Source organism: Aegilops tauschii, chromosome 3, assembly GCF_002575655.3.
Source record: "Aegilops tauschii subsp. strangulata cultivar AL8/78 chromosome 3, Aet v6.0, whole genome shotgun sequence".
In the NCBI taxonomy this organism is placed as follows: domain Eukaryota; kingdom Viridiplantae; phylum Streptophyta; class Magnoliopsida; order Poales; family Poaceae; genus Aegilops; species Aegilops tauschii.
In genome coordinates, this window is record NC_053037.3 from 57,950,089 (window position 1) to 58,021,228 (window position 71,140).

General features: G+C 45.5%; 3 protein-coding genes, 2 long non-coding RNA genes and 1 other non-coding gene across 48 annotated transcripts; 4 read left to right on the top strand and 2 right to left on the bottom strand.

Annotated features, from left to right (window-relative positions):
• Positions 1-16,835: 16,835 nt before the first annotated feature.
• LOC109738807 (uncharacterized) lies at positions 16,836-20,288 on the bottom strand. The gene is made up of 3 exons (XM_020297910.4): positions 18,878-20,288; positions 17,282-17,414; positions 16,836-17,090 (listed from the first exon to the last, which is right to left on the bottom strand). Exons 1-2 carry the CDS (start codon positions 20,004-20,006, stop codon positions 17,323-17,325), a joined length of 1,221 nt encoding a protein of 406 aa, XP_020153499.1. The 5' UTR covers positions 20,007-20,288; the 3' UTR covers positions 16,836-17,090; positions 17,282-17,322.
• A 100-nt stretch (positions 20,289-20,388) lies between these two features.
• LOC109738809 (uncharacterized) lies at positions 20,389-24,075 on the top strand. 4 transcript variants are annotated; one of them, XR_012204240.1, is made up of 5 exons: positions 20,389-20,473; positions 20,548-20,789; positions 21,171-22,302; positions 22,413-22,593; positions 22,855-23,123. XR_012204240.1 is itself a non-coding variant. In XM_073510010.1 (4 exons), the coding sequence occupies exons 3-4, from the start codon at positions 21,189-21,191 to the stop codon at positions 22,436-22,438; spliced, it is 1,140 nt and encodes a 379-aa protein (XP_073366111.1). In that variant the 5' UTR covers positions 20,389-20,473; positions 20,548-20,789; positions 21,171-21,188; the 3' UTR covers positions 22,439-22,716. The 4 variants fall into 4 exon arrangements, 3 of the variants coding, with proteins under 3 accessions (XP_073366111.1, XP_073366112.1, XP_040259416.1); XM_073510010.1 differs by lacking the exon at positions 22,855-23,123 and having other exon boundaries at positions 22,413-22,716; XM_073510011.1 differs by lacking the exon at positions 22,855-23,123 and having other exon boundaries at positions 20,394-20,473; positions 20,555-20,789; positions 22,413-22,716.
• Positions 24,076-24,996: 921 nt separating this feature from the next.
• LOC109738806 (uncharacterized) lies at positions 24,997-29,332 on the top strand. Of its 3 annotated transcripts, none has more exons than XR_005771981.3 (4): positions 24,997-25,442; positions 25,590-25,700; positions 25,781-29,107; positions 29,191-29,332. It is a non-coding gene; the product is annotated as an uncharacterized lncRNA (long non-coding RNA). The 3 variants fall into 3 exon arrangements; XR_002226897.4 differs by having other exon boundaries at positions 25,595-25,700; XR_012204241.1 differs by having other exon boundaries at positions 24,997-25,700.
• Positions 29,333-38,465: 9,133 nt separating this feature from the next.
• Positions 38,466-40,628, top strand: LOC109777247 (uncharacterized). The gene is made up of 5 exons (XM_073510012.1): positions 38,466-38,545; positions 39,340-39,416; positions 39,501-39,575; positions 39,996-40,131; positions 40,392-40,628. The coding sequence occupies exons 3-5, from the start codon at positions 39,507-39,509 to the stop codon at positions 40,577-40,579; spliced, it is 393 nt and encodes a 130-aa protein (XP_073366113.1). The 5' UTR covers positions 38,466-38,545; positions 39,340-39,416; positions 39,501-39,506; the 3' UTR covers positions 40,580-40,628.
• A 1,053-nt stretch (positions 40,629-41,681) lies between these two features.
• Positions 41,682-42,444, top strand: LOC141042265 (uncharacterized). The gene is made up of 3 exons (XR_012204276.1): positions 41,682-41,772; positions 41,948-42,030; positions 42,309-42,444. It is a non-coding gene; the product is annotated as an uncharacterized lncRNA (long non-coding RNA).
• A 1,529-nt stretch (positions 42,445-43,973) lies between these two features.
• Positions 43,974-53,272, bottom strand: LOC109777249 (uncharacterized). 38 transcript variants are annotated; one of them, XR_012204260.1, is made up of 11 exons: positions 52,977-53,272; positions 52,284-52,384; positions 51,720-51,767; positions 50,998-51,095; positions 50,826-50,902; positions 50,591-50,721; positions 49,708-49,895; positions 49,443-49,616; positions 48,841-49,079; positions 48,237-48,423; positions 43,974-44,590 (listed from the first exon to the last, which is right to left on the bottom strand). It is a non-coding gene; the product is annotated as an uncharacterized protein (transcript). The 38 variants fall into 38 exon arrangements; XR_012204256.1 differs by having other exon boundaries at positions 50,826-50,917; XR_012204271.1 differs by having other exon boundaries at positions 50,826-50,917; positions 51,720-51,808; positions 52,977-53,212.
• Positions 53,273-71,140: the final 17,868 nt, after the last annotated feature.

The window sequence follows — 71,140 nt, forward strand, 5'->3', positions numbered from 1 at the left end:
GCGGCGCTCTAGCAGCTCTTCCTTGGCAGAGCATCTGGCCAGCACAGTGGGTCTTCCCGGCTCAACGTATTCAGTCCGGGTAATCACCACATCCGGGTCATCGGCCGGTTGAGCTGAGCTGGGAATCTCTGGGTTGTCGGAACCCGCCATGGTTTTTTCTTCAGTTGAGGCGGCGGTGTCCCGAGCTGGTGCAGATGGCGACTCATGAGCAGAAGCTTCTGGTTCAGTCAAGACCGGTTCTTCGACCGGTTTGTTCTTCTTCGCCCTCTTGCGGAGCTTTGCTTGAGCACTGAAAGGACAAGAGGTTAGTACAAAAGCATGAGTAAAGATAAGCACAACATAAAGATGATCATCATTACCCGGGGGCGGTCTTGAAAGCCGGCAGGTTAGATTGCATAGAATCACTAGAGGAAGGTGAAGTTTCCTGATAATTTGAATCAGACGAATTGAGCGGTTGACGAGTGACACCCGCTAAAGGATAAAAGGGGTATAAGTTGGAGATAACCTCGGTTCGGCGTTTCCTTGATGCTTCAGGTAAGCTGGAGGAGAGGTCTGCATCCTTGTTGGCCCGGGTTTGTCTCCGGCTTTCATGAATCTGTTGCTTCAAAAGACATTGAGGATCTTGATAAGCTAAAGGATGCGAAAATCTTACTTTCCGGGTTACTCTTCGGACTTTCAGCCTTGGCAAGGGGTCCGAGTCAGAGGAAAGTATAGTTACCTCTTCAGTCACCGGGTTACTCGCTCCGGTATCATCCTGCGGATAATCAAGTCAATGAGGTGGTTAAAAAACAGACGAAAAGCAGAATAGGAGTCTAAAGAATCAAGTGTTACCTCTGACTCGGAGCTATCATCCAACTGAAGCAGCTCTGAGGCGCTAGGCCTACTTCCCTTCTTACGGGGAGCGGCTCTCCTGGCGGCTTTCTTAGCCTTCCTGGCCTTTTTAGCCGCCTCATGGTCATACTTGACCTTCCAGAACTTATCATTAGCCTGAAAAATACGACAAAGATTTCTTAAGGTTTAGATGAAAACTATTAAAAGGGAAAGCAAGGTGCTCAGGTCAGTGGCTTACCGCCGGAGCCGGGTTAGCTTGGCAGAAGGGGCTTAAGCCGGTCCTCCCACAGTCGGCTAAGCTCTCATTCAAGAGAGACTTGGTCATGTCGTCCACGACATCCTCAGGAAGATCGTGGGAGCTGTGCCGCAGAGGGTCATCCTTCCGGCCCGTGTAATCACACATTAAGCCGGGGCGGCGGCTCAGGGGAATCACCCGCCAAGAAATCCAGACCCGGACCAGATCAAGGCCGTTAAGGCCATTTCCCAGAAGAGCCTTAATCTTGTTGATGGTAGGGATCAGTGGTTGACGTTCAGCTTGAGATAGTTTGTCTGGCGGGTGGTGAGTTGGCTCCAGACGCAGGGCACGAAAGCCGGGCAGAGGGCTCTCATCAGCCGGAGAAGTGTCTTGGCAATAGAACCATGTCTGGTTCCAGTCCTTTGGGTGGCTTGGCGGCTCAGCATAAGGAAAAAGGCAATCTCTCCGTCGTTGGATAGAGATTCCGCCAAGCTCCAAGCTAGGCCCGTTGGCGCACTCATTCTGGCGGTTCAGATAAAACAGCTCCCTAAAAAGCAGTAGGCTGGGCTCCTCTCCAAGATATACTTCGCAGAATACTTGAAAGTTGCAAATATTTGACACGGAATTGGGTCCTATGTCTTGCGGCCGCAGATCGAAGAAGTTTAGAACATCTCTAAAGAATTTTGAGCCGGGTGGTGCGAAGCCCCGGCTCATGTGATCAGCAAATATCACCACCTCACCATCTCTAGGTTGAGGTCTTTCCTCTGACGGGTCAGGGGCACGATAAGACATGACCTCCTTCTTGGGCAGGTAACCCGTCTTCACGAAATCAGCTAAAGTGTCATCAGTAACATTGGATCTCATCCAGTTGCACGTGATGGGTGCCTTGGGAGCCTTAGGTGGCATTGTGAAAGACGAAAGCCTATGACAAAAGGAAATGTCTGGTTCAATTATAAGCCGGAGGAGGTTTACAGTTCAGTATTCAAGATGGCGGCTTATGAAGGGGCCTAATGATATATGGCTAATTCTTTTGGGTTATCTAAGCCGCTGTGGGCATCGTGAGTAATTCAAGTTGTCTAAAACTTTATCATAAATGAGCCGGAAATTTTATAGCGCGTGGCCTATTTTAAGCCGGAGATGTGAGCCGCCATAGCTAAACAAATGCAATTTTTGACTAAGTGTGGCGCAAACAAGTTTCACAGATCGCAGTAATTATTTTGGATCAAACGATCGACTGGAAAGAAAATATTTCTAGACCTATAAGCTGATACAGAGAAGTTCATGAGCTCTAAGGAGATCTCTTTGCAAGTAAAGGGGGCGTGCTACTATTGAAAATGGGTGCGAAACCACAACCGCACGAGCTCTATATGCTTTCTGGATCTAAAGGGGCCGTGAAGAAGAAACTGTGAAGGAAATGGTGAAGAACTGCGAAGAACTGCGAAGAACAGCAAGAACCCTAATGTGGATCTACTCTATGGAGTGGCAAGGACTTATGGATGTTGATGAGTCGCGGAGGTCGCCGCCGTTTCTCTGGACAGGTCAGGGTGATGCAGCGGCCTGAGTTGGTGAAGACGAGGAGACCCGCGGCGGCGGCGGTGGAGCTCGAGCGGCAGTACAGTAGCGAGAGGAGGAAGAAGATGGAGGCGACAAGTGAGGGAAGACTCATGGGCCGGGCTTATTTATAAGGTGCGGCTAATAAGTGGGCGCGAGAAACGAGGAGGCCACGGCGTGGTTATCTCGCCACAGAAGCGCCTCGATTTTCGGGATGGTCACTAAAGATAAGATCCGTTGGGATATGGCGGAATAAAAAATGAATTTAATGGAAGATGACGTCATGGCGGGTTATCAGGAATCCAGAAGATGACGTCACGGTGGGTTATAGCCTTCGCGCAGATATAAGCCGGAAGATTTTCTCTCAAGGGGATTGAAGATTGACATGAACAGGTTCAAATCAATCTGGGCCTAATGTTGAGGATATAACCATTAGAGTCACCCGCCCAGGAGGGGCCGGGTTACGTCATAATGGTCATCACGCGAAGCCCAGCACCAAACTTGAAGACGACGGGTCAATCATGGGCTTAAGACCCGGAGATGGCTTAAGGCCCGTAGTGTTAACCGCCGTTAGGGTGAAACTTGTAGTGTAAGGCAAGAATAGTTAAGAGTCCGAGCAGGACACTGTTATGAGCCGGCCGGGACTCTGAGATCTGCTGGGTGTCAACCTCTCTATATAAAGGGACGACCCGGCGGCGGTTTAGGGACGGGTAAGATCAAGTCGAGAGCCGGGCATAGCAATTAAGCCTCCTGGTCATCGAAACCCTAATCAATACCACCTCAACTGGACGTAGGCTTTTACCTTCACCGTAAGGGGCCGAACCAGTATAACCCTCGTGTTCCTTGTCCCGTTTAACCCCTTTAAGCTTCCTAGCTCCGATGGCTCAACGACTAAGTCCTTGCACGAGGACATCTGCCGTGACAATTCCACGACAGACTCTTCTCGGCGGAGTCCGGGAAGTGAACACGGTTTGAGTTATGCATGAACGTAAGTAGTTTCAGGATCACTTCTTGATCATTTCTAGCTTCGCGTCCGTTGCTTTGCTTCTCTCCTCGCTCTCATTTGCGTATGTTAGCCACCATATATGCTTAGTGCCTGCTGCAGTTCCACCTCATTACACCATCCTTTCCTATAAGCTTAAATAGTTTTGATCTCGCGGGTGTGAGATTGCTCAGTCCTCGTGACTCACAGATTCTACCAAAACAGTTGCAGGTGCCGATGATGCCAGTGCAGATGATGCAACCGAGCTCAAGTGGGAGTTCGATGAGGAACGTGGTCGTTACTATGTGTCTTTTCCTAATGATCAGTAGTGGAGCCCAGTTGGGACGATCGGGGATCTAGCATTTGGGGTTATCTTATTTTCATTTGGATTTGACCGTAGTCGGTCTATGTGTGCATTTTGGATGATGTATGAATTAATTTATGTATTGTGTGAAGTGGCGATTGTAAGCCAACTCTCGTTATCCCATTCTTGTTCATTACATGGGATTGTGTGAAGATAACCCTTCTTGCGACAATACCACAATGCGGTTATGCCTCTAAGTCGTGCCTCGACACGTGGGAGATATAGCCGCATCGTGGGCGTTACATGAGTATCTTGATGCGGAGGATAGTTATGAGGATGATAACATAGATGATCCTATGCTTGCTAAACTAAATAAGTTCATGTGCTCCCTCAAAGGAAAGAAGCTCACTATGTTTCGTATGCTTATGGAGATGGTGAGTAAGCACACCATAACCATTAAGGAACTCGAAACCCTCGTCACCGAGGAAAAGGAAAAATATGAAATCCTTGAGCGGAAAGTCCAATATGAGGAAGCACAAAATGATGAACTATGCTTGAAAATTGGTGCAAACATTGATGTTCATACTAAAGATCTTGCCTCCTTGAAAAAGGCTATTGACTCTTGCGAAGAGTTGATGAATGATAAAAGTAAGCTTGTGAAATCTAATGCTTCTCTCTCTAAGGATTGTGAGCTCCTATCCGTGTCTCTCAAGGCTAAGGAAGAAGATCTCACCCTTCTTACAAAGAGTTTTGAGACGCTCAAGCTTACTTATCTTGAAACTCTAGCCAAGGCTTACTCTTCTCCTATTATCAATGTTGATGCTTGTACTACTAACTCTAGTAGTGATCTAGCATCTATTCTTGAGGAGAATCGCTTTCTCAAGACTCAAATCGAGGAAGGTCTCATGACATGTGCTCAAGGGCAAAAGAACCTTAATGAGCTATTGAGCCAACACAATGAGGTGTTTGCCAAAGAGGGACTCGGGTTTGACCCAAGCACAAGCAAGAAGAAGACGTCCGCTCAAAAGTGCACCACCCCTCTAAAAGAAACTTTTGTACGAGAAGGGCACAAGGAGAAAGGTAAGGTTGTTAGTGGGAAGGCCACAAGGGGCATGCCCACTCTCAACAAGCCAAAAGAGTTCATGCCTCCATCCTATGTACTTTGTAAGACTAAGGATGGAGAAGTTTATGCAAAGTTTGTTGGTCCTCGAAATGCATTTCGGTTTTATGCTATTTGGGTCCCTAAGACCCTTGTGACTAACTTGAAAGGTCCCATTGCAAAATGGGTGCCTCTAACCAAGTAATAATTGTGTGTAGGTTGCCTTCTCCGGTGGAGTAAAATGGGTGATTGATAGTGGATGTACCAATCATATGACCGGAGATAGCAAATTGCTCTACGATTTCATGGAAGCTATTCAACCATTTATGAGCATTATGTTTGGTGGAGGATCAAAAGGACAGGTACTCGGGTTGGGCAAGGTGGCTATCACAAATGACATGTCTCTTGCAAATGTCATGCTTGTCCAATCCCTTAAATACCATTTGCTTTCTGTTCGCCAATTGGCTTCTGTTGGTTATGATACACTCTTTGGACTAACGGATGTGAAAGTCTTTAAGAGAGATACTCTCGAAGTGGCCCTTGTTGGAGAGTTGGATGGCAACCTTTACACGGTTGATTTCTCGAAATAGAGCACATTCCATGCAACTTGTCTAATGGCCAAGGCCAACAAGGGGTGGCTATGGCATCACCGGCTAGCCCATGTCGGCATGAGAAATCTTCAAGATCTCTTAAAGTGTAATCACATCCTTGGACTAACCAATGTCTATCTTGATAAAGATTCTGTGTGTAGTGCATGTATAGCTAGGAAGCAACATCAATCAAAGCACTCACCCAAGAATATTGTGTCTACTTCAAGGCCTTTGGAGCTCCTTCATGTGGATCTTTTTGGGCCTCCTTCATGGGATCGTCTTGGTGGGAAAAAGTATGGACTTGTCGTTGTTGATGATTACGATATACATGGGTCTTCTTCCTCAAATCCAAGGACGAGACGAAGATCACCTTCATTGATTTTGCCAAGCAAGCACAATGCAAGTTTGACAAAGAAATCTTGGCAATAAGCAGTGATAATGGCTCTGAGTTCAAGAACTACACCTTGGAAGAGTTTCTTAGTGATGAAGGGATTGAGCATCAATATTCAGCTCCATACACTCCCCAACAAAATGGTGTAGAAGAAAGGAAGAACCGCACACTTGTGGAGATGGCAAGGTCCATGTTGGATGAATACAAGTCGCCACATAGTTTTTGGGCCGAGGCCGTCAACACCGCATGCCATGCATCAAACCGGCTCTTCCTCCGCACTATCTTGGAAAAGACTCCATATGAGCTCCTAACTGGGAACAAGCCGAATGTCAAGTACTTTCGTGTATTTGGGTGCAAATGTTTCATCCTCAACAAAAGAGAACGGTTAGGAAAATTTCAATCCAAAACCATTGAGGGCATATTTGTTGGCTATGGATCAAACTCTCGCGCCTATAGAGTCTACAACAAATCCAATGGATGTGTTGTAGAAACTTGTGATGCGGTGTTTGATGAATTTAATGGCTCCCATGGGGAGCAAGTTGATCTAAGTGATGTAGGTGAAGAAGATTCCTCTCAAGATATTTTGACCATGGGTGTTGGTGCACTTCTTCCAATAGAACAAGAACCTCATGATGATGAAGAAGAAGATGGAAGCTTCACGCATCATCAAACTACTTCAACACCCATACCACCACAAGCTCCTATTGCTCAACCAATGTCCGTAGACCAAGTACAAGATGATGATCAAGTTCCTCTTCATGATAATCATCAAGAACAAGATCATCCTCAAGGGTAAGAACAAGAAAGTGCAATCATTGACAACGAACCTCAACAAATGCAAGATGAAGAAGAAGATCTTCCACCACACATTAATGATCCATATGTTGAGTACGTGGATGATGGACATGAAGTTGAACCTCGTGAAACTCTTACCTCCATCATGCCTCGAGTGGCCGGTCGTGTTGATGTTGACAAAATTCTCACCGGCATATCGGAAGGTAGAGTCACTCGTAAACATTTGACAAACTTTTATGCTCACTTCTCGTTTGTGTCTAGTTTTGAGCCTCTCAAGGTACAAGAGGCATTGATGGATAACGATTGGCTCGTTGCTATGCAAGAAGAGTTGAACAGTTTTGAACGCAACCAAGTGTGGTCATTTGTCAAGAGGCCAACTACCGAGCACAACGTCATTGGAACAAAATGGATTTTCAAGAACAAGCAAGATGATAATGGTGTAATCATCCGTAACAAGGCAAGGTTAGTGGCACAAGGGTACTCACAAGTTGAAGGTTTGACTTTGATGAGACCTTTGCCCCTGTTGCCCGTCTTGAATCCATTCGCATCTTACTTGCTTATGCTGCTTTCAATGGTTTTACATTACATCAAATGGATGTGAAGAGTGCTTTCCTTAACGGTCCTCTACAAGAAGTATATGTATCACAACCACATGGGTTCGTTGATCCCGATCACAAAGACTATGTGTATAAACTTCATAAGGCTTTGTATGGCCTCAAACAAGCACCTCGTGCTTGGTACGATCATCTTAAGAAGTTTTTACTCGATGATGGTTTTGTGAGAGGGGTGATCGATCCCACTCTTTTTACTAAGAGGGACAAGGGTGATTTGATCTTATGCCAAATCTATGTAGATGATATCATTTTTGGTTCTCCTAACATTCATTTGTGCAAGAAGTTTGCGGCTTCCATGACCAAGAATTTTGAAATGTCACTCAATGCGGATTTGAAGTTCTTCCTTGGATTTCAAATTCAACAATTTCAAGAAGGAATTTTCTTGTCTCAAGCAAAATACCTCAAGGATATCCTAGAGAAGTTTGGCATGTCTAATGCTAGTCCATATAAGACACCCATGCCAACCAACATTGCACTCACTGAAGACACAAATGGTATTCCTTTCGACCCATCTATTTACCGCTCTATGATTGGTTCATTGCTTTATCTTTGTGCATCTAGACCAGACATCATGTTTAGTGTATGCATGTGTGCTAGATTTCAAGCTTCCCCTAGGGAAAGTCATCATAAGGCGGTTAAGCATATTCTTAGATACCTTGTTCACACCCCAAAGTTGGGTCTATGGTACCCCAAGGATGCTAAGTTTGATCTCATTGGGTACACGGATGCGGATTGGGCTGGAGACAAAGTGGATCGTAAGTCCACCTCCGGCGCATGTCAGTTTCTTGGACGCTCCTTGGTAAGTTGGTCCTCGAAGAAACAAAATTGCATTGCCCTCTCTACCGCAGAAGCTGAATACATTGCAATCGTCAGTTGTGCAACTCAATTACTATGGATGAGGCAAACTTTGAAGGATTACGGTATCACCTATAGACATGTGCCTCTTCTATGTGATAATGAAAGTGCCATCAATATTGCTGAGAACCCCAAGGATCATACCCGCACCAAGCACATTGATATTAGGTATCACTTCTTGAGAGATCATGTGGAGAAGGGTGATATTGCCATTGCTCATGTTGGAACAGATATGCAACTTGCAGATATTTTCACCAAGCCATTGGATGAAGCAAGGTTTTGTCAACTTAGGCGTGAACTTGGTATCTTGGAGCTTGACATTATTATGCAAAATCTAGTACCCATTCATGCATGAACTTAATGTCTTGTCTTGATGTAGGCATGTATTTAGGGGGAGACACTCAACTCATGAGTACTCTCACCCTATGCAATGCATAAATAGAACAAACACTCTCAAAGCTACCATGTTATTCTAACTATGGTGCTTTACAATGATGGAGTAGTGATTATGCACCCAAAGTTCAAATTCTTGCAGTGCCATATCAAGTATACTCAAACATGGCTTAGATCGGTGTGATCTATGTTTGTTGTTGTTGTTGTTTCATTGACATAGGATACTCACTACTTGACATTATACTAATTCTTCTTACTCCATACTGAAATCATCGTTGGTACCCTTACACATGGGTTAGATCATCATTGTCATCATCATCTCCTACCTTTGTCATCATCTCCATTATCTTTTACAGACAAATTCCTGTGTGTTGGTCGTCCGGTACTGTCCGGACGTCCGTAAAAGCCTTCTGTTTGCTCCCTTTCGGTCGTCCGGTCTATCCGGTCTTTCGTTAATTTTTTTTCCTGGCCCAGGCACCGGACGTCCGTAGAACTCCGGTCGTCCGTAAAAAGTCTTATGTTGCCCTCAGGCCGGTCGTCCGGTCTATCCGGTCTTCCGTTAATTTTTCCCCTGGCCCAGGCACCGGACGTCCGTAGAACTCCGGTTGTCCGGGATTTTCTTGGGCACATATATATAGCGCGGGTGCGGTTCGGGTCAGTTCACCCTAATCCTCGTTCGCTCCCCTCCTCTGATCACCGCCGCCGCCGCCCCTGTCTCGCGGCTCCTCGCTGCGGCCGCTCGCCGCCCGTGCCCCTCGCTGGCACCACACCTCTCGGGTCACCCCAGTCCCCGGCGTGGCCCACTGCCTGATTTGTTTCGGTCGATGTCTTCCTCCGCGTTCTTCACTCCGAGGTAGCACCTATCTCTTCTCCCCTCATCCATCGATTCTTCGATCTATGGTGGTGGGTTGTTGATTTGGGTCTCCCTCCTCCTCTAGGTCGGGATGGTGAAGACCAAGCACTCTGCTCGCAAGGGGCCCCCGTCTGGGTCCTCTCGTCCATCCCATCGCGGTGATTCCGACGATTCCCAAGAACGGGCTCGTCCTTGGAAGCATGCTCCTCTACCTCACCGTTCTCCAAGCGAAGACTCGTCGGAGGACTCGGGCTATGAAGATGAGCTGGCTCATATGGAGAGAGGAGAGCCTGTCCCTGTTCGCACCACTGCTCCCAAGCCCGGGACTCGGCGGCCCACCTTCAAGCCTCCTCCTCCGGTGCAACCTCACGGTGATGCTCGTCATATCTCTCTTGAACCACCTTTACCAAACGGCCGCCATGTTAAGCGGTTCAACGAGGTTCCCATTGCTTCCTATCTTAAGTTGCGTCGTGATGTTGATCAATTTACGGTTGCTCATGACTCTCGGGACAATCGCTTTCGCACTAATGTCCAAGCTGACATTTTTACCACTCTCATCATTCCTAAGGGTCTTTCTCTGCATCTGTGCATTGATTTCATACTCATCCGGAGAAATATTCCGGGGCTATTGAGCTCATTGAGTCGTCCAATCTTGCTGCTCCATTTGCATTTCAACATGACTTTAACCAAGCCGCCATTCATCAATTCTATGCCACATGTTTCTTCGGTCCAAATAACACTGTTACTTGGATGACCTCCGACACAAAGCTCTCGGCTTCCTATTCTCAGTTTGTTGCTGCCCTTGGTTTTCCTGAAACCGGGTTCAAAATTCACAATGATGACCCCGAACATAGACCCAAGGGCACTGATGCATGTGCTGATCCTATCAAACCCATAGCAGAACTGACTGATGAGGAGAAACATAAGGGCTTTAACCAAGTCTCCATTTGGCGCTCTCCTTTCTTCATTATCTATCAATGTGTCATTCGCACCATTTATCCTAAGATGGGTGACAAGGGCTCTTGCAGTAGCTACTGCATCGATCTCATGCATCGCCTTTATGCATCTCCGAAAGGGAAGATCAATGTCCCTCATTTTCTGTGGCATGAAATTCGCCTCGCTTCTCCCCAGCATAAGCGGGCCTTTCCTCATGCACCCTTTCTTCAGGCATTCATTGAGAGTGTGGCTCCATTTCTATTGTCCGCACTCATTTGCATGAGCGATGGGTCATTCCCGCACACATGGCAGAAGATTATGTTCCCAAGGACTCTTCCTCTTCTGCTCATCCGCGCCGCACTGCTACTAGCATTCCTCGTTCTGCTCCCTCCGGATCTGCACCATTTGCTCGCATTGCTCGGTTTCTTGGGAAGGCTCACTCTGCCTTGATGAAGGTTGTTACCTTTAACTGCTCCCAAAATCATGATGTTGTCACTCGGCTGATCACCTCCAAGAAGGCTCGTCTGAGAGACTCCGGAGTTTTCGATGTGAGTGATGATGACCGTCTTCCTCATGCTCCCTCTTCCGACTTTGGATTTCCTTCGGGTCCTAAGTGGTCTGATTTCTTTGACGAGGCCGGTGGCAGTGGTGCTCATGCTAACCATGATGATGCTGGGTTTTGATGATGATGATGTTGTTCTGGTTGCTCCTCTTGGCCCCTTTTGGGTACTTGCTGCCAAGGGGGAGTAAGCGCTTATCCTCTTAGTACTGTTATATGTGATATTAGCTTGTATCAAACCATGTTATGTATGGTACCAGGAACCTTGTTATGACTATTGTTGCTTTATGTTCTATGATGTGAGTGATGAACCTATTTATGGTATTATGGTATCATGTGTTACTTGAGATTTGGGTGTTTTGGTATCACACTAAGGGGGAGCTCCTCTCATGCTTATTTATAATGGTGCACATAGTTAGGGGGAGCTCCGCAACAAATCCTTTCGATATTCAAAGTTTTTATTATTATTGAGAAGTGCATGTATGTTGTCATCAACTACCAAAAAGGGGGAGATTGAAAGTGCAATCATGCCCTTAATCTTATTTTGATGTTGATGACAACATGCATACAAGGGACTAATCATGTTTATCAAGTATATCTCAGGATTAAGTCTCAAGGGCGTGTATGGATCATAACTAGGGACAAATGCATATCATTCAAGATCGGAGTTACAAGAAAATAGCTTTAGCTTTTCTTCCTTTGCGGCTTTGTTTCTTGAGTATAGGGATCCCGCGCTATTAAGAGGGGATGGTTGGATCTAGTGAAAGATTTGCTCAAAACCCACAAACTCCGTTTTTCACCGGACGTCCGATCCCTCGCAGCTGCCCGGACTTCCGGATCTTCACGGTCGTCCGGTGTTTCTTCACAGAACGATATTTACGGATATCCGAGCTTCTCCGGACGTTCGGTCGCCGGACGTCCGTTTCCTCCGGAGGTCCGACACTTTCTCAACAGAACATTATTTACGGATTTCCGGTCTTTTCCGGACGTCCGGTCCCCGGACGTCCGGCACGTTCCGGACGTCCGATGGTTGTGTGCTGTTTCGTGGCCTGTGGATCTCCAGCGACCGGACGACCGATGGTTGTCAGACGTCCGGACCTATCTGTGCCACCGGACGTCCGGTCCTGTCCGGACGTCCGACCTCTACAGTGCACTTAAGTGGCTCAAACGGTTACTTTTCCACGTCCACTATATATAGCCTTCTCCCCCCCCCCCCCCACGGGATAAGGTTGACCATTCACTTTGAACTTTCTAAGAACACATCTCACTCCCTCTCTTGTTTCCCTACACCAAATCCTAGATCCCCAAGGGATTTGGGAACATTTGAGAGAAGTTCTCCAATCAAGTGATAGATCCACTCCTTCCCCTTCTTTGCACCAAAGGAATTTGTGATTTGAGCAAGCTTGAGCTTTTCCCCATCGTTCTTGTTACTCTTGGAGGTTGGAGACTCCTAGGCGGTAGGAGTCTTTCGGAGAGGAATCGACCATTGTGATTCCCCTCGGAAGAGTTTGTGAGGGTTTGGACACCACCCCAAGGTGTACCACTAGTGGTTGAGAAATGCCTCTGTGGTGTTGTCTCAAAGGGAGAATAGGGTGAGCCTTCGTGGCGTTGGTGTTCCTTCGTGGTAACATCCACCTCTCTAACGGTGACGTAGCTTCCCTCCAAGGAAGTGAACATCGGCATACATCCGGTTATTCCTAACCCTAACTCTCTACTTGTGGTTACTTGTCTCTTAGCACTTACTTATATCATATTGTGCTTGCTTACTTACATACTTGGGTTACTTGTTTATCTTGCTTAGCTCTTAGCATCACTCTTGCAATTGTTAGGCTCACTTTCATATTCCGCACTATTGCCTAAAATTGCTAAGTAATAATTAAAATTTGTAATTGTACCTATTCACCCCCCTCTAGGTCCATCTCGATCCTTTCAGGAGTCCCACGCGAAAACTCCCGGAAACCTGGCAGTCCCAAGGAAATTGCAATCCCAAATTACCAAACCTTCCAAACACTGTCGGTCCAAGAGGGCTCTGATTGAGAGAAATCATAACCATCTAGCTTCAAGTATGCCAATTGTGTTAGATTGCCTATCCAAGATAGTATGGTCTTCTCTATGTCTCATCCATAAAGTTGCAGTTGATTCAATGTTGAAATAGTTCACAAATTTTAAAAAAAATAACGAAAAGTTGAAAAAATAATCATTGATTCTAAAAATGTTCATTAATTTTGCAAAAATATTCATCGAATTTGAAAAAAGTTCAACAATATTTGTTTTTTATCAAATTTGAAAAAATTTCATCGATTTTCAGATAAGTGCATCAAATTTGAAAAAAGAAATTATTAAATTTTAGAAAAGTTTCATCAATTTTGATAAATAGTTCGTCAATTTTGAAAAAAAGGTCATCCAATTTGAAAAAAGTTCATTGATTTTAAAAAATGTTTAGCAAAAAAAGAAAAAAAAATCCAAGAAAAATTCAAGAAAATGAAACATGACAAGGAAAAAAACAGAAAAAGATGAACAAAACCGTTCCAGCAAAAAAAAATAAGAAGAAGAAGGAAAAAGCTATTTTTTGGAGAATCAAGAAAAAGCTATATGCAAACACGTCAAGGGCGGGTGGCTGGTTGGATATGGCAGCGAACATTGAATCAGGTCTACACCAACATTTTTTTGCGTCTTTATAACAGAAAACAAAAAAGCAAGAAAGCAAGGTGGGCCTGTCCAGCGCGGAGAAGGGGCTGTGCGCCCGTTAACCCTACAACGGGGGCCACGGGCGCCATATAGGAAATGCCGATGAAGTTTATCGAATTTGAAAAAAAATTATTGGTTTTTTTTAAATCATCAATTTTGAGAAAAGTACATCGATTTTGAAAAATGGTTCATCAAATTAAAAAAATCATTGAATTTAAAAAATGTTCATCGATTTTGAGAATAGATCATCAAATTTAAAAAAGTTCATCGATTTTGAAAAACGTTTAGCAAAAAAAAGGAACAAAACTATTCCAAGAAAAAATTCAAAATAAATGAAAATGACAATGAAAAAAAAGGAAAACCGAACAAAACCGTTCCAGCAAAAAAAAGAAAAAAAAGAAGAAAAGAAGGAAAAAGCTATTTTTAGAATCAGGAAAAAGCTATATGTAAACATGCCAAAAAAGCTATATGTAAATACGTCAAGGGCGGGTGGCTAGTTGGTTATGGCAGCGAACATTGAACCAGGCTTACACGAGCATTTTTTGTGTGTCTTTAAAACAGAAAAAAAAAAAAGCAAGAAAGTAAGGTGGGTTGGTCCAGCGGAGAGAAGGGGGTGTGTGCCCGTTAACCCTACAACGGAGCCACGGGCGCCGTATAGGAAATGTCGATGAAGCATGTCCTCGTTCCTCTTTTTGTACTGTAAAGAAAACTCAATGGTGGCAGATGCTGAAGGCATATTTCCAAAAGCTCACTCGGCAGAAATCACTGAGCTAACTCGGCAAAACCTCCACAATAACCAAGCTCATCTCACACACACAACTTCTTGGATATTCCTCTGAATCTGTCATTTTGGTGTGCTGCGAACGGTGTTTTTTCAGTCTCTGCCAAGGCAGTACTGCTTCTAGCCTTCACGGTTTGTAATAGATGGTTTTCTAATAGAGTCAATTACACCGATGGTGTTAGAACTTGTCATGAACGGTCACTTTGGTGCTAGAACTTGCGGCATACATCAAACTAGTGTAAAAACTTGGCTCGGACATGCAGATACGGTGCAAATCGTGTTTGGATACGAAAGTGACACTGACTAGGCTCACTTGCATGGAGCAGGGTCCCGCTGTCAGCCACCAGATGACATGCGGCCTGTTATTTTACCAAAAAGAAACTTGAATTTTTTTATCCTCACGAAATAGCCCCTGGCACGTGTCAAAATGTTGGCCATATGGGTTCCATATATCAGCCACATATAAATTATAAAAAAAATAGCACGACTGCGAATCGAACCATGTAGGTTTGCTAGCTTCCGCCAATGGTTAACCACGACTAGACTTTCTTGTTTTGACAGGATACGTCATGTATATATCCTTCACGTCCTATGTGGGCTGCAGTTGGTGGGACCTCCATTTTGCAGTGTTATTTTTTAACAAAATCTATTTATATTATAATCATGTGTTACAAAAAATATACATAGTAGTAAAATAAATTAAATTATAAAAATGAGCACTTTATATGCATGAATATTTTATTAAAACTGTGAACATTTTAAACATATATGAACATTTATTTAATATATAAAACATAGAAATTCCATTTCATGTTTTGTGAATTATGCAAATTATAATGTGAATACTATTGTAATCTATAATTCGAATATATGGATAAAATTTTAAATAATAAGTGAATAATTTTATAATTTAAATGTTTATATATATATATATATATATATATATTATTTATAAAATTTGATTATAATTTACATATATGATGTAAACTTATAAAAAGTAATAGTGCAAAATGGGCCGCATGAAGTGCATTCCCTTATAATATTTAAAAGGATATAAAAACAAAAATTCTTAAAACATGAACACTTTTATATACTGCATCAATCAATATTTTGTGAAAACTCTGACATTTTTAAACTTATATAAGCATTTACTGAAATATACGGAAAAATATAAATAAATTTGACATATTTTATTCAATATGCATATTATTACATGAATATTTCTGTAATTTATAATTTAATCATATGGATAAATTTTAAAGTAATACGTCAAAATTTTGTAATGTGATTTATTTTTATATGTATATTACTTATAATATAATACTAGATTTTACTTATATATATTCTACAGCTTTCTAAAAAAAGATTGAAAAATTGGCTTTATTTGTATTGTTTTACAGTATAAAAACATTTTTATATTTCATAAATATTATTTTGGATATATGCATAATTTTAAAATAATATGTGAACTATTTTCTAAAGAATTTCTTCCGTTTTACTCCCTCCGTTCCTAAATATAAGTCTTTTTAGAGATTGTACTATAAACTACATACGAAGCAAAATGAATGAATCTACACTCTAAAATATGTCTATATACATCCGTATGTAGTTTGTAGTGGAATCTCTAAAAGGACTTACATTTTGAAACGGAGGGAGTATGTATTATTTATACTGCAAGAATAATTAAACTTTATTTTTATTAGTGAGATTAGAATTTGCATACCTTTACATATTTCTAAAAAGACAAACTCCAGGAGCGACTTTGTTCTACTACATTACAAAGGACTTACGAACTATAGGTGTGATGACGTTGTTGGTGCAGTGGCTATGACCGGTTGTTTCCCACCTATATGATAGCAAGTTCGAGTTTTTCTTTCAAATTTCCATACTGTACTAACAGGCGGGACGGACTGTCCACAGAGACGGAAAACATGCCAGCTCTCCAACGTGAGCAGGAGCTCTTATGTGAAAATAATAATAAAATCAAGAGTGTTTTTGTAGAAAACAGACCACACGCCGTCCTTCCTCCCTTCCTATCACTGACAGCGGGACCTGCGCCATGCATGCGAGCCTGGTCAGCGCCGCTTTCGTATCCAAACGTGATTTGCACCGTATTTGCACGACCGAGCCAAGTTTTTACACCAGTTCGATGTATGCCGCAAGTTCTAGCACCAAAGTGATCGTTCACGACAAGTTCTGACACCACCGGTATAATTGACTCTTTCTAATACTCCGGTTTCGTTGGTAATGCAATGGGGCCGCGGCTTTTGGCCCCTTTTCCCTAAAAAAAATCTCACACACAAGGATGAATTTCATATTTGCAAAAAAAAGAGGATGAATTTCATGACACGCTCACGACATTGTAGTCCGGAGCAACGTTCAACAAGAAGCATGACAAGAGCTTAACTTTTTGTTCCCTCAAGAGGAAAAACAAAGGTCTAACTGAAGCATCAGAACTGGACTTCAGTTCAGCCAAGATGGTGGATCATCCATGCATAGTGCTACATCATAAAACCAGTACTACTAACGTCTCATCTAAAACAGTGATCACCGAAATATTCAGCCATTGCCAACCCAGTGGTCACTCAGCATCACAACAGCCTGATACTTCGATGTAGTTTTACTTCCCCTACCTGAAACAAAGGAAAGTAAATTTTGAGCGGCAGAGTCTGTATGATATCAGTAGTGGAAGAGACAGTTAATGTGGTACATGGACAAATATACTACCTCCGTACCGAAATATACGATGTTTTGGTAGGCTAAAATGACCTACCAAAACGTCTTATATTTTGAGAAAGAGGTAATACAACTTAATTGGCGTCACCTGTTAAGAAGTTAACCCTGCTTCTCATTCCTCATCTTCATCTAACAGATGAGCTTGTACTTTTTCAGATAATCATGCAGATTCAGTTGCTGCAGCTCTTCAGCTGCGGCATCGACGGTTTCCTCTGCAGGACCTTCAAAGGAGAGAGCATATTATATCAGCCAACTTGTTTCATGGGTCTTTTATGGATCACAGATATCGGGCAGATTACAAGTGCTTAGGACTAATAGTTGATTCATTCTGCCTATTCATTACACCTTTGTCACACCAATGCAAACTGAATGGAAAAGAAGAACAAAAAAGGAGCTGGCACAAGCATTATCTCACAAAACATTAACAATGTAAGACGAACCGCGCTAACAGCAATCAATTAGAAATTTGCATATATATACATAGTGAGGCCAACCAGAGAACCTTCAGGAACATAATATGTGTTCATGGAACTGAATGAAACAACAAAAGGAAATACCTTATGGCAATTCATTTCAATATGCTTGCTCTATGCAATATTTATGTCTAACAGCCGACTCACTATGCATATTATCCGACCATTTCAAGTCTTGAAAACAAAAACAAAAAAACATGTGGCCACTATATACTACCGCGAGTGCTATGAACAAGAGAAGGATTCTATGTTTAAACAAGCAAACACTGGCGTATGGACTCCTGCAGACAGCTTCTATCAGAACATGCATGTATATATTGAAGCAACCGTAACAGAGAGTATGTTTAGAAGCATTTCGATATATATTCAATGTTGGAGCTGCATCTTATAACTCAAGGAGCCATATGAAATCCATGGAAGGACCTTACTGTGCATAATGCTGTTACAAACAAAATTGTTGGCAAAGTTACATAAATAAAACTGTCTAAGTTAGAAATCACTGGAAGTGTCAGACTCATGCATCTAACAACAGGCCCATCCATTTGCAACAGGCATGTACTCCCAAAACCCTTTATAAACTGAGAACACCTAGTTAGTAAGCACTAAGCACAAAGACTACATGACTGGGCTATTCACATGCTCATGGCATACTTAGGGGACTAGTGTTGAATACAATGTCTTGCATTTACTGAGAAAAACATATACAATGCCATTTACTGAAGCTGTGTAAACATCACTAAGCTTATTGACAGATACAGGGAGGGAAAAAACTGAATAACAAAGCAGTTAACGACCTTACAGCTTTGAATGGAAACCCATAGCAAGCATATATAAACATCAATTTAAACACACAAAGTATATAGGGCATATGCTTAGTCAATTTTTGGTGGAATACATAATGTGGATTAGATCATGTTTAGTAATTAAACACCAAATACTAGTAAGTTATATATGCATCTCACGCATATAAGACCATGACCATATTCAAACAGGACTAATTTACTCTAAAAGCTCATTTTTTAGCCCCTTGCACTTATCAAACATAACCACTACCTGGAGCATCAATAAACAGTTAAACACAAGCTAGCCTCTGAAAATTTCAACATTTGCAGCAACAACTGAAATGTTTGCCCTTTCACAATGCCACAGAACCTCATCATTTCCAAACACTAACAACCCAGTGACAAAGAATCAGAGAGTGATGGAGTTACCTGAGCAGAGAGCCAGTGGCAGCTGCCAAGCGTGAACGAAGCGGGAAGCGACGTCTTCGCGTGGCGGCTCAACCAGCTCGTAGACCTCGCACCCCACGACCTTGCGGGCACGCACGTCGACGCCGATCAGGTGCTCGTCCTGGAAGAAGTAGACCACGTCGGGGTTGGTGGGGTGGATGAGCGCGAGCACGGGGATCTTCCTCGGCAGACCAGTGGCCTTGTAGGCGGCGTCGTTGCAAATCTCCGCGAAGGTGGCCTCGTACTCCAGCGTCCAGTCCGTGGACTCCGGATAGTCGGCGAGCGTCCAGACGCTGATCTGTGCGGCCCCGTTGCTGTTGCGGTTCCGGTACATGTCGACGAACCGCAGCTTGCCGGCGCTGACGCCCACGCAGCGGTACTTGTCGACCAGGCCCCAGGCTTCCTTGGACTTGAGCGCCTTGCCGTCCGGGAGCGGGACGACGTCGAGCGCCGGCGCGTCGGCGAAGGGGTCGCAGGTGAGGAGGCACCAGGAGAGGTCGACCCACCAGAGCCTCCCGGAGCAGGCGACGACGCCGTTGGGGCTGAGCTGGCGGGCCGGGAGCGGGTAGCCCACGCTCTTGCTGACCCACTCCCCGACCTGCGACGAGAAGCGCAGGAGGATGGCCGTGTCGCCGCCGAGGAACGGCTGCAGCTCGGCGACCATGTAGCCCTCGCCGTCCGGGGAGGCGACGAGGCCGAGGTGGCCAGGGTGCGCGATGAGCTCGGGCTTGGGGAGCGGCAGGGCGGAGCCGGCGGCGGCGTCGAGCACGAAGTAGCCCGCGACGAGCGGGCGCCAGGAGAACTCCTGGCGGCCGGGGGTGTCGATGATGGTGGGGCCCGTGGCGCGGCCCTGGTCGGCGTGGAGGAGGAGGAGGCCCGCGGAGGGGTCGGCGGCGAGGACGGAGGGGAAGTTCTCGGGGGTGGTGCGGCACGGGAAGATGCGCGGGGGGACGGTGAGGAGCGCGACGCGCGGGGGCGCCGGCAGCGCGAGGGAGAAGTCGGCGGTGCCCGGACCCGGAGGGAGGTCGGCGTTGGCGTCGGCCGCCGAGAGCACCCGCGGCACGCTGCCCAGGATGACCCACGACGGCGGGGGCGAGGCGGCGGACGCCATCTCGGCCAGGCTAGCTTGGTGCGGTGGTTCGTGCGTGCGCGCGCGCGGCGTTGGTGGTGACTGACTGGTGAGGGGAAGTGGTGGTGGCAGGCGACGGGGGTTGGGTTTTATGCTAGCCGTCGGGGCCAAGCGGGGCGGAGTGAACCGGATGGTGCTCGCTCAACTGCGCAGGTCGGGTCACGCCGTCACGGAACTGCGACGGCGGTCAGACGGCGGACGGCGGAGGATAGACATGGCAGCCTTTGGCTTTGGACCGTGCTCTGGGCAGAGCCGAGGGTGGCAGCCTTGGACTGCATTCAAACCGCGGCAAAGGAGGCTTTTGGGTTCGTCGGGTAGCGGCTGCAGCAAACAGAGCCAGGGGCGGACGCATGTTGTGGCGAGTGGGGGCCAGGACCCCGCTCGATTCATCGTCCTCTTCGTACTACGTCCCGATGCTAGCGAGCAGGCCCCCGGTCGGGCTATAGCAGGTGCCCCCACTCCCTTCCAGTTCGGCCTTTCTGTAAAGCCCAATACAAAAAGCTAATCAAGAAAAAAATTCAAGGCTGAAGGCGTGCGTCTACCCTGCTGCCGCCTGCCGCTTCGACTCTGGGAGCTCACAATTAATAGCGAGAAAAACGAAGAGGCGAGCCCTCGGCCGCCGCTTGGTTGGACCATTGGTGGATCGCGGCTTGGCGGGTGCCAGTCCTGTGCCATCCGGTCGCCGGCCACCGGCGGCGCCACCGTCGACGGGTGTACAGCAGCAACGGATGAACGGAGCATCCTCAGCAACTCATCTCTAATCAGGTCTGTAGCACCTCCTCATCTCCTTATCCCAAACGACTACAAAGATACTTCTTAGTTCTTTATTTTGCTTGTTGTTGCCTGACTACACTCTGGTCCTTATTCTTCAGTTGATTCCTTGGTTTATCTCATATCAAATCAAATGAAAACTTGCGGTTCGTACTAGTACAGTAGTACTACTCTATCAGACATGTAGCCATGTACTGTTGGTTCTACCAAAAAATTATAGGAGTAGTGTGACACACTACTTGTACTTGGAAAATTTCTATGGAATTCAATCTGGCATGCCATTCTACTACTAGTACTTTTGCTGGCCTGCTAGTCTGCTCCACTAGAATGTTTTGTATCTGAACTTTTACAATTTGTGCTTCCATTATTTGATAGGGAAGAAAAGGGAAGATAATGGAGAAGTATTTGATAAAGAAATCAGCAAATGCCAACACCACCACCCAGCCCCGGGGGGCTATCACCAGCAACAATTCAAGTGGCAGTAGTAATGCATCAAGACCTGCAGCAAAACATAATTCTGTTGTGCCTGAACTAGTTGATTTGAATAAGCTCCCTCGGGATCCAGCTAAAAGGAAGCGAATGGCAGATTACCACCCCAACCAACGTGACGAGATAAGAAGGAAGTATTTGATTTGGGGACCTAATCAGCCCCGCAAATTGGAATTTCCATACAGGGAGATTGGGAAGAAGAAAAAGAAGAGGAGATTCAATCCGGATTGGTATGATGATTATGCTTATTGGCTAGAGTACAGCGAGAAGGAGCACAAAGCCTATTGCTTATGCTGCTATTTGTTTAGGGACAACATTAAAGACAACCACCATGGGCACGATGCATTTGTAGTAGAAGGTTTCAACTGTTGGAACAAGACAGAGAGATTTGTAACTCACGTCGGTGATCGTAACAGCTTTCACAACAGAGCACTCAAGGATTGCGAGGATCTATTAAAGCAAGATCAATCAATCCCTGCAGCCTGGAATAGACAAAGCCAAACTGAAAAGAATGAGCATCTCATGAGGTTAAATGCCGCAATTGATGTTTGTCGATACTTGTTGCATCAGGGACAACCTTTCCGTGGCCATGATGAAGAAAATAAAGGAAATTACCTTGAGTTGATGGACTACACTATTAAGCAAAATGATGTTGTTGCTAAGGCATTCAAGAATGCTCCAAATAATAATCAAATGTTGTCTCCCAAAATTCAGAGAGATATTACCGAGTGCTTTGCAAAAGAAGTACTAGGCCATGTGATGAAAGAAATTGGTAATGGTGTGTTCAGCTTATTAGTTGATGAGTGTAGGGATGTTTCCGACAAAGAACAAATGGCGGTTGTTCTCCGATATCTTGATAAGTGTGGACTGGTCCAAGAGAAGTTTGTTGGTGTTGTTCATGTGGAGGAGATAACATCTTCTTATCTCAAGTCTTGCATAGATTTATTATTTTCACAACTTGGGCTGAATCTTGAACAAGTTAGAGGCCAAGGTTACGATGGAGCAAGTAATATGTCTGGTGAGTTCAATGGTTTGCAAGCTAAAATTATGAATGAGAACAAATCAGCATATTATGTACATTGTTTTGCTCATAAACTCAACTTGGTTGTTGTGGCTATTGCAAAGAAGATATTCGAGGTCGGAGATTTCTTTGATATGGTTTCAGTTTTGCTGAATGTCGTGGGCGCGTCTTGCAAGAGAAAAGACCAACTTCGTGAGCATCACCAAGAAGAAGTGAGAAAAGCAATAGGATGTGGAGAGATTGCTACGGGGACTGGACTGAATCAAGAATTATCTCTTCAAAGACCAGGTGACACTCGATGGAACTCCCATTATAAAACATTGTTGGGTTTGTCAAAGATGTTCTCGTCGGTGGTTAAAGTTCTAGAATATGTTGAGAAAGATGGCACAGATACTGGAAAGAGGCGTCAAGCTAGAGGTCTTCTCAAATATTTCCAGACTTTTGATTCTGCATTTTTCTTACATATGATGATGATGATATTAGCTTTAACAAATGGACTATCAAAAACCTTACAGAGAAAGGATAAAGACATTGTAAATGCTATTTCAGATGTGGAATCAACTAAACGGGAGTTAGAAAAGCTCAGAACCAATGAAGGGTGGGATTCTCTTATGAGGAAGGTATACTGTTTCTGTGAGAAACATGACATTCCAGTACTGGACATGGAAGACGCCTATGTTAACCCAAAGAAGCCAAGACAAAAGACCGGTATTAACAATGAACATTATTACCGTGTTGACTGTTTCTTTGCTGTTCTGGATCTGTTAGGAGAAGAGTTTAATGACAGATTTAATGAGGTAAATTCTGAGTTGCTTCTATGCATGTCTGCTTTGAGCCCAAGTGATTTATTTTCTCGTTTTGACAAGGCGAAGTTGCTGAAATTAGCTAAGCATTATCCCGATGACTTTAATCACCAAGATATGGTGACTCTTGAGCATGAACTTGGTCTCTACATAGATAATATACTCCATGATACAAGGTTTTCTAGCTTGGACAAAATAGGTGATCTAGCTAAACTGATGGTGGATACAAGGAAGCACCTCTCCTATCCTTTGGTATATCGGCTTTTGAAGCTAGCTTTGACTCTTCCTGTTGCCACTGCCACTGTTGAGAGATGTTTTTCAGCTATGAAGATTGTGAAGAATGCTTTGCGTAACAAAATTGGTGATGATTATTTGAGCCATAGCCTAATTTGCTTTGTGGAAAAGGGACTGCTGGACGAAATTACTAATGAAGTGATTGTTGATCGTTTTCATAAGATGAAAGATCGTCATGGGAAGAACGAAATGTAAAGATCCAATGCCATACACCTTTTGTGTGTTTACCATCTCCATTTGTATTTTAATGGCTAATACTAATATGTGTTTTTTCTTCACAGATAACGGCATTTATATTAGAAATGAATATTCTCTTTTGCAAAGCATGAACTGTTGGGATATGAAGTCTTTTTGTAGGCTCTGATCACCTTAGTGTTAACTTGTTGTGTTACTATTGTCTATTGGATAATGTATCTTTTTCGAACTTGGATGAAATATGTTATGACTTGCAAGAAAATTGCTAAATATAGCATATTTACATGTTTATAAGCCTATGTGTAAACATGTTCGAGAGTTTTCTATCGCTGTGTGCCCCCAGTCGGTTTTTCTCCTGGGTCCGCCCCTGAACAGAGCGGGTAGTTGGAGAGATAGTTGGACGACATCTTTTGGGGTTCCGGTGATACGGAGCAGAGGGGAGCGGCCATAGTCATGGAGACGGCCCTCTGCCATTGCCATCAAACACTCCGTCCGGTGCACAGGCACGGCAGGTAAGCGTGTCGAAGTGGCCAAAATCACTGATTTGATTTTGCAGTGGCCAAAATCACTGCGTTTAAACCCACTCTCTTTTAAGTGTTTGAGTTAATTACACCCACGGTACAAAAATTTGCATGAATCTAACAAATTCATACACAATCTTGAAAACCTCACAAAGGTGGTGCACCAGCTCGGTCGCGGTAACGTTTGACTACAAAAGAGGCTGGTGCCTTTGGATCCCTTGCCGGTTTACCTCGCTAGGCAAAGCTAGCCTTGCCGACGGAGGCTAGCCGATTTGGCTCGCTCGCTCGATAGAACAAAAAGCTGGCAACCGCTGCCCAGGATGACCCACGCCGGCTGGGGCGAAGCTGCGGCCAACTCCATATGGGCTAAGTTAGGCTGGCTCGGTGCGGCGGCGGTGGTTCGTGCGCGGCGTACGTTGGTGGTGAGGTGTGGAGTGGTGGGGTGGCGTGCCCCGGTAGGCGACCGGGGTAGGGTTTTACGGTGACGTTGGGGCCAGGCGACGGAAAGGTGTTGGAATAAGCCATGATGTCTGGTGCAGTCGAACGCGTCGGGTGCGCGCAGGACGTGCCGGACACACTGGTGCGGTCGGGCTCGTCGGGTGCGCGCGCGACGTGCGGGACGCCGCAGAAGCGTGGCGAGTGTGCGTGTGTGAGTGGTGGTGCGTGAGTTTGGCTCGCGTCCGAATCCATCACGGTAGTTCCAAGCTGTTAGTGCCGGGTCGTGGCGATCTGCCGCGTCATGTGTGTGAGTGCGTCGTGGCATTAAACCCATTAACAGTCGCGGTAAGGGCGCCTCCTCGCCTATGCCACGTCCAAAGATTTACTGTCGCAGATGAAAGGAAAAAAAAATCGAGGCAATTTCCTCCGGTATCGAGCGCAGCGCACGCAACCCACCTCTCGCACCGCACGCCAACACAACCGCCGCCTCTTCTCTTCTATCGTCGCCATCGCCTCGTCGGATCTGGGGAGAAAGAGAGTGTGAGGCTCCTTCCTCTTTGCCTCTCTTGCACGCAACCTCCGCCGCTTCTCCTGCGCCTTGTCCTCCCCGTTCCTCTCTCATAGCCGAGCTCCAACCCTCCACCATCCCCTCCTCCTTGACCGCCTCTCCCCTTGTCTGAAGGAGCACGGGGCTCGCAGCTGCGCCTGAGCCGCCACAAGGCCGTCAGGTAGAGGAGATCCGGTGCCCACGGGCCGTTCACGCCGCTGTCCGAGGTCTCGGAGTTGACAGAGTTGCCGTCGTCATACGAAGACGAGTCGGCGGGGAGATGCTGGTGTTGGGATTCGGGAGGGTCCAATCTGCAGCAAATCCTTGGGAGATATGACGGTAAGTTGCGCCACTTGATGCCCAAACTGTTTCTGCATTTCCCTTTGATGATTGTGTTCTTCTATCTCATGAAATTTAGAAATTTCAGAAGCTATTGTTTTCGAGTTAACAATTTCCTCTGTATTAATGCCACATTTCTTTTAAAAGCAAAGCCAACAAATTTAATGTGAAGTCCATATCCTCTGTTTCTCTGTTGGAATGCTCGACGGCTTGCTGGCTGCAGAAGAGCTTCCTGGGGAATACCGGAACCGATGCCAGGTACACTATTTCTCTCATTCTGATTTCGTTCTTTCCATTGACTGAAGGATTTACGCTGCCGCTCTGCCTGATTGCTCCAGGATATACTCTGTAACGACTGCGGAAGAAAAGGGCTTTCTCGGTTCCACTGGCTGTATCACAAATGAGGACGAGGTCGAGCCCCCTCCCGCCGCAATCTCCTTTTGAGGCTATTCAACTTCGCCGACGGCCTCGACTGGGCACTCATGGCCGCTGGCACAGTCGCCGCCGCCGCCCACGATGCAGCATTCCTAGTCTACCTGCACTAATGGTCCTTGAATTTTCTCGACACTGAGCGGATTTAGTCTGCTCTCCACGGTCGTAGCGACGAGCCCCTCAACCAATTTAAGCAGGTAAACCGTTGCTTCGCATGCTCGTCTCTTAATTGCACGCTTGACAAGGCCTACAACGTGATATTTACTTGAGGAGGACCCTCTGCGGTGCTAGGTAGGTATCCGGCCCTTGGATTGCCTTTTTTTGCTAATTGGTGGCAGACATGCAGATATAGCTGAAAGCAGATTCAGTTTGAGGTGGCAATCAGTTGTATAGCTGGTTAAACTATGCATTTAGATGTATGTTAGCTGCTTCAAAATGAAGGGGACACAGTTTTTGATACTGGCATACATAATCGTACATTCTGTCCAAAAGTGGAGCCACAGTTCAAAATAGGGTAAAGCTGAGTTAACAGCTCCGACAGGCGGCAGTGGCAGCCGCGGATGATCTATCTAAATCCGGTGAATGACGGCTTCTCAAAATAAAACAGACATTGCTGATGGCTCGACGACGCACTCTACGACGAGCTTGGCAAGGAAGAGGTTGTCAACAAGGAGGCGCTCCCTAAGCCCTTGAAACTGCAGTAAACCAGTGGAGCATCGACGAGCAGGCCTCCATCTTAAGTATCTGAAAAAAACACGAGCGGAAGCCAAATGAGTCCACACTATTTGATGGTTTACAAGTGTTAGCAAAAACCAAAAGAAAAATTGGCCCACAACTTAACTATACATCTACAAAGAAGCATTTCATCCGCATCTGAAACTTAAGAAAGATCTACTGACCAACGACCAATAGTATCTGATCCTTTCATTAACAAAAATAATAGGCGTTTTTAGACAATATGTAAGTGCTGGTTGCTGCTAAGTAATATGCATCTTTTTTAAGATGCACGCTCCAACATGTTGGACTATACTTAATGGTTACCGAGATAGAACAATGCAGGCTGATCATGAACAAACAAAAGATAGGTAACTAAGAAGATGCCAAGATCGTGAGCTAGTTGTGTGTACATATGATAGAGAGAGATGGTACATTCATGAGCAAGCTGAGCGACCTTTGCCTCTCCTAAGGAGGACGGAGCCGAGCTTCTCTACTGCCCGCGCACACTAATCCATCTAGGTAATACACAAAGCCAGGTTTGGGAGCAGCATGCCTTGCGTCCTTCAGTGGTGCACCTCTTGAGTGTTTATACGTGTGCACCTATCTTGCTTATGAACATTCATGTATATGGAACATAAACAAGAGCCATACATTGGTAAATTTAAACCTTCTGCCCCATAGAGATACAAAGGAAGATAAAAAGAGCTCCCTACACGAGGTTGGTGGCAGCGGATCTCGTCTGGAGGAGGTGTTGGGCGACAAGCGACCTTGTCGTGCTCCGATCTAGGTAGAATGGTCGCCAGGCACGCCAGCCGACATTTCTTCGTCCGCCGAACGTAACATAACAAATGACAATAAACTGAAACTAAGGAGCTGTTCGGGATCTCTCCGCTCTGCAACTCCGCTACGGAGCGGAGCGGCATGCAGTTATATTTCGGTGAGCTGCTAACAGGGTGCTCCGTGAGCTCCGCTCCCTAGCGAAGGAGCAGAGGGTTGCCGAACACAACTTGAAACATAGAATTGTAACTAAGTAGTTTAAATAGAGTGAACAGCAGATGGGAAATCAAATGCATGAAATGATTGCACACGAAGAGAATTGGTTGAGTTAAATATGTCATCAGTATATTAGTTGGTTGTCAATCTTCTGAGGGGAAAGATGTTGGCAGAGGTTGGTCTTGCTTTCATTCGTCATCAAGATTTTTCTCAAGGAAAATTTTGAGACCCCCCACATTCTAGTTGTTTAAGCTGAACTACTTGCACTTGTTTTGTATTTAACTGCCTAATGCTATCTCTACTGCAGCAACTTCTTTTAAAAATTGATTCTCAACATAAATTACATGTTATAATGCTAGCCACTACATCACTAAACAAAGTACGCTTGTGCAGGGTTTAATTTTTGCATGTACCTTGTACTCCCTCCGTTCCTAAATATTTGTCCTTTTAGATATTTCAAATGGACTACCATATACGGATGTATATAGACTTATTTTAAAGTGTAGATTCACTCATTTTGCTTCGTATGTAGTCACTTGTTGAAATCTCTAGAAAGACAAATATTTAGGAACGGAGGGAGTAGTTACGAAAGTAGCTGAAGCAGATAATGTTGAGTATCTTCATCGGCTCGTTCACATGGCTTGGGTGGTAGATGTACACGGGAAGCTTGATGATCCAGAAATGAACTTGAGCCAGCCGTGGAAAGACGAGTTTGTCAGAAAAAATAATATGAAGATGCCGTATGTATACATATGGGCACAATCTCTGATCGGAACATATAAACGCTCCTAGCCTACCCGCCATTCTAGCGGCATCGCGCGCGCAGACAGTTTTTGACCGCACGATTCAGTTACCCAAGTTGCAACAGTGCTTTTTTTGGATGCTGGCGTCTGGTCAGCCGTCGGTTTTTTCTTACGCTCCTGGCTGCTTAAAGAGTCGATGGCAGGTGGACCACGCTTCATGTTGCGTCGAATGGTCAGTCGTCGGTTTTTTCTTACGCTCATGGCTGCTTAAAGAGTCGATGGCAGGTGGACCACGCTTCATGTTGCGTCGAAAGAACGAGGTGGGTTTCGCCTGGTATCGGTGCGATTGGATTAGCGACGAAGACTGATGGGGATGAAAATATCTCCCTCGTCAGCTCTCTCCTCTCTTCCCGTCCCCCTCCTCTTCCCCATGCCGCCGCCACCACCACTTTCTCCCTCCCTCCTGCCCGCCTCGTCTCCTCCACCTCCGCCTCCGCCTCCACCCCCTCCTCCTCCCTTGCCTCCGCACCGGCTAGCATGGCCCGACCACGCGTTGTGGACGAGGAGGCCACAGCTCGGGATGCAGGCAAGAGGAACCAGGCGGTTCTCCTTCCATGGCAGCGCCCGAACTCGAGCCGAAGCCGAGGAGCGCGGCTTTGATCCAGGCTCGACAGGAGGAGTAGAGCAGCAGCCACGCACACCAGCCGACGGGCCTGTCCTCCTCTGCGCCTCCTCTCACGTACCCTCGGCGGCTGCCTCCTCGTCCTCTGACTGCTGCCGGTGAGCCCTCCCTTTCTCGTTTTCTCTCTTCCCTTGTCCTCTTCCTCACTGCAGCTCCTCTTCCTCCAATCTCTCCTGTTCAGCATGGTGGAGACGGCGTAGACGGGCTAGGCAGGCCACGATGGCTGGTCGAGCACCCACCCCGGCGACCTCCTGCAGGGGAGAGGTCGAGTACAGATCCAGTTCATGGAGGAGATGCCAGCACAGGTGAGCTCTTTCTTCCTCCTTTCCTTATCTTCCAATGGTAACCTGATGTTTTCCTTTTTTTTGTTATGCGTATAGGGTTTGGATGGGGTTGATTCTTGTTGATAACGAAAGTTAAGTTAGTTGGGCAAAACAAATACTGAAGTTCCTTGTTTTGTGCAGGGTCAATCAGTCTCTTGTTCATCCTTCGGATGGTTCACCGCTCGCAGAGGTAGGTGTTGGAGAACGTAGCAGAAATTCAAAATTTTCTACGCATCACCAAGATCAATCTATGGAGTAATCTAGCAACGAGGGGAAGGGGAGTGCATCTACATACCATTGTAGATCGCGATGCGGAAGCGTTGCAAGAACGCGGATGAGGGAGTCGTACTCGTAGCGATTCAGATCGCAGTTGATTCCGATCTGAGCACCGAAGAACGGTGCCTCCGCGTTCAACACACGTGCAGCCCGGTGACGTCTCCCACGCCTTGATCCAGCAAGGAGAGAGGGAGAGGTTGGGGAAGACTCCGTCCATCAGCAGCACGACGGCGTGGTGGTGGTGGAGGAGCGTGGCAATCCCGCAGGGCTTCGCCAAGCACCGCGGGAGAGGAGGAGGAGGGAGAGGGGTAGGGCTGCGCCGAAAGAGAGACGTTCTCATGTCTTGGGCAGCCCCAAACCTCAACTATATATAGGGGGGAGGGGGCTGCGCCCCCTCTAGGGTTTCCACCCCAAGGGCTGGCGGCCAGCCCTAGATCCCATCTAAGGGGGCGGCCAAGGGGAGGAGAGGGGGGCACTAGGGTGGGCCTTAAGGCCCATCTGGACCTAGGGTTTGCCCCCTCCCACTCTCCCATGCGCCTTGGGCCTTGGTGGGGGGGCGCACCAGCCCACCTGGGGCTGGTCCCCTCCCACACTTGGCCCATGCAGCCTTCTGGGGCTGGTGGCCCCACTTGGTGGACCCCCGGGACCCTCCCGGTGGTCCCGGTACATTACCGATAACACCCGAAACTTTTCCGGTGACCAAAACAGGACTTCCCATATATAAATCTTTACCTCCGGACCATTCCGGAACTCCTCGTGACATCCGGGATCTCATCCGGGACTCCGAACAACATTCGGTAACCACGTACATACTTTCCCTATAACCCTAGCGTCATCGAACCTTAAGCGTGTAGACCCTACGGGTTCGGGAACCATGCAGACATGACCGAGACGTTCTCCGGTCAATAACCAACAGCGGGATCTGGATACCCATGTTGGCTCCCACATGTTCCACGATGATCTCATCGGATGAACCACGATGTCGGGGATTCAATCAATCCCGTATACAATTCCCTTTGTCTATCGATATGCTACTTGCCCGAGATTCGATCGTCGGTATCTCGATACCTTGTTCAATCTCGTTACCGGCAAGTCTCTTTACTCGTTCCGTAACTCACATCATCCCGTGATCAACTCCTTGGTCACATTGTGCACATTATAATGATGTCCTACCGAGTGGGCCCAGAGATACCTCTCCGTTTACACGGAGTGACAAATCCCAGTCTCGATTCGTGCCAACCCAACAGACACTTTCGGAGATACCTGTAGTGCACCTTTATAGTCACCCAGTTACGTTGTGACGTTTGGTACACCCAAAGCATTCCTACGGTATCCGGGAGTTGCACAATCTCATGGTCTAAGGAAATGATACTTGACATTAAGAAAGCTCTGAGCAAACGAACTACACGATCTTGTGCTAGGCTTAGGATTGGGTCTTGTCCATCACATCATTCTCCTAATGATGTGATCCCGTTATCAACGACATCCAATGTCCATGGTCAGGAAACCGTAACCATCTATTGATCAACGAGCTAGTCAACTAGAGGCTTACTAGGGACATGGTGTTGTCTATGTATCCACACATGTATCTGAGTTTCCTACCAATACAATTCTAGCATGGATAATAAACGATTATCATGAACAAGGAAATATAATAATAACCTATTTATTATTGCCTCTAGGGCATATTTCCAACAGTCTTCCACTTGCACTAGAGTCAATAATCTAGTCCACATCACCATATGATTAACACTCATAGGTCACATCACCATGTGACCAACATCCAAAGAGTTTACTAGAGTCAACAATCTACTCCCTCCGTCCCATAATATAAGAGCGTTTTTTACACTAGTATAGTGTAAAAAACGCTCTTATATTATGGGACGGAGGGAGTAGTTCACATCACTATGTGATTAACACTCAATGAGTTCTGGTTTGATCATGTTATGCTTGTGAGAGAGGTTATTAGTCAACGGGTCTGAACCTTTCAGATCCGTGTGTGCTTTACGAATATCTATGTCATCTTGTGGATGCTATCACGCGCTATTTGGAGCCATTTCAAATAATTGCTCTACTATACGAATCCGGTTTACTACTCAGAGTCATCCGGATTAGTGTCAAAGTTCGCATCGATGTAACCCTTTACGACGAACTCCTTTTCACCTCCATAATCGAGAAAATTCCTTAGTCCACTAGATACTAAGGACAAGTTCGACCGCTGTCATGTGATCCTTTCCCGGATCACTATTGTACCCCTTGCCCAACTCATGGCAAGGCACACTTCATGTGCGGTACATAGCATAGCATACTGTAGAGCCTACGTCTAAAGCATAGGGGACGACCTTCGTCCTTTCTCTCTCTTCTGCTGTGGTCAGGTCTTGAGTCTTACTCAATACTCACACCTTGTAACACAGCCAAGAACTCCTTCTTTGCTAATCTATTTTGAACTCTTTCAAAATCATGTCAAGGTGTGTGTTCTTTGAAAGTATCATCGGGCGTCTTGATCTATCTCTATAGATCTTGATGCCCAATATGTAAGCAGCTTTATCCAGGTCTTCCTTTGAAAAACTCCTTTCAAACAACCCTTTATGCTTTCCAGAAATTTTACATCATTTCGGATCAACAATATGTCATTCACATATACTTATCAGAAATGTTGTAGCGCTCCCACTCACTTTATTGTAAATACAAGTTTCTAACAAAATTTGTATAAACCCAAAAACTTTGATAACTCCATCAAAGCGTATATTCTGACTCCGAGATGCTTGCTCTAATCCATGGAAGGATTGCTGGAGCTAGCATACCTTTTAGCATCCTTAGGATCGACAAAACCTTTCTGATTGTATCACATACAACCTTTCCTTACGAAAACTGGTAAGGAAACTTGTTTTGACATCCATCTGCCAGATTTCATAAATGCAGCTAATGCTAACATGGTTCCGACGGACTTAAGCATCGCTACGGATGAGAAAATCTCATCGTAGTCAACTCCTTGAACTTGTGGAAATACTCTTTACCACAAGTCGAGCTTCATAGACGGTAACATTACCGTCCACGTCCGTCTTCTTCTCAAAGATCCATTTATCTCGGATTTCATGGCTTCTAACCATTTGTCGGAATATGGGCCCACCATCGCTTCTCCATAACTCGTAGGTTCAGTATTGTCCAACAACATGATATCTCAGACAGGATCACGTACCACTCTGAAGTAGCACGCATCCTCGTCGTACTACGAGGTTTGGTAGTGACTTGATCCGAAGTTTCATGATCACTATCACAAGCTTCCACTTCAATTGGTGTAGGTGCCACAGGAACAACTTCATGTGCCTTGCTACACACTAGTCGAAGTTATGGTTCAATAACCTCATCAAGTCTCCACCATCCTCCCACTCAATTCTTTCGAGAGAAACTTTTCCTCGAGAAAGGACCCGTTCCTAGAAGCAATTACTTTTGCTTCCAGATCTGAAATAGGAGGTATACCCAACTGTTTTGGGTATTCTATGAAGATGCATTTGTCCGCTTTGGGTTCGAGCTTATCAGCCTGAAACTTTTTCACATAAGCTTCGCAGCCCCAAACTTTTAAGAAACGACATCTTAGGTTTCTCTAAACGGTGTCGTCTCAACGGAATTGCGTGGTGCCCCTTTTAAAGTGAATGCGGTTGTCTCTAATGCCTAACCCATAAACGATAATGGTAATTCGATAAGTAACATCATGGTATGCACCATATCCAATAGGGTGCAGTTATGATGTTCGGACACACCATCACACTATGGTGTTCCAGGCGGTATTAATTATGAAACATTTTCCACAATGTCTTAATTGTGTGCCAAACTCGTAACTCAGATACTCATCTCTATGATCATATCATAGACATTTTATCCTCTTGTCACGACGATCTTCAACTTCACTCTGAAATTACTTGAACCTTTCAATAATTCAGACTTGTGTTTCATCAAGTAAATACACTCAGCATCTACTCAAATCATCTGTGAAGTAAGAACATAACGATATCCACTGCATGCCTCAGCACTCATTGGACTGCATACATCAAAATGTATTACTTTCCAATAAGTTGCTCTCTTGTTCCATCTTACTGAAAACGAGGCCTTTCAGTCATCTTGCCCATGTGGTATGATTTGCATGTCTCAAGTGATTCAAAATCAAGTGAGTCCAAACGATCCATCTGCATGGAGTTTCTTCATGCATATATACCAATAGACATGGTTCGCATGTCTCAATCTTTTCAAAAACCGAGTGAGTCCAAAGATCCATCAACATGGAGCTTCTTCATGCGTTTTATCCCAATATGACTCAAATAGCAGTGCCACAAGTATGCGGTACTATCATTACTATCTTATATCTTTTGGCATGAACATGTGTATCACTACGATCGAGATTCAATAAACCATTTATTTTAGGTGCAAGACCATTGAAGGTATTATTCAAATAAAAAGAGTAACCATTATTCTTCTTAAATGAATAACCGTATTGCGATAAACATAATCCAATCGCAAACACCAAATAACAATTATTTAGGTTTAACACCAATCTCGATGGTAGAGGGAGCATGCGATGCTTGATCACATCAACCTTGGAAACACTTCCAACACATATCGTCATCTCACCTTTAGCTAGTCTCCGTTTATTCCGCAGTTTTTATTTCGAGTTACTAACACTTAGCAACCGAACCGGTATCTAATACCCTGGTGCTGCTAGGAGTACTAGTAAAGTACACATTCATATAATGTATATCCAATATACTTCTGTCGACCTTGCCTGCCTTCTCATCTACCAAGTATCTAGGGTAGTTCCGCTTCAGTGACCGTTCCCCTCATTACAGAAGCACTTAGTCTCGGGTTTGGGTTCAACCTTGGGATTCTTCACTAGAGCAGCAAATGATTTGTTGTTTCATGAAGTATCCCTTCTTCCCTTGCCCTTCTTGAAACTAGTGGTTTTACAAACCATCAACAATTGATGCTCCTTCTTGATTTCTACTTTCGCGGTGTCAAACATCGCGAATAGCTCAAGGATCATCATAACTATCCCTGATATGTTATAGTTCATCACGAAGCTCTACTAGCTTGGTGGCAGTGACTATGGAGAACCATCACTATCTCATCTAGGAGATTAACTCCCACTCGATTCAAGTGATTGTGGTACTCAGACAATCTGAGCACATGCTCAACGATTGAGCTTTTCTCCCTTAGTTTGCAGGCTTAAGAAACTTGTCAGAGGTCTCATACCTCTTGACGTGGGCACTAGTCTGAAATCCCAATTTCAGTCTTCGGAACATCTCACATGTTCTGCGACGTTTCAAAAACGTCTCTGGTGCCACAATTCTAAACCGTTAGCATTACGCACTGAACTATCACGTAGTCATCAAAACGTGTATGTCAGACGTTTCGTAACATCTACAGACGACGCTGAGGCCAGCACACCGAGCGGTGCATTAAGGACACAAGCCTTCTGTGCAGCAATGAGGACAATCCTCAGTTTACGGACCCAGTCCGCATAATTGCTACTACCAACTTTCAACTAAATTTTCTCTAGGAACATATCTCAACCAGTAGAACTAAAACGCAAGCTATGACATAATTTGCAAAGACCTTTTTGACTATGTTCATGATAATGAAGTTCATCTGATTAATGAATGAACTCCCACTCAGATAGACATCCCTCTAGTCATCTAAGTGATACATGATCCGAGTCAAACTAGGCCATGTCCGATCATCACGTGAGACGGACTAGTCATCATCGGTGAACATCTCCATGTTAATCGCATCTACTATACGACTCATGTTCGACCTTTCAATCTCTTGTGTTCCGAGGCCATGTCTGTACATGCTAGGCTCGTCAAGTCAACCTAAGTGTTTCGCATGTCTTCCGAGGCCATGTCTGTACATGCTAGGCTCGTCAACACCCGTTGTATTCGAACGTTAGAATCTATCACACCCGATCATCACGTGGTGCTTCGAAACAACGAACCTTCGCAACGGTGCACAGTTAGGGGGAACACGTCTCTTGAAATTTTAGTGAGGGATCATCTTATTTATGCTACCGTCATTCTAAGCAAATAAGATGTAAACATGACAAACATCACATGCAAATCATAAAGTGACGTGATATGGCCAATATCATCTTGCGCCTTTGATCTCCATCTTTGAGGCGCGGCATGATCGCCTTCGTCACCGGCATGACACCATGATCTCCATCATCATGATCTCCATCATCGTGTCTTCATGAAGTTGTCTCGCCAACTATTACTTCTACTACTATGGCTAACGGTTAGCAATAAAGTAAAGTAATTACATGGCGTTTTCTTTGACACGCAGGTCATACAATAAATTAAGACAACTCCTATGGCTCCTGCCGGTTGTCATACTCATCGACATGCAAGTCGTGATTCCTATTACAAGAACAAGATCAATCTCATACATCACATATATCATTCATCACATCGTTTTGGCCATATCACATCACATAGCATACCCTGCATAAACAAGTTAGACGTCCTCTAATTGTTGTTGCATGTTTTACGTGGCTGCTATGGGATTCTAGCAAGAATGTTTCTTACCTACGCAAAAGCCACAACGTGATATGCCAATTTCTATTTACCCTTCATAAGGACCCTTTTCATCGAATCCGATCCGACTAAAGTGGGAGAGACAGACACCCGCTAGCCACCTTATGCAACTAGTGCATGTCAGTCGATGGAACCTGTCTCACGTAAGTGTACGTGTAAGGTCGGTCCGGGCCGCTTCATCCCACGATGCCGCCGAATCAAGATAAGACTAGTAACGGCAAGTAAATTGACAAAATCGACGCCCACAACTACTTTGTGTTCTACTCGTGCATAGAAACTACGCATAGACCTAGCTCTGATACCACTGTTGGAGAACGTAGCAGAAATTCAAAATTTTCTACGCATCACCAAGATCAATCTATGGAGTAATCTAGCAACGAGGGGAAGGGGAGTGCATCTACATACCATTGTAGATCGCGATGCGGAAGCGTTGCAAGAACGCGGATGAGGGAGTCGTACTCGTAGCGATTCAGATCGCGGTTGATTCCGATCTGAGCACCGAAGAACGGTGCCTCCGCGTTCAACACACGTGCAGCCCGGTGACGTCTCCCACGCCTTGATCCAGCAAGGAGAGAGGGAGAGGTTGGGGAAGACTCCGTCCAGCAGCAGCACGACGGCGTGGTGGTGGTGGAGGAGCGTGGCAATCCCGCAGGGCTTCGCCAAGCACCGCGGGAGAGGAGGAGGAGGGAGAGGGGTAGGGCTGCGCCGAAAGAGAGACGTTCTCATGTCTTGGGCAGCCCCAAACCTCAACTATATATAGGGGGGGAGGGGGCTGCGCCCCCTCTAGGGTTTCCACCCCAAGGGCTGGCGGCCAGCCCTAGATCCCATCTAAGGGGGCGGCCAAGGGGAGGAGAGGGGGGGCCACTAGGGTGGGCCTTAAGGCCCATCTGGACCTAGGGTTTGCCCCCTCCCACTCTCCCATGCGCCTTGGGCCTTGGTGGGGGCGCACCAGCCCACCTGGGGCTGGTCCCCTCCCACACTTGGCCCATGCAGCCTTCTGGGGCTGGTGGCCCCACTTGGTGGACCCCCGGGACCCTCCCGGTGGTCCCGGTACATTACCGATAACACCCGAAACTTTTCCGGTGACCAAAACAGGACTTCCCATATATAAATCTTTACCTCCGGACCATTCCGGAACTCCTCGTGACGTCCGGGATCTCATCCGGGACTCCGAACAACATTCGGTAACCACGTACATACTTTCCCTATAACCCTAGCATCATCGAACCTTAAGCGTGTAGACCCTACGGGTTCGGGAACCATGCAGACATGACCGAGACGTTTTCCGGTCAATAACCAACAGCGGGATCTGGATACCCATGTTGGCTCCCACATGTTCCACGATGATCTCATCGGATGAACCACGATGTCGGGGATTCAATCAATCCCGTATACAATTCCCTTTGTCTATCGGTATGCTACTTGCCCGAGATTCGATCGTCGGTATCTCGATACCTTGTTCAATCTCGTTACCGGCAAGTCTCTTTACTCGTTCCGTAACTCACATCATCCCGTGATCAACTCCTTGGTCACATTGTGCACATTATAATGATGTCCTACCGAGTGGGCCCAGAGATACCTCTCCGTTTACACGGAGTGACAAATCCCAGTCTCGATTCGTGCCAACCCAACAGACACTTTCGGAGATACCTGTAGTGCACCTTTATAGTCACCCAGTTACGTTGTGACGTTTGGTACACCCAAAGCATTCCTACGGTATCCGGGAGTTGCACAATCTCATGGTCTAAGGAAATGATACTTGACATTAGGAAAGCTCTGAGCAAACGAACTACACGATCTTGTGCTAGGCTTAGGATTGGGTCTTGTCCATCACATCATTCTCCTAATGATGTGATCCCGTTATCAACGACATCCAATGTCCATGGTCAGGAAACCGTAACCATCTATTGATCAACGAGCTAGTCAACTAGAGGCTTACTAGGGACATGGTGTTGTCTATGTATCCACACATGTATCTGAGTTTCCTACCAATACAATTCTAGCATGGATAATAAACGATTATCATGAACAAGGAAATATAATAATAACCTATTTATTATTGCCTCTAGGGCATATTTCCAACAGTAGGTTCTTCCTTGCTCATGTTCTGTTTGATAAAATGCCTATGAACTGACATGGCTCTTTTTCTTGTTTTGTTGCGTGTCCAGGTTATTTGCTCATTCTCTGCTCGTCTATGTCGTCAGCGAGAAGGTTCAGCGTGCTTTTGCTGGATTTATTTCTTAAGCCTATCCTGCTGCTTGTGGGTTGATCCTCCCTGTTACGTTGGAAAAAGCACACCCTTGTGTGCATAGGGTAGTTCTGATTCTAAGGTTCCCGGTTATTGCTTTCAGAGGTGTGTGTGTGTATTCATTTATGTATTCACATCCATGCTTGTGCGGTTTCCTCTGTTTTCGGTAACCAGTCCTGCATGCCTGCTTCTTATTTGCTTTGTCAATGTTCGTGTGTGCCTAACTCAATTGCTGCTTCTTTCATGTATGTGCTTTCTTATCCGGCAGATAAACTCCTGTTTTAATATGTGCATTTCCAAGTTTGACGCATCACTTGCTGTCGTTGGTTTAGTATGTGTTCTTCATAATGCAATGGGTTGTTTTGTTGCTCGGCAATGGATGCAAGTTAGTTAACTACCCAATAAATTAACCTACGGTTCTAGGGTTCAGTAGGTCTTTTGTTTGTTGCTTAGGCATACTTCTGTTGCTCACTGCTACATGCAAGTTCATTGTCAGGTTAGTTAACTGTTTTTGTGCTCACTCATGCATGAAAGTTAATTAACTATCCAATAAAATTAACCTCTGGTTTCAGGGTCTGGTAGGGCAGGTTCCTTTTAGGTTCATTAGCTGTTTTGTTGTCCACTGATGCATGCAAGTTAATTAACTATCTAATAAATTTAACCTGTCATTTCATTGTCTGGTAGGTTTTTTTTTGCTTCCTTATGCCTCTGTTCTTTTTGTTTGGTTGCTTGCTAATACACGCAGGTTGATTGGTTGTTCTTGTTGCTCACCGATGCATGCAAGTTAATTAATCATCCAGTAAAATGAACCTTATGCTCTCAGGGTCCATTAGGTATTTTTTTCTGCTTGTTAGTGTATTCTGAATCCTTATTGCTCTGTTCTTTCTGTTCCGTTGTAGGTTATTTCGTGTGCTTGGAGTTTGTGGGTGCTTTACCTCCTTTTATCGTCTTGTCGTTTGCTTCTTTGCCTGCCCAGGTTTGTGCAAGTCCTTTGGAGTTTCCTTTTCAACACCGTGTCTTGGCTGTTGTCCCTCATGTACGCCCCTTCTTCCTTTTGCAGATCCTGATGTTGTTGTCTTCGATTGCTTTGCAGTCTAACACTATTAGCTCTCCAGTTCTTCGTCTTGCTGTCAAGGTTTGTTTTTGTGCCTCAGTTTTTTGTTTCGTCACACTATGTTACTGTGCATTACTTATTGCTTCATTATGCTAACTGACCGGGTGTTGCGTGCTTGTTTTTTTGTGCTTTCTTTTCTTATGCTGCTTACTTTCTTTATACCGTTTCCTATCCTTATGGCTCTGTTCTTTCTTCTTAGTGAGAAAGGTTAAACGATTACGTATCCTGTGATCTGTTCTAAGAGAAAAAAATTATGCTGTCTAAGTGTATCTCTATTCAGCTGGTTTATTCAAAAAACATAGCGTACAAATTCCTGTAGGTGTCTAGATAGAACTGCAACGCTTTTAGTCCCACCAAGACCGCCTGATTAGATAAAATCTAGAAGCAGCCACAGGCTGCCAATTATAATAAATTAATAACCTTGACATTTTTTCCTTGCAGCAAATCACTATCAAAGAGAAGGAGGTGGATACAAGTATGGAATCTGACATTGTCCCTGTTACTGCTAATAGATCCAAGCACGCAAAGAAACAAACGATTTTACGGACCGGATACCATAGCGGAATCAACAAAGAAGGTAAATCTGCACGAAGAAAAATAATGTTGTTTATTACTTTCTTTTCTCCTACTGATTTCTCTTTTTAAACCATCTTTGGTCAGCATCTAAATACGCATCGAAGAGGATCACTTTTTAAACCATCTTTGGTCAGCACCTAAATATGCCATACTACTGCTTTGTTGAACCATCTCAGAGCATATGGCCTTGGTTCTTTTTGGGCACAATTTTCTTTTGTTGTCTTTACATGCTCATTTAATTCATTTATGTTTCCTTTCCAGTTGCAGTGGTGGAGGATATATTCTCCGTCATGAGTGGATGCAATGGCGGAGGACAAAAAAAAGAGGTGGGGTGGAGCTTGAGCTTCCTACGAATGGTGTCTCTCTGCTGCCAGATAGGAGGCTCTTCTGGGGAGTTGGTGGCACGGGGGCACTTGCTGCCTATGAACAGGCAACTTTGCAGGCTATAAAATTCTTACAGGGATTGTATGGGTTTATGGTCAGAGACTATAATTTCCATTGTGTTGGTCTATACGGACTCGGTAGCTTCTGCGGTTGCTATTGCCGCGTCTGCTGTGAAGTATACGGCTAAACTGGAGAAGGACCGTGCCCGTCTGCTCCTTTCGTGTGCTAGCGTGGTTCCTCTCTCCAGTGGTAACTGCCTGCAGCCACAGCTTACCCTGTCGATCCCATCTTGCTCATGTGCCTCCTCCCGCGTCGATCTACTTCACTAGGTCCTCCTCACCCCTCACATGCCCTGCCAGGAGCGGCGGTGCAACAGCGACGATGCTGCACGAGATCAAACCAGAGGAATGTGATCCACATTTGTCTTTGCTTCCATGTCCACGGGAGAAAATTGCTGAACATTTTGTCATCCCCAGATTTCCTCCCCACAGTGTGGCTATCCTTACCCGTACTCTCTGAATTCAGTTTGGTTTTCTTGGTCTCCGCAAGTTTAGTTTTGCCTTTTGCTTCAAATATTTGAAAGTTCAGTTTGGCCTTTTGTATTAATTCTTGAGGCAAACAAATACCCCTATGTGATGTGTATTTCTTTGACTGCAGTTTACTAAATGTCTTGTTCAAAGTTTCTAATTTTCTGTTTTCATGTATATCTTTATATAGATAGGCAATGGCCTCATCTCAGAAAATTGCATGATATATATACTAAAGGCATCATTACATTTTAGATGGGGTTTTAACATCTTATTTTTTTTCATATTTTGTATGAATGTTGGACATACCCATCTCCATTCTGTACAAATTAAAATCTTTGCCTGCACCCTTTATTGAGAAATCAGATGCTATAGTTGCTTAGAAAAAACATATGCATCACTAATTCATTTTCTGATTCCAAGCTTGTTGGACATATGCCAACTCTTTTTTTATCTTGTATGCTTCTCGATGCTAAAATTTACAGGTTATGTTTCTTTTTGGATACAGTACTTTGAAAAATATGTGAGTAACAAGAGTGTGTTACTGCCTGGATGTACTAAGAAATTATGGACACTAACCAAAAGTGTGCTACTGAAATCATGACGCCATTTGCTTAATAATTGTGGAAAAATGGCTCTTCTGCAATTAAAAATAATTATCAGCACTGACTATGCAGGTATGGTCTTTGCATGAGAAGCACAGATGGGCATGCCGACATGGACCATATCAGGTCATTGCCCTATTTTTTCCACATTTTTTATGTCATATTGTTTTCCATATTGCTCATGAGCATTTCTGTTGGGCACTTATCCGTTGATAATTTATCATTCCTCTATTAATTAATGATCTCATCGCATCGCAGTAGCACACTGAGCTCTATGTTTTTTTGTCCTGTTTTCTCCAAGGTCCTTTGCAGGTTCCTTGGGTAAAGCTTGCTGATTGTCAATGTGATTAGAGGGCCAGTGGTCGAATGATGCATTTCCTATAGGTTTGTCTTCTTAGCTAGATTTATTTTTTCCAAGTTGTTCCATTCATATGTGTTAGCCCGGCATGTTATCAACATATGATTCATATAAAATTTCATGGATTGCAGAGTTATACTTAGATAATTTCATAAATATACTAAAATTGAAATTTACTAATTGACAAGTAGATTCTTGTTGAAAATAGACAGCTAAACGTAGATACAATGCCCTCGCTATGTTGCAATTCCTATAATCCACGGCTACAAATTTCATGAATGTATTATTTCTCATCTTTGTGTAGGTCTATCCAGTGGAGATGGTGTCACCTGCCGGAGAAGCGAGGGGGCTATCCCTCGAAGGGGCGGTGTGATGGCGGTGGTAGACACCCCAGGTTGTGCCCATCGACGCAGCAGGCAGTGTGTGGGTGAACTTCTATAAGTTTCTCAACCACAGGCCGAACCATCGCTCGAAAGCCGCCATCCTCTTCCACTCCATCAACAGGTTAGTCAGTCAGCCACCTCCAGTCTGGGTACATCCTTGAGTCAATTCCCCTATTTTTTCACTGTCATATTCTTTGTAGTTTGCCATGGTATTTGGTATGTTGATGATTGAATTTTTTTTTCTTGCATCCCTCTACCCAATTTGAGAACTGCCACATGATTTTGACCCTGGCAGGAGATCACCAGAATCAGTTGATGACAGGGATCCGCAAACCACTGTCCTATATGTCACCAATCTCTCGCATAAGTTTGGTTTTCCCCGCCATACATCTTCTGTCTACTCACAGTTTTAAGTGTATATATGCATCATCGTTGGCTTACTACACATTATATACCATATGATGTTAGGTGGATGGGAATTTTCTTTTGAGGCTACAATTAGTGAGGAAATGATTTCACAAGTTATACTTCAAGCTCATAACGCCACACTTGGCTGTTGTACTAAGCAATGACATGTAGTATCAAGAGAATCTTGGTTAAAATAATATAATTGATTTTCTATAATAGTTGCAGTGGGTTCATCAAGCATTAATTGGGTAGATGAGAGAGTGAACTGCAGTACTACAACCAACTGTTTCAGAAGATGTCTTCAATACCCTTTCTTGGAATCAACTCATTGACTTTTTTGGATGCTTTTTTTTTATATTCTTCACCATCATTATAGTTTCATGGATCATTTTCCTTAGTTTCGTCAAACCAGCCATGAAATCTCTATACATTTAATGTTACTAAATCAAGAACAAGTATAGAGATTTCACCGGGATGCTTTATTTATGAGCGTCATACATACTATCTATGGCACACTCTTTTAATATTTTGATTTTATATCCATTTCTAATAATGTTTTCTTTCAAGCATATATTCTTTAGCAAGTTAGAGTGTGCAATCAAGTCTCCTAAGTGCGTAGTTTTATCATTTTATCAGGATCTATAGCATATAAGATAATAGCATTCCTCTTGGTTATTTTGACGCTTCCATGCTTCACACCGTATTATGTTTTAGAAGAGAGCCAGAACCATTCGTGAATATAAATGATAGATGCTTGGCGCACTTGCAAATAAAATTGTCCAGGGCTTGAGCCATGTATTGCATTTGAAATGAAGCTTTTAATGACCTTTTCCACATTTGTATGATTCTGAATGTATCGAAGTCCATTCTCTACAAATCTCTACAAATCAAATTCTTGATTCCTGTATAATTTGCCCTATTTGGAGAGCACAAAATCAATAGCGTAGATAAATAAAAAATGCAGATATATTTCCATTCACATGATCATCAGCTCTATTCTCTTTGGTCATGATTTTCTTTGCTAATTTTTTTATGCACCCACCCAAAGTGCTGATGCTTCGTCAGAATATTTTGTTAAGAGCTTTATGCAATCATGATTGTTTGAGCCGGTTATGTCAAACAAACATTCATGTAATTTAGTTGCAGTAATTCATAAAAAAGAATCGGCATAGTTCCTATTTTAGGACAGAATCAACATAATATGTCCAGTTCTCCCGCACACAAAAAAGTCTATGCTCAGTTGCATGACTTACAAATCCAGTTTTAGGACCGAACAAGAGATTCGTACACACATTTCATTGTGATTTGTGGCAATCTTGCGTGTGGTACAATGCCTAAAGAAAATCAATTTTATGGTCAAGATCTTAAGTTGATGATAACTTCATATGTGGTTCTCCTGTTGCATTAGTTATATTTTTATTTTTGATCATCTTGCCCAAAACTAAAGTTTCACTACATGAAAAATGACTACTTTATTTTATACCATGTTAACCTCTTTCTCTTCCCCACAGGACAGCGTCTCATGCGTTCTCGATCCGGCGCCACCACATATCGTGATTCTTGATCGGGCACAGGTCGCGGCCATAAGAGAGCCTCGCTGGTGTGGTCTTCATGCTTGGTCTGGAGAAGCATGGGAGGATGAGTAGGACAGGCATGGGGAAGGAGCAGCCAGGCCGGAGCTCCGGAGTCGCTCGCGTCATGGTCGAATGGAGCCGGCCATCTCTATGGGCTGCTGCTCGCCGGTCGTCGTTCCCCAATCAGAGTTGCTCATCTTTGGCTTCACCATCTTCCTCCCCTGATCATGCATCTATTTTAGATCATATAATTATGCTATATCATATATGTTGTTTAGTTGAGACTTGTGCATGTGCATGCATTGGCATTGATTTAGACAGAGATATTGCATGATTTGTACATAAAAGGAGTACGGATGATCTAAGAATAAATGTTCGAATAAAGTTAGTAGTGAGATTTAGGTAGAGGTTACCTGCACTGTTCTGTTTTATGTGGATTCTAAGCTGCAAAATCATACATGGTCCTGTTAGTAGTTTGTTTGAGTTGTGAGTTTACGCATTTTCCCTTGGAATGTCTGTATGTGTGATCACTTGCTTTTAGGTTCCCGGCGGTATATCATGAGAAGTTTTTTACTTTGCACCGGGTGATCAACTACATATTTAGACAAAGACACTATTCAGGACCAGGAACATTAAGATTTCTAATGTTGTTTTCCTCTTTCAAGATTACAGTTTTCATAAGCCTTAGATAGCTAAGGTACATAGTTTTCATTCATTTAACAATTTTTTTTCTGTTCTCTCATCTCCTATATGGTGTCTAAGAAATACTAATGTAGACAATTCAAAATTTTAAAATACCTTCTGGCCAATTAGCCTATTATATTGACCGGGCTGTTGATTTTTTGTCCTTTTCTTATTCCCCCATAAAGAGAAGTTGAAGGACCTGGTGGCTGGTTCCAAGTGATGGCAAGAAAGAAGGTGCAATGGAGTCAATTGCGCCAACATGGGTTAGGTGGCTTAGTGTTTCCATCGAACATATAAACCCTTCTAGGCTACCCGCAAAGCCAGGGCAATTCAGCTCGGCGATGAATCTGGTCCGGCCGTTGTGTCTTGCTTAGTACCTGATTTGTACTTTCTATCTCGCTGTCAAACATCCCGACGTTGGTTTGTTTTTACGTTGCGTGTTTCAACCACGGTGTTTCAACCATAGAGAATGACAGCTGGGCCAGCCTTTGCGCGCGGTCCCAGCCTACGGTGAGAGCATCAGTGCGTGCTTGTGTTGCGCAGCGCCGCAAAGGCGATCGCGGGGTGGGCAGGGGCGATCATGGGTTGGGGTGGACTGCAGCGAGCGGGATTGGCTAGCCCTTCTCTCCATGAAAATATCTCCTGCCGCCGCCGCCGCCTCCGCTCCTCCTCCCTCTCGGCCGCCTCATCTCCTCCGCCTCCACCACCTCCTCCTCCCTGCCTCTCCTCCTCCCACGTCTCCTCGTCCGCTCCCTCTGCCTCCGCGCTCAACAGGAGGAGCTGGAGTCGCAGCCGCACCGCACGACGGTGGGCGAGGGCGAGCTCCGGCGCAAGCGAGCGGACCCATCGCCCACGCCGGCGGGGTCCCTGGCCCCAAGCTGCGCCTCTACCCCATCCTCACATGCGGCCATCCTTGCCATTCTGCCGGTGGAAAGCTCCTCTATGACGGCATCCACCGGATCCGGTGTTGCTGTGCGTGAGGAGGACGGACATGGGGAAGGTGCAACAAGGCAGCGTTGGTGTCACTGTGGTGCTGTGCGTGAGGAGGACGGATGTGGGGAAGGTGTAGCAAGCCGACCCTCGCGTCGCAGTAGAGTGGAGCCGGCAGTTTTATGATCGGTCTCTAAATATTTCAACTTGCACGGTTTGAATTAGTTTCACATGCTAAAGTATATAGTTTGAACATAGGTATTCCTTAATTTTTCATATAAAAGGTTTAGAATTATTACCCTCGGTGCTTGATAAAACTCGAAGTTACTAACAAATGCAAAGGTTTCTCTTACAAAAGGTTTATAATCATTACCCTTGATGCTTGAATTTGGACCTTGCACCTTACTTGGGTAACATAGAGCCAAATGGCACATTGTCCAAATACACGTTCAAAACACTTCGGGTTTGACATGGTCTCTATCCTTGATCGAACATAAAGTTACTAAAAAGGCAAATATTTTTCAACATAAACATGGTTTCAAATGGGTCACTGCGTCATTTGACACACCGGGTCATCTAGTTCAGAATAAAGATCAAAGATAGCAGACGTCAACATGGATATGCATGCATTTCCAAGGGAGCAGACGAGTAAAGGCACCTCATCTGATCTACCACTATCTGCTACACTAATTTGTAGTACCATGTAAACCCAGCGATTCAGGCAACTAAGACCGTGGGAGACTGAGAATCGCGACAAATGAAGCCACTCTGTTTTGTCAAGTTAGCACAACCATATCCAATGTAATCCGAAGTACCAAATAAATTCCGGGATGCCACTTTCACAACTGATCTAGGGAAAGTAATTAAGCTTCAGTATATTGAAAAACAATTCAGGCAACCACAACATCTCATAAGAATAATAAAATTAATTGGTCAGCAGACCCTAATGAAATACATCTTGTGTAATATCTAGCAGGCACGTAACAAGTAGCGCTTGCCCAATCTCTCTGCAAAAGAATAACTATTTGGGGAGGTGTTTTTGAAAATAAGTTTTGAAGTCAAGTATCTTTGATGGCTAATATAATCTGGGCATTGTTTGTTGTGCTACATTACAATTTTTCTTAGACAATATCAAGATGTTCAACAATATCCGATGAACTATATATAGATGATTTTGTTAAGTCAACCTTTCGAGACAACAACAGCAAGGGCCTAAGCGGGGAGGTATTCACCTGGGCTTGCAACACCGGTGGAGCCGAGCGTGCCAAGGCATCCAGGACGCCTAGTCCCTGGCTGGTTCCTATTCGGCGCCTTAAGCGCCCGTTACAGGTGTTCTCGCAAACGGGCGCACACCCACCCTCCGCGCTGGGCCGGCCCATCTGCCTATTTGTTTCTTTGTTTTCAAAACGCAGAAAAGAGTGTCCGCGGTGACTTGAACTGAAGACGTCCTAGCTCACAGAACTACGCACTAACCACTCCACCAATCAACCACACGTGACGACTTCGCTCTATTCACGTCTTTTCTTCTTGGTACTCTTCGTTTCCTTTTTCTTTTCTCCCTTTTTCGTATTTCTTTTTTCTTCCTCCTGGTTCTACAAACTTTCGGGAAATTCGTGATTTAATTTAAAATAGATGAACTTTTTTTCAAATTTGAACAAAATTTTATGAACTTTTTTCAAATTCGTTGAACTTTTTTCAAACTTGATGAACCTTTTTTCAAATTTGATGAACTTTTTTTATATCCGATGAACTTTTTTACAAATTTGATGAAGTTTTTTTCTACATCTCACAAAATAGAAGAACTTTTGCTTCAGATTCGATGAACTTTTTTAAAATTTTATGAACTGTTTTCAAATTTTATGAACTTTTTTTAATTTGATGAACTCTTATTCAACTTTGATGAACTTTTTTAAAATACAGTGAACTTTTTTTCAAATTCTATGAAGTTTTTCCCACTTTAATGAACTTTTCTTCAAATTCGATGGTCTTTTTTCAAAATGGATGAAATTTTTTCATGAACTTTTTTCAAAATTGATGAACGTTTTTGAGTTTGTGAACTTTTCTTCAAAAATGACGAGTGTTTTCAAATTCACGACATTTTTCAGAATAATTCAAAAATCGAAGTGATATAACAGACGTTATTATGCAAATAAATAGCGCGGCCATGCTGTTCTTATAGTGTTCTCGCTGTTTTCTGTCACGAATGTCCCTCGGCTCTAGTGGTTAACTAAGATCAGAGAAGAAGGCACCTACCTGAGTTCGAATCCTGGAAAGCACTTTTTTGCAATTTTCGACCTCGCTGCGATCCTCCTTCATGGGCCGGCCCAACAAGGTGCGGCTGTGTGCGCCAGCGAGGTGTTCGGGCGCATAAGGCGCAGAACAGGAACTCTCTAGTCCCTGGTCCAAGTCTGACCAGGACTGCTAGCAAACTCCCAAAGGCCTGGAGATTATTGATGAGGATCAAAAGTAATAAATATATCCATCAGTAAAAGGCCCAAACAACTTCCTCCTATGCAGTATTGCACCATTATTATTATCTGCAGGGAAAGGTCTAGAGTTATTGTAAATATCTCATGTCTTTGTTCTCATGTAAATGGAGACCTCACAGATCACAATTGACACCTCACAGATCACAATTGCATACATACACATCTTGATTAAACAGTGAGCCAATGCGATGACCTCTTTGATTGTTAGGGTAAGTTCTTTGATTAGTAGGATATGATTAGGTAGAAGTCAACATATGGTCTAATTTTTGTAGTTACCAGTAACTTGGAAGATATCTCAGAAGCACGCTAATCTGTTGGCATTAATTTAGAAGCAATAAAGAGATAATTACATAGACATGGGCGAGCACCTAAAGAACGGCGTCACAGATGTTCCCCTTCACAACCTCCTCGAGGTTCATGTTGTCCAGGTAATCATGGACGAGGAGCCCATTGACGACGGCCGCCAGGTGCTTGAGCGTGTGCAGCACGAGGTTGAGTACGCCGCCTGCGCGAGCTCGTAGCAGCTCTCCACGCCCATCGCCTTATCGCCCAGGACCTTAATCTTAGACCTGGCTGCTTTTCCCTCCTTTAGTCCATGTATGATGATCTGAATGGGAAGTAACAATCAAAATGGCATCTAATATTTATGTATTCAGGAGGTAAATGCAGAGTTAAAGACAAAGTCCATCCATGATGATTTGAATGGGAAGTAACAATTAAAATGGCATCTAATATTTATGTATTAAGGAGGTGAATGTAGAGTTAAAGACAAAGCCCATCCATGATGATCTGAATGGAAAGTAACAATCAAAATGGCATCTAATTTATGTATTCAGGAGGTAAATGCAGAATTAAAGACAAAGTCCATCCATGATGATCTGAATGGGAAGTAACAATCAAAATGGCATCTAATATTTATGTATTCGGGAGGTAATGCACAATTAAAGACAGTCGTAGCATGTATACTTACTTTCACCTGATCCTGTATGGCATCTCTCTCAACCACTATATCTTGCATTTTAGCTTGCTTAGCAGCCTTGGAACTGACCCTCGGTCTGGTTTTTTCAAGGGTCTTAATTTCTTTGACCAGTCGCCTCTCCTCGTCTAAAGATATGCTCTCATGACTTATGTGTTGATTCAATCTCTTGATCCAGGAAGAATGAAAGGAGAAAATGCAAACAAAAAATCAGAATTCCAAATGAGAAGAGGTAGAGTTATCAAAGGGCTGATCATACCTCATGCTCAAGCTCTTCAACAGAAGAGCACAAGCCTGCACTCTCTGCTCACATAACATTATTTTCGGCATGGAACTCGCCTAAACACTTCCTGAAAGTTTTTATCTCCTCCAACTTCTCGTTAAAATCCTAATTATATTGCCTGTTCTCAGCACTCAACGACCTTAGAGAACAGCAGCACGCTGAGTCTGCAGGGAAGTGTGAAGTTTCATCACTATACTTAAAGCAGGCACATTGATCCACTGGTTGTCTACTTCAACGGAACACGTGCATGGAGGGTGAAAAGAACAATATAATCACACAATTGCTCATAACTCAAATATAAGAAAGAGCTAGATGGACAGACCGTGTCCAGAATACATATACCCTCTTGTTAAAAAAAGAATGCAGACCCTAGCTCATCTAAGAAGAATACCAACAAATCTTGAAATAAAATCAAGCGTACGAGCCTGCACGAAAACAATCAATATGCAATACGAGTAACATTTGATTACAGATTTCACGCGATGTACCAATGTGCAGTGAATTCAATATATCCTATGAATAAGGAATTGCCCTTTTTAGGGAAAAATGCTTAACAATACCCATCTAGGCCACAAGGTCAAGCAAACTTAACATTTAACTTGGGATGCAAAGCCACGTACTGCCAATAAAATTGTGTTATACTAAATGAATATTGACTTTTGCAGGAGCTTCACTAAATGAATGTAAGCAAAATGAATCTTAAAAATAGCTGTGCAAATTATAACAACTCCCAAGAGAGCAAACAATCAGTGATTTGTCTATGGATTTAGATCTGGAAGAACCTGCAACAACTATATAAAAGAAGAATACAACAGCTCATCTTCTCTGAACACAAAACCACACCGACGTCAGGCCATACCAGTTACTGAAGAAAGCTTCAGGGCATCATCAACTGCAGTAGCATTGACTGAGATCTGCCTCTGCTTGTGCTGCGGTATGCCCAAAACCTGCCTCTGAAGTCTGAACCAAAGCTGATCCTCCAACGGAGCCCTCGGAATCACAACACCATAATTACATAGCCTGGTTAACTAATCTGAGAAGATCTTTGATAGGGTAAAACGAAAATGAATAATCTGAAAGCTAGCACAATTTACCTAGACGAAGTATGCAGAGCACGGCAGCCCCTAAAGTCGTTGCCGTCGGCCAGGCCTTGCATGAACCCGCTACTTCACTGAGATACACTGAGCTGGGACAATTCGGTCTGAAATAAAATATGGTGGCTACGGAGGATTCAGAAGGCAAGAAATTTGCTTTCTTCCAACATACATGGTTTGCTGAACTAAACTTCGTTTCAGCGGGCTTTGACAAAAATCTGTAACTGCAAACATCAAACTTGTGTGCCCATCCTACATCAAACTTTAAACCTGCTGGATTAAATATTTCAGGTTAGGCTCAGATCAGTGTACTTTATGAGTGTTAAGTGTACTTTCTAAATAGCAGAGAAACCATAACATCTAATCACAACCCAGCAGCTTGTACAAGCTAACATCAAACCTGAAAGAGGAAATGTCGACAACAGGTGACGGTACCATGACCCACGACTGAGCAAAGTTATCTATAATCCTCGGTGAATATCATAAATTAGGATCAACAAAGCTGACAAACTAAGAGTAACTTTATAATCTATAATCCACACCAAAATTCCTGCATATAATCCGAACAATAAAGTAAATAAAATGGTGTAACTTGGTTCTTAATTTATCTAAAAGCAGAAAATGCTAGAGAATTTGGCAGTCAGGTTATATAGCAGCAATCATCTAAATTAAATAACTCAACAGCAAAACTGTGCTACTGTCAGATCACTAATATTTTGTTTGTGTTACAACATGAAGGATGCTTTTCTACTCTAGAGGGCATGTTAATTGTGTACTGGTGTGCTCTCAAAATTATTTATAGGACTTAGAAGAAGTTTGCACAAGAATTATATTCTCATTAATGGTTTTTTCCCAGGAACGACAAAGTAAATAGACAAACAGAAGAGAGCTCACCCTGCATAAAAGTGAACGGCACAGCCATGGGAACGACAACCACAAGGCCTGTAAATCAGTAGCAGATAACATCACAATGTACCATGGATCTGTAAAGTATAATACCTATTAAAAAAGTAAGAAATTCCAGGAAATGGCAACAGACAAATTAATACAAATAAACTGTCAGCTTTCTAATTTTCAGGTCTCAGCAGCTAAAGGCCCGTCCTAAATATATCAATGAGTAATTGCTAGGATGTTTCACACACAAATTGAGCTAAACTCATACCTACCCTACCTTTACTACAATGCTCTCACTTCACCGCTTCATATACTGGACACTAAACTATTCAAAGATCTAGCATAATATTGGCATTCATTAGTGTGCAAATCAGATTTGATTGCAAATAATTTTATCTTCCATCTCCTTAATGGATTTTCAACAACAGAGCTTTCTCCTGTTATATGCCTCAAAAAGTAAAAACAAACAAATAATTTTCTGAACGCGAACACATTCAGATAAGAAAAAAAATGAGGCATCATATAACAGTATAAATGTGCTTCAGTGTCACTGAAAAATATTACCTTCCATCGCTTGATTTTGCCCAGCAGTGAAAGCCATTGAAGATACAATATGTCTGAATCAACCGAATATAGCAATAATTTAGTTCAATGTGGGAATATACCTGCAGAAAAGAATTTAGCAGCCAAATATAAATGGCAATCTCAAATTAGTTTATAAATATGCAAGGCACCTCCCTATCTATCGGGTTTTTTTTTCTGAATCCGCCCCTATCAAGTGTGTCCTCTGAATAAACAGACATCTCAGGGCTCTCTGATATATTGTACTGTGCTAATGAATCTAATGCTTACAGGTAGGGTCAATTAATGAAACAAGTAAAACCATGTTTGCATAAACAGGTATAACCCACGAAACAGTTCCTCTCGAAGCTTATTGTTCTCTTGAAAAACAAAATTCTTCTTCCAGCACCGAGCAGAGCAGAGCACATCAGATCTCGGTTGCTCGCCAGAAACCAAGACGAAATCGTGCCCACGCAAGAGCGCAGCTCGAATCGTAGACCAGAGGATAAGGAGGCCCCCGGTCAGATCGAAACCGAATGGACTGCCCTGCCGTTCGTCAGCGCATTAGCTCAGGGAGAGAGAGAGGCCGAATCCCCTCAACATATTATCCAACTATCCAGGAAGCAGAGAGGATGGATGGATGGATGGATGAATGGACGAGTGGATTCGAGAAGTGGGAGGGAGGTGCAGGGGTACCTTCTTTAGGTCAACGGGGAGGCGAGGCAGTAGACGCAGTCGGTGCGCCGGCGGCAGCGCAGCTCCTCTCGCCGGCCGGCGCGTGCAGTGTTGTGCCTCCAGTCTCCGCCGCCAGTGGGTCTGAGAGAGAGGGAGAGGGAGGAGAAAGGAGGTGCCGTGCGTGAGGAGGAGAAGAGGGTTGGAGCGGGGCGGGCGTATCTGGCGACCTCCTTCCTCTCTCTTTCTACTGGACGAAGGAAACGACCAGTGCGGTGGGGCAGCGACGAAGCCAATCGCGCGCCTGTTCTCACCTCCTCGCGCAACCGTCCAAATCCTACGTGGACATCGCGATGCACACCTTATTGTTTTGGATTGCCTGACTCCCGAAGGTAAATTCAACAACAAATGTGTTTAGGATCCACTTTATTTCTGCAAGTTGAAGAGGTAAAGTATGTAGTCCATAGTGAAATCTTTAAAAAAAACTTATATTTAGAAACGGAGGGAGTAAAAGCGTAGTAAAAGCCCCCGACCCTGAACCCTAGAGGTTGGCATGATGGAAGGGAAGCGGCCGGCTCACCATGGCGGCTACGAGGAGATGTCCGAGGACTTGCTGATGGAGATATTCTCCCGCCTGCCCGCCCACTCGGCTGCACGCTGTGCCGTGCTCTCGAGACGTTGGCGCAAGTTGGTCAACGGCCCCGATTTCTGGATCCGCTACCATCGTCCGCCGTCGCCCGACTTCAACATCGCTTACATCCCATTTCAAAAAAAGAAAAAAACATCGCTTACATCCACGAGTAGGCGGGCGAGGGCGAGGGCGAGCAGAGGCCGCTCCAGCACGCCTTCCACCTGTCCGGCCTCCTTGCGCAGGGACTGCTCACCAGCGACCGCCACGGCCTGGTGGCGCTCCAGGTGGAGGGGCTGTACCACCACAGGTTCTTTGCGTGCGTCGTGCTTAACCCAGCTACCACCTCTAATACAGGTGGAGAAGCGCGGACTGTGTTCCCTAATGTAGGCTGCAAGGACACCTTCTCGTTGTGCATCGACGGCATGCTCTACGTGCTCGACGACATGCATCTGAGTGTGCTAGCTCTCGACGTTGACAGTGAGACGATAAGCTCCGTCCAGCTCCCCGCGGCCTATGGAAGTACGGGGGCGCCTCTGCGTCGCGATGCACATGGACGAAAGCCACGAGTTCGTGCTCTGGCTGCTCACGGCAAGCCTCGATTGGGAGCGCCGGTGCGTGCTGCGTTACTTGGCACCGACGACTTTGAGGTCCCACTGGTTGGTAGGAGCGTGGGACTCTAGACAAAACCGGCTGCTCGTCTGGTATCGGGGGGCAGGCCTGAGGCTCTATGACCTGCGGCTGCGGGAGATGAATAGCGGCGGTGCGCACGAACCGGCAGGGAGTTGGACGCTCCAAGACCAGAAAGATTTGAGAGATTATATGAGGTTATGCTGGGGTTACCGGCCGACTTCCATATCCCCCCGGGTCATTATTGCCAACTGCACGGGCCTACCTCCCGTCCTCTGCAGTTTCCAATCAGGCCGTCGGACTCCGGAGCGGCCTGGGGCGCCTTTCAACAACGTACTATCAGACCTCGTGAAGACAATCCTCGGCGGCCACGAGGTACCAGGTTGCCCTTGGCCGTGTTCGGGTTCTCAGCGTCAAGTACTGTAAAGCACCGACAATAGAGCGATAAAAATGCTTCATCGGACGCGAGAGACCCCTCCAGAGCAGAGACCTTCGCCTTCGTGTTGACGGGGGTGGGCGCCGGCTTGCAGTTAAGCATACCGGCACGCTCAAGGAGCTCATGGGCGTACTTCTGCTGATGCAGAAAGAAACCGTCAGCCCGGCGGATCACCTCGATGCCGAGAAAGTAGTGCAGGGGCCCCAAGTCCTTGAGGGCGAACTCATCACGAAGACGAGCAGTCAGCCGCTGAAGGAGATCGGGTTAGACGCCGTGAGGATGATGTCGTCGACGTAGAGCAGCAGATATGCAGTGTCAGCTCCCTGATGAGACACAAAAAGTGAGGCATCGGAGCGAGTGGACCGAAAGCCCAGAGACTGCAGGAAGGCTGCGATACGCTGGTACCAAGCCCGAGGCGCCTGCTTCAACCCGTACAGAGAGCGGGAGAGCAAGCACACGAAGTCGGGGTGCTCGGCATCGACGAAACCAGTAGGCTGCTCACAGAACACCTGCTCGGCGAGATGACCGTGCAAGAAGGCGTTGGAAACGTCCAACTGATGCACAGGCCAGGCGCGCGAGACGGCCAGCTGAAGGGCGGCGCGGATCGTGCCCGGTTTCACAACCGGGGCGAAAGTGTCAGTGAAGTCCACGCTCGCGCGCTGCCGAAAACCACGAACCACCCATCGAGCCTTGTAGCGCTCGAGAGAACCGTCTGGGCGAGTCTTGTGGCGAAACACCCACTTGCCAGAGATGATGTTGGCACGAGGGGGTCGCGGAACAAGCTGCCACGTGCGGTTGTGCCGTAAGGCGTCGAACTCCTCCTGCATCGCAGCTAGCCAGTGGGGATCCTGGAGGGCAGCACGAGCGGAGGTGGGGACGAGTGATGGCGTTGACGTCGAGGCGGTGCACACATACTCGTCGGCGGAGTAGCGCGTACTGGGCCGAAGCACTCCTGCTCGGGCGCGGGTAGTCACGCCAAGTGACGGGGCAGGAGGGCCGACGGGTGCCGCGGCGGCAGGGGCACCCGGTGCGGCGGCGGAGGCCGCGGCGGCGGCGGAGGCCGCAGCGGCAGCAGCGTCGGCCGATTCGGCGGCGGAAGAGGCGACGGGCGAGGTTGACGTCGAGCCCATCACAGGCGTGGCGGGCGGGGTGCCGGGCTCAACCTCGTATGAGGGAGACGGGGACCCGGGGGCCCGCGTGGACTCGACCTCGGGGGAGGGAGTCACAAAGCCAGGTGGTGGCGGCATAGGGCGCCGTGCCGGGGGCGCCGACGGGGGCTGTCGCCGTGCATCGCTCCACGAAGGGGGCGCGGGGGCTGGCGCCGAAGGGGCCGAAGCCGGAGGAACCTAAAAAAAGGGAACACCGTCTCGACAAAGTACACATGCCTCGAGATGTCTGAATTATTGAAAGGTTCAAGTAATTTCAGAGTGAAGTTGAAGATCGTCGTGACAAGAGGATAAAATGTCTGTGATATGATCATAGAGATGAATATCTGAGTTACGAGTTTGGCACACAATTAAGACATTGTGGAAAGTGTTTCACAATTAATACCGCCTGGAACACCATAGAGTGATGGTGTGTCCAAACATCATAACTGCACCCTATTGGATATGGCGCATACCATGATGTCTCTTATCGAATTACCACTATCGTTTATGGGTTAGGCATTAGAGACAACCGCATTCACTTTAAAAGGGGCACCACGCAATTCCGTTGAGAAGACACCGTTCAGAGAAACCTAAGTAGTCGTTTCTTAAAAGTTTGGGGTTGCGATGCTTATGTGGAAAAGTTTCAGGCTGATAAGCTCGAACCCAAAGCGGATAAATGCGTCTTCATAGAATACCCAAAACAGTTGGGTATACCTCCTATTTCAGATCTGGAAGCAAAAGTAATTGCTTCTAGAAACGAGTCCTTTCTCGAGGAAAAGTTTCTCTCGAAAGAATTGAGTGGGAGGATGGTGGAGACTTGATAAGGTTATTGAACCGTCACTTCAACTAGTGTGTAGCAGGGCACAGGAAGTTGTTCCTGTGGCACCTACACCAATTGAAGTGGAAGCTTATGATGGTGATCATGAAACTTCGGATCAAGTCACTACCAAACCTCGTAGGACGACGAGGATGCGTACTACTTCAGAGTAATGCGTGATCCTGTCTTGGAAGTCATGTTGCTAGACAACAATGAACCTACGAGCTATGGAGAAGCGATGGTGGGCCCATATTCTGACAAATGGTTAGAAGCCATGGAATCCGAGATAAATGGATCTTTAAGAAGAAGACGAACGTGGACGGTAAGGTTACCGTCTATGAAGCTCGACTTGTGGCAAAGAGTATTTTCACAAGTTCAAGGAGTTGACTACGATGAGATTTTCTCATCCGTAGCGATGCTTAAGTCCGTCGGAACCATGTTAGCATTAGCTGCATTTATGAAATCTGGCAGATGGATGTCAAAACAAGATTCCTTACCAGTTTTCGTAAGGAAAGGTTGTATGTGATACAATCAGAAAGGTTTTGTCGATCCTAAGGATGCTAAAAGGTATGCTAGCTCCAGCGATCCTTCCATGGACTAGAGCAAGCATCTCGGAGTCAGAATATACGCTTTGATGGAGTGATCAAAGTTTTTGGGTTTATACAAAGTTTGTTAGAAACTTGTATTTACAATAAAGTGAGTGGGAGCGCTACAACATTTCTGATAAGTATATGTGAATGACATATTGTTGATCCGAAATGATGTAAAATTTCTGGAAAGCATAAAGGGTTGTTTGAAAGGAGTTTTCAAAGGAAGACCTGGATAAAGCTGCTTACATATTGGGCATCAAGATCTATAGAGATAGATCAAGACGCCCGATGATACTTTCAAAGAACACACACCTTGACATGATTTTGAAAGAGTTCAAAATAGATTAGCAAAGAAGGAGTTCTTGGCTGTGTTACAAGGTGTGAGTATTGAGTAAGACTCAAGACCTGACCACAGCAGAAGAGAGAGAAAGGACGAAGGTCGTCCCCTATGCTTTAGACGTAGGCTCTACAGTATGCTATGTTGTGTACCGCACTTGAAGTGTGCCTTGCCATGAGTTGGTCAAGGGGTACGATAGTGATCCGGGAATGGATCACATGACAGCGGTCGAACTTATCCTTAGTATCTAGTGGACTAAGGAATTTTCTCGATTATGGAGGTGAAAAGGAGTTCGTCGTAAAGGGTTACGTCGATGCGAACTTTGACACTAATCCGGATAACTCTGAGTAGTAAACCGGATTCGTATAGTAGAGCAGTTACTTGAAATGGCTCCAAGTAGCGCGTGGTAGCATCCACAAGATGACATAGATATTCGTAAAGCACACACGGATCTGAAAGGTTCAGACCCATTGACTAATAACCTCTCTCACAAGCATAACATGATCAAACCAGAACTCACTGAGTGTTAATCACATAGTGATGTGAACTAGATTGTTGACTCTAGTAAACTCTTTGGATGTTGGTCACATGGTGATGTGACCTGTCTGTGTTAATCACATGGTGATGTGAACTAGATTATTGACTCTAGTGCAAGTGGGAGACTGTTGGAAATATGCCCTAGAGGCAATAATAAATAGGTTATTATTATATTTCCTTGTTCATGATAATCGTTTATTATCCATGCTAGAATTGTATTGATAGGAAACTCAGATACATGTGTGGATACATAGACAACACCATGTCCCTAGTAAGCCTCTAGTTGACTAGCTCGTTGATCAATAGATGGTTACGGTTTCCTGACCATGGACATTGGATGTCGTTGATAACGGGATCACATCATTAGGAGAATGATGTGATGGACAAGACCCAATCCTAAGCCTAGCACAAGATCGTGTAGTTCGTTTGCTCAGAGCTTTTCTAATGTCAAGTATCAGTTCCTTAGACCATGAGATTGTGCAACTCCCGGGTACCGTAGGAATGCTTTGGGTGTACCAAACGTCACAACGTAACTGGGTGACTATAAAGGTGCACTACAGGTATCTCCGAAAGTGTCTGTTGGGTTGGCACGAATCGAGACTGGGTTTGTCACTCCGTGTAAACGGAGAGGTATCTCTGGGCCCACTCGGTAGGACATCATCATAATGTGCACAGTGTGACCAAGGAGTTGATCACGGGATGATGTGAGTTACGGAACGAGTAAAGAGACTTGCCGGTAACGAGATTGAACAAGGTATAGGGATACCGACGATCGAATCTCGGGCAAGTAACATATCGATAGACAAAGGGAATTGAATACGGGATTGATTGAATCCCCGACATCGTGGTTCATCCGATGAGATCATCGTGGAACATGTGGGAGCCAACATGGGTATCCAGATCCCGCTGTTGGTTATTGACCGAAGAACGTCTCGGTCATGTCTGCATGGTTCCCGAACCCGTAGGGTCTACACGCTTAAGGTTCGATGACGCTAGGGTTATAGGGAAAGTATGTACGTGGTTACCGAATGTTGTTCGGAGTCCCGGATGAGATCCCGGACGTCACGAGGAGTTCCGGAATGGTCCGGAGGTAAAGATTTATATATGGGAAGTCCTGTTTTGTTCACCGGAAAAGTTTCGGGTGAAATCGGTAATGTACCGGGACCACCGGGAGGGTCCCGGGGGTCCACCAATTGGGGCCACCAGCCCCAGAAGGCTGCGTGGGCCAAGTGTGGGAGGGGACCAGCCCCAAGTGGGCTGGTGCGCCCCCCCCACCAAGGCCCAAGGCGCATGGGAGAGTGGGAGGGGGCAAACCCTAGGTCCAGATGGGCCTTAGGGCCCATCTAGTGGGGCGCCTCCCTCTCCTCCCCTTGGCCGCCCCCCTTGATGGGATCTAGGGCTGGCCGCCTCCTCTTGGGGTGGGAACCCTAGAGGGGGGCGCAGCCCCCTCCCCCCCTATATATAGTTGAGGTTTGGGCTGCCCAAGACACACGAGAACGTCTCCTTTTGGCGCAGCCCTACCCCTCTCCCTCCTCCTCCTCTCCCGCGGTGCTTGGCGAAGCCCTGCGGGATTGCCACGCTCCTCCATCACCACCACGCCGTCGTGCTGCTGCTGGATGGAGTCTTCCCCAACCTCTCCCTCTCTCCTTGCTGGATCAAGGCGTGGGAGACGTCACCGGGCTGCACGTGTGTTGAACGCGGAGGCACCGTTCTTCGGTGCTTAGATCGGAATCAACCGCGATCTGAATCGCTACGAGTACGACTCCCTCATCCGCGTTCTTGCAATGCTTCCGCATCGCGATCTACAAGGGTATGTAGATGCACTCCCCTTCCCCTCGTTGCTAGATTACTCCATAGATTGATCTTGGTGATGCGTAGAAAATTTTGAATTTCTGCTACGTTCCCCAACATGTCACATCGGTGAAGGACTATCCTGAAGGAAATATGCCCTAGAGGCAATAATAAAGTTATTATTTATTTCCTTATATCATGATAAATGTTTATTATTCATGCTAGAATTGTATTAACCGGAAACATAATACATGTGTGAATACATAGACAAACAAAGTGTCACTAGTATGCCTCTACTTGACTAGCTCGTTAATCAAAGATGGTTATGTTTCCTAACCATGGACAAAGAGTTGTTATTTGATTAACGGGATCACATCATTAGGAGAATGATGTGATTGACTTGACCCATTCCGTTAGCTTAGCACTCGATCGTTTAGTATGTTGCTACTGCTTTCTTCATGACTTATACATGTTCCTATGACTATGAGATTATTCAACTCCCGTTTACCGGAGGAACACTTTGTGTGCTACCAAACGTCACAACGTAACTGGGTGATTATAAAGGTGCTCTACAGGTGTCTTCGAAGGTACTTGTTGGGTTGGCATATTTCGAGATTAGGATTTGTCACTCCGATTGTTGGAGAGGTATCTCTGGGCCCACTCAGTAATGCACATCACTATAAGCCTTGCAAGCATTGTAACTAATGAGTTAGTTGCGGGATGATGTATTACGGAATGAGTAAAGAGACTTTCCGGTAACGAGATTGAACTAGGTATTGAGATACCGACGATCAAATCTCGGGCAAGTAACATACCGATGATAAAGGGAACAACGTATGTTGTTATGCGGTTTGATCGATAAAGATCTTCGTAGAATATGTGGGAGCCAATATGAGTATCCAGGTTCCGCTATTGGTTATTGACTGGAGACGTGTCTCGGTCATGTCTACATTGTTCTCGAACCCGTAGGGTCCGCATGCTTAAAGTTCGATGACGGTTATATTATGAGATTATGTGTTTTGATGTACCGAAGGTAGTTCGGAGTCCCAGATGAGATTGGGTACATGACGAGGAGTCTCGAAATGGTCGAGACATAAAGATCGATATATTGGACGACTATATTCGGACATCGGAAAGGTTCCGAGTGATTCGGGTATTTTTCGGAGTACCGGAGAGTTACGGGAATTCGCCGGGGAGTATATGGGCCTTATTGGGCTTTAGGGGAAAGAGAGAGGAGAGGCTGCGCGCCCCCAAGGCCTAGTCCGAATTGGACTAGGGGGAGGGGCTGCGCCCCCTCTTTCCTTCTCTTCTCTCTCCCCTTTCCTAGGGCGCGCCATAGAGAGGGCCGGCCCTCCCCCTCCTCCACTCCTTTATATACGGGCAGGGGGCACCCCATAGACACAACAATTGATCTCTTGATCTCTTAGCCGTGTGCGGTGCCCCCCTCCACCATAATCCACCTCGATTATATCATAGCGGTGCTTAGGCGAAGCCCTGCGTCGGTAGAACATCATCATCGTCACCACGCCATCGTGCTGACGGAACTCTCCCTCAAAGCTCGGCTGGATCGGAGTTCGAGGGATGTCATCGAGTTGAACGTGTGCAGAACTCGGGGGTGCCGTGCGTTCGGTACTTGATCGGTCGGATCGTGAAGACGTACGACTACATCAACCGCGTTGTGCCAATGCTTCCGCTTTCGGTCTACGAGGGTACGTGGACACACTCTCCCCTCTCGTTGCTATGCATCACCATGATCTTGCGTGTGCGTAGGAATTTTTTTGAAATTACTACGTTCCCCAATAGTGGCATCAGAGCCAGGTTTTATGCGTAGATGTCATATGCACGAGTAGAACACAAGTGAGTTGTGGGCGATACAAGTCATACTGCTTACCAGCATGTCATACTCTGGTTCGGCGGTATTGTTGGATGAAGCGGCCCGGACCGACATTACGCGTAGGCTTACGCGAGACTGGTTCTACCGACGTGCTTTGCACACAGGTGGCTGGCGGGTGTCTGTTTCTCCAACTTTAGGTTAACCGAGTGTGGCTATGCCCGGTCCTTGAGAAGGTTAAAACAGCACTAACTTGACGAACTATCATTGTGGTTTTGATGCGTAGATAAGAACGGTTCTTGTTCAGCCCGTAGCAGCCACGTAAAACTTGCAACAACAAAGTAGAGGACGTCTAACTTGTTTTTGCAGGGCATGTTGTGATGTGATATGGTCAAGACGTGATGAGATATAAGTTGTTGTATGAGATGATCATGTTTTTGTTGAAGTTATCGGCAACTGGCAAAAGTTTTATGGTTGTCTCTTTATTGCATAAGATGCAAGCGCCAAATAATTGCTTTACTTTATCGCTATGCGATAGCAATAGTTGCAAGATCAATAGTTGGCGAGACGACCATGTGACGACACATTGATATAGATCAAGATGATGGAGATCATGGTGTCATGCCGGTGACGATGGAGATCATGACGATGCTTTGGAGATGGAGATCAAAGGCACAAGATGATGATGGTCATATCATGTCACATATTATGATTGCATGTGATGTTTATCTTTTATACATCTTATCTTGCTTTGATTGACGGTAGCATTATAAGATGATCTCTCACTAAATTATCAAGGTATAAGTGTTCTCCCTGAGTATGCACCGTTGCGAAAGTTCTTCGTGCTGAGACACCACGTGATGATCGGGTGTGATAGGCTCTACGTTCAAATACAATGGGTGCAAAACAGTTGCACACGCGGAATACTCAGGTTAAACTTGACGAGCCTAGCATATAACAGATATGGCCTCGGAACACTGAGACCGAAAGGTCGAGCGTGAATCATATAGTAGATATGATCAACATAAATGATGTTCACCATTGAAACTACTCCATCTCACATGATGATCGGACATGGTTTAGTTGATATGGATCACGTGATCACTTAGATGATTAGAGGGATGTCTATCTAAGTGGGAGTTCTTAAGTAATATGATTAATTGAACTTTAATTTATCATGAACTTAGTCCTGGTAGTATTAGCATATCTATGTTGTAGATCAATAGCTCGCGATGTTGCTCCCCGTTTAATTTTTATATGTTCCTAGAGAAAACTAAGTTGAAAGATGTTAGTAGCAATGATGCGGATTGGATCCGTGATTTGAGGTTTATCCTCATTGCTGCACAGAAGAATTATGTCCTTGATGCACCGCTAGGTGACAGACCTATTGCAGGAGCAGATGCAGACGTTATGAACGTTTGGCTAGCTCAATATGATGACTACTTGATAGTTTAGTGCACCATGCTTAACGGCTTAGAATCGGGACTTCAAAGATGTTTTGAACATCATGGACCATATGAGATGTTCCAGGAGTTGAAGTTAATATTTCAAGCAAATACCCGAGTTGAGAGATATGAAGTCTCCAACAAGTTCTATAGCTAAAAGATGGAGGAGAATAGCTCAAGCAGTGAGCATGTGCTCAGATTGTCTGGGTACTACAATCGCTTGAATCAAGTGGGAGTTAATCTTCCAGATAAGATAGTGATTGACAGAATTCTCTAGTCACATCACCAAGTTAGTAGAACTTCGTGATGAACTATAGTATGCAAGGGATAACGTAAACGATTCCCGAGCTTTTCATGATGATGAAATCAGAAATCAAGAAAGAGCATCAAGTGTTGATGATTAACAAGAACACTAGTTTAAAAAAAGGCAAAGGGAAAGAAAGGGAACTTCATGTAGAACGGCAAGCAAGTTGCTGCTCAAGTGAAGAAGCCCAAGTCTGGACCTAAGCCTGAGACTAAGTGCTTCTACTGCAAAGGGACTGGTCACTGGAAGCGGAACTGCCCCAAGTATTTGGTGGATAAGAATGATGGCAAAGTGAACAAAGCTATATTTGATATACATGTTATTGATGTGTACTTTACTAGTGTTTATAGCAACCCCTCGGTATTTGATACTGGTTCAGTTGCTAAGAGTAGTAACTCGAAACGAGAGTTGCAGAATGAACAGAGACTAGTTAAGGGTGAAGTGACGATGTGTATTGGAAGTGGTTCCAAGATTGATATGATCATCATCGCACACTCCCTATACTTTCGGGATTAGTGTTGAACCTAAAATAAATGTTATTTAGTGTTTGCGTAGAGCATGAATATGATTGGATCATGTTTATTGCAATACGGTTATTCATCTAAGTTAGAGAATAATTGTTGTTCTGTTTACATGAATAAAACCTTCTATGGTCATACACCCAATGAAAATGGTTTGTTGGATCTCGATCGTGGTGATACACATTTTCATAATATTGAAGCCAAAAGATGCAAAGTTAATAATGATAGTGCAACTTATTTGTGGCACTGCCGTTTAGGTCATATTGGTGTAAAGCGCATGAAGAAACTCCATGCTAATGGGCTTTTGGAATCACTTGATTATGAATCACTTGATGCTTGCGAACCATGCCTTATGGGCAAGATGACTAAGACTCCGTTCTCCGGAACAATGGAGCGAGCAACTGACTTATTGGAAACAATACATACTGATGTATGCGATCCGATGAGTGTTGAGGCTCGCGGCGGGTATCATTATTTTCTGACCTTCACAGATGATTTGAGCAGATATGGGTATATCTACTTGATAAAACATAAGTCTAAAACATTTGAAAAGTTCAAAGAATTTCAGAGTGAAGTGGAAAATCATCGTGACAAGAAAATAAGGTTTCTACGATCTGATCGCGGAGACAAATATTTGAGTTACAAGTTTGGTCTTCAATTAAAACAATGTGGAATAGTTTCACAAATTCGTGCCACCTGGAACACCACAGCATAATGGTGTGTCTGAACGTCATAACCGTACTTTATTGGATATAGTGCAATCTATGATGTTTCTTACCGATTTACCACTATAGTTTTGGGGTTATGCATTACAAACAGCTGCATTCATGTTAAAAAGGGCACCATCTAAATCCGTTGAGACGACACCGTATGAACTGTGGTTTGACAAGAAACCAAAGTTGTCGTTTCTTAAAGTTTGGGGCTGCGATGCTTATGTGAAAAGGTTTCAACCTGATAAGCTCAAACCCAAATCGGAGAAGTGGGTCTTCATAGGATACCCAAAAGAAAATGTTGGGTACACCTTCTATCACAGATCCGAAGGCAAGATATTCGTTGCTGAGAATGGATCCTTTATAGTGAAGGAGTTTCTCTCGAAAGAAGTGAGTGGGAGGAAAGTAGAACTTGATGAGGTAATTGTACCTTCTCCCGAATTGGAGAGTAGTTCATCACAGAAATCAGTTCCAGTGATGCGTACACCAATTAGTGAGGAAGTTAATGATGATGATCATAAAACTTCGGATCAAGTTACTACAGAACTTCGTAGATCAACCAGAGCACGATCCGCACCAGAGTGGTACGGTAATCATGTACTGGAAGTCATGTTACTAGACCATGATAAACCTATGAACTATGAGGAAGCGATGATGAGCCCAGATTCCGCGAAATGGCTTGAGGCCATGAAATCTGAGATGAGATCCATGTATGAGAACAAAGTATGGACTTTGGTTGACTTGCCCAATGATCGGCGAGCCATTGAGATTAAATGGATCTTCAAGAGGAAGACGGACGCTGATAGTAGTGTTACTATCTACAAAGCTAGAATTGTCGCAAAAGGTTTTCGACAAGTTCAAGGTGTTGACTATTGTCGGGGATATACCCCGCGGCGTAAACCGGCTGGAAGTATAACCCGGCCGGACTTGGCGGTTTATTTGAGACCCCGCTTACACTTGGCGATTCACTGGCGACCCGCCCTGACCTGGCGGTTTACAAGCAACCCGCCTAGTCATTATGACTCACTGGTGACCCGGCGGGTGGATCAGACGGATGACAAGGCCCAAGGCCCAGAAGGCTGGTTCATGTTAATAGTGGGCCGGTTTAAGAGGAAGACATAAGGAATATTCTCCTACAAATGAAGCAAGACTAGGATTCCACTTGTAATAGAGTAATCCTAATCCAACTAGGACTAGTCATGTAAACCGCCCCTTCAACATATATAAGGAGGGGCAGGGCTCCCCAAAGGGGGAGGAGCAAGAAGAAACAATCTCTAGGGCTAGACACAAAGAGCCGGTTTACCGGCGACTCCCTTGTGATCATAATGAGACCTAGCCTCAAATAGCATGTAGGGCTATTACTGGATGATGTTTCCCGGGGCCCGAAGCTGTCTAAATCCTTGTTTTGTGTTGCATCTCTCGATTCCGCTCAACCCCTCTCAAGCTACCACATAGATGCGTTGGCCTCGCGACTAAGTCCTGACACTAAGGACATCTGCCGTGACAAAACCACGACAGTTGGTGCCCACCGTGGGGCTCGCGCACGGTGGTGTTGAGTTCTTGGAGGGATTTTTTCCAAGGCTTCGAGGAGTTCACGTGTTTCCGGATGAAGAAGAACCGATTTGGAAGACGTGCAATTTGTGAGATTTGTGTTCAAAGGAAAATTAGGGCTGTGTGCGTCGCCGTCGCATCATCTCAATCCGCCGAGTCCGAGACAAGATCTTTGGCACGAGGTGATTTTGTCGGCCACGTTACTACTCCGAGGTCGACGGGAGTTCAAGCGATCCATCCGACCACAGGTTCCACGGAGCTGCCGCAGCCACAGTCGTCCCTGTTGTTCTGCCGCGTTGCAGCTGCCGTTCTATACGTAGCGTCCGCAGTAGCGGGTGCTCACGAGGGAATCAAGTCCTGAGGCAAACATCAATCTGCCGCGGCTGCTTTGTGCGTGAGACCAAAATCAAGTCATCAACTACTACTCCATCATCCACTATGACGTGTGAAGGCACTAGTCAAACTGATGGGTCAAACCAAGCACGACCCGGAGGAGATCTCGGTCGCACGGAGTCGGCCTCGGTCCACGCGCCGCATCAAGTTATCACCGCGCCTCCGAGCTATTATGGCTGGCCTGGGCCTTGCCGTCGCCACTACTGCACTTCTGAACCGCCGCTGTGCTGGATCACCTTCTGCCTCCGTCGACCCTGTGCCAAGCGGCCTGCCATCATCGTCGACCCGCGGGTGCCGCCGCTGCTACTTTGAGCCGCTGGCCGCCGAGCCTCCCAAACCGCCGGCCTCCGAGTGTTGCGAGCCGCCCCGACCGGGTTGCCGTCGAGCCACCCCGGCCAAAGCGGGCTCACCTACGCCTCGCCCTCGACCCAGCAGCCTCAAGCCGCCTATACATCCGCTAGTCTGCCTCGATATCCCTTTCGGGTTGCCGCCTGCTTTACCTGTTTCCGTTCCGAGCTGCCCTGTTGAGCCACGCAGCACCTTCAGCCTCCACCGCCGTTTTATCCTTGTGGAGAGCAGCCTCGCGCCTCCAACGTTGAACCGCCTCCGCTGCCGCCCGCAAGGTACTCATCGTCTAGCAGGTGCCCCTCGGCCGAGGCGCCTCGGCTGTCGCTGCCGTCTTCGCTGGCCCTGTCTTCGCGGTCTTCTGCCCACGCCTCGTTGGAGTCACCGAGCCGCCGCTCCTGCCGCCGCATGTTGAGCTGGCGCCGCCGGTGAGGTCAACGGTCGTACCCCGCGGCGCCACCTGCACCTGCTGCCGCGGTCATCACAAGCCATTACGGCCAAATCGACCTTGCTCCGCCTCAGCAATATGTGGCAACTTACTGCCGATGATTTGGACGTCATAAAACAGAAGATGGAGGCAGCCAACAAAGCAATTCGTTGATCTACCAAACATGTGAAGGTAACCAGTGCAAGTGGCAGGACCTGGTGATTCAAATCCCAAGGCTGCAGCTGGGGACGCCACTAGCAAGTTGCGTGTGCATACGTGAATTTTTCAAACAGCAAAATCATGCCAAAGGAAAAAGGGAGCAAGCCCTCACGCAGAGAAAACAAGCTACAAGATTCATTATCTGAGCTAGACACACACACACACACACACACAAAAGGAGTACTACAGCTGCTGATAATGGCAAAAGTAAACTTGGCCAAAACCATTTGGTCAGAAGAAATACAGAGAAGAAGGGAGCAGCTGGACTGGTTAAAGCAACTATGACCCGGAAAAGAACGAAGCCGCAGCCGCGGCCGTACCACGCCAGCGTGTCTCCGCTGCCGGGCCTCGCCTCGTCAACCCGCCAGTGCGCTTCGGACTCGCCTGCGCCTCCTCGGTTTGGCCGCGCCCGGATTCTCTCTGGCGCCCATGCACCTGCGACGCTCGCACCGGTGGCTTCGCCGTCCGTTTTTGCACACATACATGGAGATCAAGTGCGCGCTAATGGCCGCACTCACATACGTGCGAACAATACCAGGTGCTATTTACCCTATTTATTTTTAAGTACATATTAATTCATCCAAGCAAAACTACTTTGCCCTGCTGCATTTTATATGCAGGAGAATTATTCATTACAAAATGACATTATACCGCGGAGATGGAGGCGTGCCAACACCATTCGGCACAGGTGGTCGCTGTTATTCAACGGACTCCCACACTAGCTTCCAACTCCGTGGCCGTCTCTTGCGACCGGACCGGTTTACAACGCCACGGACGACTCGCCCATCCGCTTTCGCGGCCGGTTCACACGTCCACACCGGCTTACAATGAGGAGGATAACTACTGGCCTAAACATATCAGGTGAAATCCATCCATTATATTTTTATATTATATATTGCTTTCCTTAAAAAAGAGCAATTACTTTGGGTTGCGATGTTTTTTGATGCAGGACAATTGTCCATCGCAAAAACTATGGCCGTGTCATGGATGTATAGCTCGCACCACCATTATAATGCGCTAGCATCTGACCACAACATCAAGCTCGATGAATATATCTGCAAGCCGCCATTCTGCAGACCAGTTTACATCAACATGATGTGGTTAACTCACCCGTCCGCGCCGGCTTACAATGGCGCGGCCGACTCATTTGTCCGAACCGCCTCTGATGCTGCGGTCGTCTTTGTCATCCGTCTCTCGCGGCCTGGTCTATATCAACATACCGGGCCACACCTGTCTGCATGAGCTGTTTATTGAGTATGAGCAAGTCACAGCTTGGGTAGCCCGGTTTTCTTTCAACAAAATGGAGGCAAATTATCACATACTATCAACCGCCATCTGCACTGGGTGGCTCAATGGGCAGGCGCACAAGTCGCCGCCACTACAGTTTGGTTAACTTCAAATCGCCAGTTGGAAGGAACCATTGGCCGAGTTGCTGACACAGCTCATACGGGATCATTTATAACCCGCCGCAGTCACCTCAACCTTCTGTGGATTCACATCGTGCTATCAACACCAATGATATACAACTTATGCCGGTTTATATCACGGTCAAATATGGAGAGTCTCAAGCCAACTCCTCGAGTCACCTTTGAGACTCGGGGGCTACGATGACATGGCTCGGCAAATCTTGCCAGTTTAAGCAAATTTAAGAACCCCAGGACGATGGAGGGAAAGATAACCCGGTCCCGGAGGCTACTGTTATATTGATGAAAATTTAAAGGCCGTCAGAAAATTTCCGGCTTAGAAAGTATATGACAGTTACAAAATCCCGGCTCAATGAAGAAGTTTCGGGTCATCAGAAGGATTCCGGTTTAAAATCCGGTTCAAGGGAAGTCAGTCTCGCTGAAGCTCTCAAATATCTGGTTTACAATCCGGTTCAAGGGAGATCTGTCTCCCACAAAGCTCTGAAGCTCTCAAATTCGGTTTAAGAATGTCCGATTCAGAAAGGAATTAACTTCTCGCAAGTTCGAGTTTAAAAGCCGTCAGAAAATTTCCGGCTGAAAATGAAGTTTCCGGTTTAAAATCCGGTTCAAGGGAAAGGTGCCTCCCACAAAGCTTTGAAGCCCTCAATATCCGGTTCAAAATCCCGGTTCAAGAAGAATTTATCTCTTGCAAAAAGTTAAAGGTTGCCGAAGAGGACCTGCAGCCATGATGCGCGGTTCAAACATGGGTATCCTGCCTTATTGGCTTATCATGTGTGGTTACATGGGGGTTTCTGTTCATAAAGCGGCGTCCGGTTTACCCCTTGATTTAGCTTATCAAAGCTTTCTACAATATCACTTGGGGGCTTGGTCGTATCCGAACCATAGCTACACCTCTTGATCGGCGCAATGCCACAACATCACTTGGGGGCTTGGTCGTATCCGAACCACAGTCACACCTCTTGATCGGCGCAATGCCACAACATCACTTGGGGGCTTGGTCGTATCCGAACCATAGCTACACCTCTTGATCGACGCAATGCCACAGCATCACTTGGGCGCTTGGTCGTATCCGAACCATAGCTACACCTCTTGATCGACGCAATGCCACAGCATCACTTGGGGGCTTGGTCGTATCCGAACCATAGCTACACCTCTTGATCGGCGCAATGCCACAGCATCACTTGGGGGCTTGGTCGTACCCGAACCATAGCGACACCTCTTGATCGGCGCAATGCCACAGCATCACTTGGGGGCTTGGTCTTATCCGAACCACAGTCACACCTCTTGATCGGCTCAAAGCCACATTAATCCAGGGCCAAAGAGAGTATTGTAAAACAACAGCTCAAACATAGGCACCCACTGAGCACAGCTCACAATGTTGCTTGGGGATTCTTTGCTATCGAATTTAGGGCATGGCAGCCCGTGAAAAGCCTCGACTACAACGGTTTTTATTTGCCTTTTGCTAAGCTTTTCTTTCTTTTGACAAGATTTGTGATGTTTTCAAACCGGTGTTCATCAATCCGGTTAAGTTGTCAATTACAAGTTGTCAGTGCATGATCAAGTTACAATCCGGAGACTATCAGCCCGGTCTGGTTTCGACTATAAGTCGCCAGTATTATATATGGTTAATCCGGTGTTTATCACAACCCGGTACGGTTTTATCATAAACCGGCACAATATGGAAGGAGTTATCATTACTCAAGATTGGGGTTATCACTCTTACTATAAAAAGTTGGTAAACCAACGATGTGATTCAATGTCAAAGGTATGATATATTTCATATTTGATTATTCTTAAGTGCAGCCTTGGTTATAAACCCGGGTTATATGTTGGGCATTATGACCCGTCCGGCGGAAAACCGCCCGGACACTTTAAACTTGTTGTATGCAGAAACAGGTTGAATAAAGTATGATTATAAATCACCGGTGTTTATTAACCCGGCCTGGCTTTCGACTATAAGTCGCCAGTATGATGATAATTTATCCTGTGTTTATTAACCCGGCCTGGCTTTCGACTATAAGTCGCCAGTATATATTTGGATTGCGCCATTGGAATCATGCGCTTATAAATCATTGGGTATATTATTCAAATCTTTAATAGCCAA

Coding starts and splice junctions, on each gene's coding strand:
- LOC109738807 (XM_020297910.4), bottom strand. CDS start 20,006: ATGGCGTCCGCCGCCTCGCCCCCGCCGTCGTGGGTCATCCTGGGCAGC. Junction 17,415..18,877: donor GCCACTGGCTCTCTGCTCAG/GTAACTCCATCA, acceptor TCTCCTTTGAAG/GTCCTGCAGAGGAAACCGTC.
- LOC109738809 (XM_040403482.3), top strand. CDS start 22,282: ATGGAGCAAGTAATATGTCTG. Junction 22,303..22,412: donor TGGAGCAAGTAATATGTCTG/GTGAGTTCAATG, acceptor ATTGCAAAGAAG/ATATTCGAGGTCGGAGATTT.
- LOC109777247 (XM_073510012.1), top strand. CDS start 39,507: ATGTTGTTGTCTTCGATTGCTTTGCAGTCTAACACTATTAGCTCTCCA. Junction 39,576..39,995: donor TTCTTCGTCTTGCTGTCAAG/GTTTGTTTTTGT, acceptor TTTTCCTTGCAG/CAAATCACTATCAAAGAGAA. Junction 40,132..40,391: donor TAGCGGAATCAACAAAGAAG/GTAAATCTGCAC, acceptor TTTCCTTTCCAG/TTGCAGTGGTGGAGGATATA.